At 34.6% G+C, this 72,089-nt stretch overlaps 3 protein-coding genes across 3 annotated transcripts; 2 read left to right on the top strand and 1 right to left on the bottom strand.

Moving 5' to 3' along the window:
• Window positions 1-25,549: 25,549 nt before the first annotated feature.
• On the top strand, window positions 25,550-32,526 carry LOC136817402 (calcium-responsive transcription factor-like). The gene is made up of 5 exons (XM_067073745.1): window positions 25,550-25,780; window positions 27,773-27,838; window positions 28,524-28,637; window positions 30,372-30,830; window positions 31,453-32,526. Exons 1-5 carry the CDS (start codon window positions 25,600-25,602, stop codon window positions 32,079-32,081), a joined length of 1,449 nt encoding a protein of 482 aa, XP_066929846.1. The 5' UTR covers window positions 25,550-25,599; the 3' UTR covers window positions 32,082-32,526.
• A 1,357-nt stretch (window positions 32,527-33,883) lies between these two features.
• Window positions 33,884-34,660, top strand: LOC136817262 (chromosome partition protein Smc-like). The gene has a single exon (XM_067073595.1). It carries the CDS (start codon window positions 33,884-33,886, stop codon window positions 34,658-34,660), a length of 777 nt encoding a protein of 258 aa, XP_066929696.1.
• Window positions 34,661-43,047: 8,387 nt separating this feature from the next.
• Window positions 43,048-56,742, bottom strand: LOC136817401 (folliculin-interacting protein 2-like). The gene is made up of 17 exons (XM_067073744.1): window positions 56,552-56,742; window positions 54,191-54,226; window positions 51,865-51,973; window positions 51,516-51,599; window positions 50,921-51,021; window positions 50,470-50,538; window positions 50,059-50,180; window positions 49,525-49,784; window positions 48,852-49,109; window positions 48,495-48,613; window positions 47,930-48,047; window positions 47,560-47,612; window positions 45,781-47,274; window positions 44,777-44,918; window positions 44,280-44,401; window positions 43,807-43,903; window positions 43,048-43,417 (listed from the first exon to the last, which is right to left on the bottom strand). The coding sequence occupies exons 1-17, from the start codon at window positions 56,614-56,616 to the stop codon at window positions 43,205-43,207; spliced, it is 3,462 nt and encodes a 1,153-aa protein (XP_066929845.1). The 5' UTR covers window positions 56,617-56,742; the 3' UTR covers window positions 43,048-43,204.
• Between the last annotated feature and the right edge of the window lie 15,347 nt (window positions 56,743-72,089).

Genomic DNA, 72,089 nt, shown 5'->3' with positions numbered 1-72,089 from the left:
ATATTGAATTAAAAGGTCAAGCAGACCTTTCATAGAGTCAATTTCTAGTTTCATAATTCTTTATAAATTATCACTTTATATTTTTTTGCTTCTATAAATAGAAAAAGTGATACTTTTATGGACCAACATGTTGACCTAATCAACAACAACCATTAAATTAAAGAATAAAAAAGCAACATGCTGAATGGACCTAATGATTAACATTCAGATGAAAATAAGAATTGTGTTGAATAATGTAAAATGGTAAAAAGGAATTTCCCCAAATACGAAAATCACTTAAACCATTTAGGCCCAAAAAACCTTTTAAGCTGTTTTTGGCCCAAATTTGCCCAAAAAAGTTTTCCTTAAAAATCTGGCTCCGTCACAAAAAATCAGAAAAAACTAATGAGCCAATCCTGAGAAAAGCTGGTAACAGGCAGCAAACGGACGGACGAACGAACGAACTAACGGACATGGGTTAATTTATAGAATAGGGGTACCCGGAGGTAGGTCCAAAAAGAAATTACTTTAATAAAGGAAGAAACTTTTGCTGAAGAAACTTTTGTGAGCTTGCAATTTTTTGCAAATATTTTAAGTTTCATAAAAAATGCCAAAGATTGCCATTCATGAAATTCCCACGAAATATGTAATTTTCTTCACTGAAATTTTCAAAAATAGTTTTCACAGGAGGATAAGTGAACGGTTAACAAACGATATCATCCATCAGGATGCATCCTCTCTTATTTCCACCCTATTTTTTACCTTCATATCTTCTATTCTGATTTTCTGAAATTTGCTCGTACCTGTGAAAAACTTCTCCGACCCCAAAATGCAAGCAACCTTGGTTTACAAACCCAATACCTAACTGCTTGCGCCAACAAGACACGACAAACAGTTGTCATTCACAAATACTTATAGCGTGTAATTTACAGAACTTTAATTAAGAAAGCTCCCAACCCTACTGATGCCCCCTACAAGGATCCCTAGGTAAGTCTCAGGGTAAGAATGCTAACAAGGCCATCGGCCTTATATTGCGACTCTCGAGCTCCAACCCTAACCCTAACTGATATCAAACATTCTTTCCGGTGCAAGAAAATATTAAAACCCTCGTTTATACAAGGTCAAGACATGTTAGTAGAAGCCGCTGTTTAAATCAGGGGGTTCAGATCAATGTTTTGATTTCATCATTTGGAGGTTCTTTTCCCAGGAGAATAATTTACTGTCAGCGGAATAAGGATTATTTTTGTACCTTCGCTGGTGATTTTTCAGCTTGAGCTTATGTCTAATGTTGTGGTTTTTTGAAGTGCTTTTATTCTAAGAGATTTCGCAAATATAATTATCTTTAGTTTTCAAGAGAAGCAAATTTAATCTTTCTTCTACAAGATTACACTTCATGCCAATTGTGCATGTAAGTTTTTTATGTATTGAGAAGAAATTTATATCTTTTATATTTATGTTAAGTTTTATATCAATACTTTCTTTTTGCATAGGTTTTGCATATTTTCAATGCAATCTCACCACCGCAATTCGGCCACCATAATTTTTGCATACAATTCAACGTGGCAGATGGAAAGTTGAAAAGGTCTATAATGATCAGTTGGGCACATAGTCATATTTTTGTGTCCACAAACTCAGCATTTAACAACCCAAATGCACCAAATTTGGCACAGATACCCTTGAGAATAACCTCTATTGGCTTCCAACAGTTTCCAATCTCAAGGACAGCCGCTCCCCGCCGGATGCATGTCACTAGTCCGACACTTTCTAGTCCGACAGTAAAATAGTCAGAATCCATAAAATAAATTTACAATTTAGTCTTTTTTCCCGATGTCACTTTTGTCCGAAAAGGAAAGGTTTTAGAGTATCGAATGTTGAATAAGGGTTTTTCACTGAGATAATATTAATAAAAGTTCATTTTGGCAGCATTTTGACATAATTAGAAATAAAGGACCAATCAAAAAAAAGAAGGGTTGTAAAAACAGCTAAATCCAATTTCTTGACTCTTGAAAGCCTAATCCTAATAAGCTTCCCAAAATTTAAGAAAAGTCGGGTTTAAGGGGCCGCAAATGCGCTAGAAATTGCTCATAAAAAATTGGCAATAATGGACACTTTGGTCAAATAAAATACTTTGAGGATGATGGTTCAAGGAAATTAAATTTGTCACATTAGCTATATTCGAAACGACGGGTACATAATGCATAAAACATAATGCATATTGCATAATGCATAATAGTATTGTGTAATTTACAGAACGATTTTATATTTTCTAAAACTCTCCTTTGTAGAGGCTAAAACCGCGAAAACCTCTTTAGAAGAGTTTCTTAAGTAAACATTCCAATCAGAGGGATTTCCCCAGACATGATATTTACTTTTTGAATCCGAACGAAAGAGAAAACATTCGAATCATAACAACAAAGGGTTTTCCGTCAGCATAAATAATAAGAAGATGCAACAGATCAGATTGATCAGAATTGTAGCAATAAGCAAAAAGGTCGTCCCAAAAAGTCTGAAAAATGGCAAAAAATGAAGTTTTCAGAAAGTCAAAAATTTTTATATAAACATAAAGGATATCATTTTATGAATAATTTGTGAAAAAAATCAGAGCAGGAACATGCTCCATTGAAAAGTTATGACCAAATTTCCGATTTCTGGGCTAAAATCCCTGGAAAGTTAACAAAAATCAAGATTTTTTACATAATGGGCATATAAAGGCTACAAAGTAGTTTACCTTACCAAATGTTTTTAAATATTGATAATTTGGATGTTACTGAAGAGTTTAAGTCATTTCAGTTGTCCAATGAAGTTTTTTGGGGGTCTAAAATTTTGTTGCGCCGTGAGGGAAAATCATAATTAAAAAAAAAAATTGAACAAAGCGGAATTTTTTCAGTTTTTTTAAATGTTTAAAATATTAGACCTATAGGGCTTATAAACTTTAGAACAAATTTGCTATATAGTATATACTATTACCGGAGCCAGTCCTGGCACGGGTCTTTTTTTGTAACAAAAGTTAATTGTTTTTAAATAAATAAATAAAAATGGAAAAATTTTTTAAATGTCACACCTCACTACCTCTCTCACGGGAAGACTTCGTTCAGCTTTTGATCTTTCAGTGCTACTTGGTCTGGGGTAAATGTGCGACTCGCACATTGATATTCAGCTATGAAACTTTAATTTTAGACTTAGTCATACCTTAGAAATAGCCAAGGGAAAAATGTTAACAGATTTTTTTCAAAAATGTTTCATTCCAATTATTTTCCAAAAATGTCCAATTTTTCAGAATATGATTTTTGATCTTGGAAAATACATGCCCTAGGAAAGATTTTAATAACAATTTTGATGACAACATGTTGAAATAAGATGAGAAAATATATTATTCATATTTGTGATTTTCACTGTTCATCAAATTTTGGGCCAAAATGGGCCATTTATTGACCTTTCAAGAACCAATATCTTTCCAGCACATTCACAAAACCCTGTAATGTTATATATCATTGAAAGCAAAATTTTAAATAGATTCCAAATATCTAATTTTCAAAATTGACAATTTTGTTGGGTGAGAGCTATAGTGCTTTAAGTATTTTTTTCAACAGCTGGGACGAGCTTTTTGCTTATTGCTAGGTTTCCCCCTTCTTCTGTCTCAAACAAAGGTAAACACATAAACATTCGAATATAAAAAGATTCAAAGTTTATTTTCTTTGATCTTAGCTTTTCCATGAAGCTCTTTAATTTATATTGGCTTATCTAACAAAAAGCATTCACATGGTTAATGATTTGTAATTGGGAAAACCTGTTGAACTTTATTAGCAATTGTTCGAAAAGATCTCTGAGAAAACCCAGAATAAAGATCTTGCTGTAAAATTTACGTTTTCGAGTAAGAAAAGTAATACACGGAGGAAATATTTTCGTGTTTTCTCTACACTATACTACGTTCTGTAAAATACAACTATGAAAATCAAAATGGCAACAAGCATTTTCATGGATTTTATTCATCATCCAAAATTCAAATTTACAGCTTTTATTTTCTGGTAGAAAATGGTATATTTGTTTTGTTGAAAGTATAATCTCTCAGATTCTCCTTATCATAGCCTCTAAAATTGACATTTTTCAAATATTATGCATTATGCATTATGCAATATACATTATGTTTTATGCATTTTGTACCCGTCGATATTCGAAAGCATCTCTGGTCAAAATATTGAAACTACCATGAGTCAGCTGATTTTTTTAAAATACGCATGTGCACAGTTAGCGGGTGTGCACCGGAACGTTCCGGAGTTCCGGTGCAGACCGCCAATCACCGAAAATCGTGCTCCAGAACACTGGAAGTACTCCGGAATCTTCTGGTACTTACAAACATCAGTATGTCAAATCTAACAAAATTAATAATGGCACTGTCATCATTGACAATAAAACAAATGATATTCTGTCAAGCGCCTTAAAAACATTCCAACAACTTCCATCGAAACGAAATGATCTATCTGCAGCTATTGGTCTACCATTTATAACACGGTCCGAGGATTGAGCCGTTCTAAATCGAAGAGTACGCGAAGTGATTCTAGCTTTACAATATATATAGTGCCGTGGATCATCAGTGGATAGTATTCAATTATCATTATCCCTTTATTTTCATTCCTAGAACTTTTGCAAAAAAAATTAAAAAAATAGAAAAATTGTATTTTTTACTGCTCTATTCATTTGAAAGATCTTCTCTATGTGGAGTTTTTTTGCAAACTTCAAAAAACTGATTTTTGTCCTGCCTTTGCGGGACTTTGGCTCAAGTGCTTGTATGTAGCATAGGGTACCGTGAGATTGGGTATCGTGAGATTGGGTACCGTAAGTTGGTCTAATGTCGACGACATTCGTCTTCAAGGATAGGAATAATAAAAAGAAGGTCGAAATCACTGATAGTCTAAAGATTTTTCCTCTCATCGCGCTAATCAAAGTCAATCAGCGATTCCGACCTTCCTCAGTTTCTATTGTTCCTATCTCTAAAGAAGGGTGTCGAAATTAGAAGACGGATGTCGACATTAGACCAACTTACGGTAACTTGCATCAGTGGAGGCTAACATGCATAGCCCTCAAATGAATGACTTGTCTGGTCATTAAAATACAAAGTTAAATCAAAACAAAAATGGTAGAGTAGAGCTGCAAGCGAAGCTGCGTAGTTGTATTTTAATGACCAGACAGGTCATTCATTTGAGGGCTATGCATGTTAGCCTCCTCTACTGATGCAAGTTACCCAATCTCCACAAATATGCGTTTTCCGTAATTTTTGTATGAAGAGTTAGGTCTATACTGTCATGTTTCGGATTTTTTCGAGTACTGTAAAAAATTTTTGTCAAACAAAATCGCCAAGAAGTGGCCCGGGCGGGGAAATTTTTGAAAATCACAAGAACTTCAAAGAGCAAATTTGAGAGTATCAACAGGTATCAAACATCACACGTAGAGTATCAAACCCACTTCAACTTAATGTACGTTTCAAGGCATGAAATTTTGAAGAAAATATAGTTACCTTAGGCTTTTGAAGATTGAAGACAAGAAGCGAAACAAAAAAGTCCATGTGCACGTGGTGGTGAAGGAGAAATTTCGTTTGGCGCGGAAATGGTACCAAAACTAAAAATAATCTTTCAGAAGATCATGGGCATACTGTAAAAGTCGGACCCGGACCTTGGACCCTGACCCTGGACCCTATTTCGGACCCAAGATCGGACCCCAAATCGGACCCCCATCTAACAAAGTCGGACCCCGTTCTAAAAAAGTCGGACCCCGATCTTAAAAAGTCGGACCCCGATCTTAAAATGTCGGACCCCCATCTAAACAAGCCGTATATATATAAAAGTTGCGAAGCGATCCAGAGCCTCCTCGATTCGCAAGTTGCAAGCAAAAACTTTAAGACATACAAACACTGTATATTCAATGGCATTTGTGAAGTTTTACTTAATACATTCACTGCAGTCTTTCCGAATATCCTATCATTCGCAAAAATTTTATAGTCCCTCTCTATAAAAATGACATCTGTAGATTCTCTCATTGATGAAAAATGAAGCTTCAACCGTTCTATTTGTCATTTTCTAGAATAAATAGCAAAAAGTTTAAAGAAACAACAATATAAGAAAAGTAAGATGAAAACACTACAGTAACACATTCAGGGCATTTGAATAAAAAAAAAATAAAAAACAAACTGTACCCTTATAATCATAAAGGTTGGTGAGTCCAGTCAGAACACAGATTTGATCTGTAGCGTCACGCTTCACCTTCACAAAAAATTTCATAATTAAAAAAAAAGTCATTTTGCATTATCATCTATATACTAATAATGTTAAAAAAAGGAAAAAACTTTCAAAACAGGACAAAGCAATTTCATATTCATAATTTCCAACAGATTGCAAGGAGGGAAAAAAATCTTATGGGAAACATTTTTGTAATCTGAAAGAATGCCCTTCAAAGGGAAAAAAGCGTATGTGGAAGAAAACTTCAAGTCGACAACAAAAGTTTCCCATACTCTTGGGTACCTAATACCGTAAGTTGGTCTAATATCGACATGCCATAAAAAGGGTGTCGGAATTAGAGGAGGGATGTTGACATTAGACCAAGTTACGGTAGCCGGGAGGTGGGGCTGCTAATTAATTTTTCCAAAATTCTCCGACCCCCCCTGGCTTATTAAATTTTGAGATTTCTTCCAACCCCCTGCACCCTGCTTATTCCAAACCCCCCGACTAACCGAGAGTATTAGACAAACGTGGAAGAAAATTTCAAATTGACAGCTTTCCACATTTAAAACACAATTATATACCGTGAGATGGGGTAACTTGCATCAGTGGAGGCTAACATGCATAGCCCTCAAATAAATGACCTGACTGGTCATTAAAACACAAAGTTAAATCAAAACAAATTTGTAAGGTATGCGAACAAAAAGGAGAAAAGAAAAAAATCTAATCTAAATCTAACGTTTCCAGTCCATCTAAAAAGAACGACAAATATCTATTAAAAAGCAACAAAAAAAGAACAACAAACCCTAACTAATCAAAGAACAACATATTTTGCCATTCACAACCCCGACCGAAAGTGAGTGGGGTGCTACAGATTCATTCATCATTTTTTGTAACAGGAATTAACTACATATGGTTTAAAAGAACGCAAAATTATGCATGCGAATAAGTCTCTATTTGGGTGAGCTGGAAAGATTAGATGAACTAACTCATAAACAACAAAGGTTTTTTAGTTGACGACAAAAGGCATGTCAAAGAAGGTTCAAAAGTTCACGGCAAAAGTTAAGAAAATTTTCAAGTATGTTGACAACAAAACTTTTCCACATTCAAAATGCACAAAGAACATTTCAAAGTAAGTTCTGCAGAAGCTGGATTCTGGGTTCACCTCGATTCAGCCGGTTTACCAGATGAGTTCATCTCGGTTCCATCCCCCGGTTCACCTTTTTCTAATTTATGTTTTCACTTGCCAGTTAAGTCAATGTTGTAGAAGAAGAAGAACTCAGTGAAATCCAATTATCAATCAGTCCATCTTGCTCCAAGGTTGAGTTAAGACTAACCTAAGTCAGTGAAAGTTATAAAATTGTCCTGTTTTCACAATCAAGAAATTGAATCTCTCAACCATCAAAATGGAAACAAATTTAGATTCCCTAGTGATGCATTTTCAAAATGAGTTTCAATATTGAGGTTGGGAACTAGTTTTCTTGAAGTGTTTGATGCCTGATCATAGCAAAATATTTTTAGTGAGACAATCAAATATTCAGAAATGTTGATAATTGTTTTACTTTTCGTAGCTATTGTGCGAGATGGACAATTTGCAGAATCATACAAGTCTTGAAGCAACTGTCCATGTGAGTTTTCTCTGAAGCATTATAACATGTTTGACATAATATACACTCTAAGCTAGATATGGTAAAAACAGATTCTTCTGGTGCAGAACTTAGATTTAAATCATAAATTTGGTACAGCGAATATATAAGACATTTTTGAACATCAAACTGTTGAAAGTGACTGTGATCATAATCCGGCCCAAGACAAAAAGAAGGAATCAAATGGTATGTTTCAATCGGTGCATTTGACATATCGATAAACAATTCTCTAATCATTAACTTTCCTGAGTTACCACAGTTAATGTCAAAATTATAAACAAAGTCACGAAAACTTTCGACAGAATATAATGCTTGAATAACAAAATTAAAAAAAGCAGACATTTTGGCCCAAATTTTTTGGCCCCTAGTGGAAAAAGTCTTGGTTGTCCTGACATTTTGACGAACACGATGAGAGAAATATAGAAATAGTGGATATTTAGGACTGTTCTGTTTTAGTCGGACGTCAAATTTTTTATTTAAAAAGTGTCGGTGTTGATATTGCTATTGGTATTTCTTAATCAGATCAGATAGTTACAGACAGACAGGATGCTGGGAAATTTAACTCTTGTGTCAAGAAAAATTTCTCTCAAGTGAAAAGAAAACTATGTGTGCGTACCTTTAAACTCTATATACCAGGGGAGCGCAGAAGGAAAATGAAAATTTAGTTCCCATCTGTTAAATGTAGATAAGTATTTCGTTCAAGGTTGTGTTTCTCGTCCAAATATAGGTATCAATCTCGGTTTGGTAGATGGTTTCGTTAATAAAGTTGATCTTTACGGCACCGAAATTGTCCGAGTTAGGGCTTTTTTCCAAAAGAGACATTTCGTCGTTTCCGTATATTTTGTATCTCTTCCTTCACCTATGAGACAGCTGATTGGTTGATATTTTCGTACTATCAGACAACTGATTGGTTGATATTTTCGTTGTTATGGTTTTGATCTTTTTATTTTTATTTATCGAAACCATTTTGTGAATTTTTTATTCGAAGAATATTTACTGGAAGAATTTTATCGACCTGGAAGCTTTTGGAAATCTCTACCAACTAGCTACCAGTTTAGTGAATTTATTGCTCTGCTGTGGCGATTATCATTTGGAAAAATCATATAATCAGTTTTATCCACCATAGCATTTTGGATTCAACAAAACACAACACATAACTTTGTGCACCAACAGGGAAGTATATATTTGTTGACTTTTTCCTCACTTTTAGCAGTGGGAAGGAAATTGCACTCCACCTTTTACAGTCATAGTTTTCTTTTCACTTGAGAGAAATTTTTCTTGACACAAGAGTTAGCCCAATTAAAAAAAGCAGACATTTTGGCCCAAATTTTTTGGCCCCTAGTGGAAAAAGTCTTGGTTGTCCTGACATTTTGACGAACACGATGAGAGAAATATAGAAATAGTGGATATTTAGGACTGTTCTGTTTTAGTCGGACGTCAAATTTTTTATTTAAAAAGTGTCGGTGTTGATATTGCTATTGGTATTTCTTAATCAGATCAGATAGTTACAGACAGACAGGATGCTGGGAAATTTAACTCTTGTGTCAAGAAAAATTTCTCTCAAGTGAAAAGAAAACTATGACTGTAAAAGGTGGAGTGCAATTTCCTTCCCACTGCTAAAAGTGAGGAAAAAGTCAACAAATATATACTTCCCTGTTGGTGCACAAAGTTATGTGTTGTGTTTTGTTGAATCCAAAATGCTATGGTGGATAAAACTGATTATATGATTTTTCCAAATGATAATCGCCACAGCAGAGCAATAAATTCACTAAACTGGTAGCTAGTTGGTAGAGATTTCCAAAAGCTTCCAGGTCGATAAAATTCTTCCAGTAAATATTCTTCGAATAAAAAATTCACAAAATGGTTTCGATAAATAAAAATAAAAAGATCAAACCATAACAACGAAAATATCAACCATCAGTTGTCTGATAGTACGAAAATATCAACCAATCAGCTGTCTCATAGGTGAAGGAAGAGATACAAAATATACGGAAACGACGAAATGTCTCTTTTGGAAAAAAGCCCTAACTCGGACAATTTCGGTGCCGTAAAGATCAACTTTATTAACGAAACCATCTACCAAACCGAGATTGATACCTATATTTGGACGAGAAACACAACCTTGAACGAAATACTTATCTACATTTAACAGATGGGAACTAAATTTTCATTTTCCTTCTGCGCTCCCCTGGTATATAGAGTTTAAAGGTACGCACACACTATAGCAAAACTGCTTCGCTCATACTTATTCGCTTCGCAAAAAGTCGAACCCCCATCTAAAAATGTCGGAACCCGATCTAAAAAAGTCGGACCGATATCTAAAAAACCGTTAGAGCTGTTGACGGTGATCATTTTGGCGTAGTACAATCCGTGCCATAATATATTTGCACTTTTGGCTAATTTACCATTTTTCGAAAATTGAAGTTCGAGCGAGAATGTCAATTTCAGGCCCTCAACTCAACGGATTAGAATAGGTGGATTAAGAACTCATAGAAAACACTCCTCGTTAGGTTATCAAACTTTTTTACGAGTTTGCTAGCAATTAAAACTTGATAAGTTGTAAAAAAGTTGTAAAAAATCATTACTTTCAACATTTTCATTGGTCATTACGTATCACGTGGTACATTTTAAATAAGAAAATGCACTTTTTTAGCCCTTTCTATCCAATGCAGAAATTAGCCAAATAATTTGAAATTTATTTTCCTAATTCTAAATACAGTCTTCTTTCACCAGTATGCAACCCATTCGTGACCCATCGATAGTTTCTTAGTTATAGACCATACGCGTTAATTTTCACTTATCTGAAGATTGCCATTGACAAAAGATTAAAAATTTACATTAAAACTGGTCTAGCGTTTGTTGATGCTAAAACTTAAGTGCAGGATTTAAAATATTTGCAAAATCATCAAAATTGATCGAATCATAGGACAAATTCGTTTTCGAAACTGTATGAATTGGAAAATTGTTCTTATAAAAACAATGAAAAAACTAAACGAGGAGTGCGCAGAGTCATTTACAGATTTTTCTTGTAACAATGAGAAGACAATGGATCTCTCTTGGGAGCAACGAGAGAAGTTAATCCACCTATTCTAATCCGTTGCTCAACTTGATTTCATCGATTATTTCGATCTGGGAGGGATTTATTGGTTTCTAGGCTATATTTCAAGCCCTACTGGACCATTTTTAAACTTTTGGATCCTCAGATCCTAAGGTCCTAAGTCTTAAGTCTAGCGTTAAAACTCAGAGTTAAAACTCTACCCTTCGAACCTACTTTAGAGCACTTACAAATCGATTGTGGTTTCAAAACACCCCGGTCAATTTCCTTTTTGTGCCAAGTATTTTGTCCCTGATTGTAGAGTAGTGGTTATCACGCTTGACTCCTGTCTGGCGGGAGGCCCGAGTTCGATACCCACCGCAGTACTACGATTCATCTGGCAAGTGAATGTACCTTACCTCCCCGCCCAGAGGTCAACCCATGCCATGAGAGGAGAATTAGGTACCACTACTCTCATACACAAGAGTCTGGGTAGATACTACTTCCAGACATTGTGACGTGGCTACAACACTCACTACAGGTTCGGCCTTGCGATGAACATCGTTCTCCCAGTGTCGTTCGAGTGTCAATGTATATGACATAACCCACGTCAGCTCGCACCTGCAGGGTTGCAATGTCTGTCTGCGCAGTGATTCCTACTCCTTGGTGAGTAGGACCCATTCCGATCGCTATCGGAGGGCATATATCTATATTTATCAAAATCAAACTCGAGCCACCATGACAGTTGTCATTGATTGCACTTTTGGCTAATTTACCATTTTTCGAAAATTGAAGTTCGAGCGAGAATGTCAATTTCAGGCCCTCGACTTGATTTCATCGATTATTTCGATCTGGGAGGGATTTATTGGTTTCTAGGCTATATTTCAAGCGCTATTGGACAATTTTTGAGCTTTTGGATCCTCAGATCTCAGTCTTAAGTCTAGCGTTAAAACTCAGAGTTAAAACTCTACCCTTCGAACCTACTTTAGAGCACTTACAAAGCGATTGTGGTTTCAAAACTTCCCGATGAATTTCCCTTTTGTGCCAAGTATTTTGTCACTGATTTTGTACATCGATTTTTTTCTAAAACAATGGAACGGCAATGGTTTGCTCAACCTCGTGCCCGTGCCCCTACTGATGGACGCCAGAGAATATTATCTAGCGCCATATATAGTTCAAACATAAAAAAGCTGATGATGCGCAGGGAACGAGGTTGTGGTTTACTCTCCACATTTTAATCTGATGTTTATCCAGAGTTCTATGATAAACCCGCTGTGAGGGAGAGCAGTGAGCAGGCCGAACCTCTGTAGGGAGTGTTGCAGCTCGTCACAATGTCTGGAAGTATCTACCCAGACTCTCTTGTATAGTAGTGGTACCTAATTCTCCTCACATGGTATATGGGTTGACATGGGGTGAAGCGTGAAGGTACATTCACTTGTTTTGTTTTTTTTTGTTTTTTTATATATAAGTCTTTGCGATAATAACTTTGCTTAAAAAGTATACACGATGAAAATATTAATGTTAGCAATTTAAAATAAAAAAGTCCTAAGAGCTAAAAACATTCGCAGGAGATAAAAGAAGACATCACTGTCTTTTCACCCATCCCCTTTTTCAGCGATGTTTATTTATGTACATTTAAATTTACGGAAAAAAATAAAGGTGAAATGAATTTTACACAAAATTATTTCCAGTATTTAAACTTTTTTTAATAATATTTTTGTACATGTTTCCTTTAAAAGTCATTGTTTAAAATATTATTCCACATAAAAGGCCCTCTATAGTTGATAGCGAATCACTTGGCCTTCAATCTAGCATCTTGTATTTTAAATGCATTTCTCGAATACTTGTCAAGTGAATCGTAGTACCGGGTTGGGTATCGAACTCGGGCCTCCCGGACAGGAGTCAAGCGTGATAACCACTACTCTACTACGCCAAAATGGTCCGACTTTTTTAGACGGGGGTCCGATTTGGCGTCCGAATTAGGGTCCGATTTGAGGTCCGATCTTGGGTCCGAAATAGGGTCCAGGGTCAGGGTCCAAGGTCCGGGTCCGACTTTTACAGTATGCCAGATCAGATCAGGCATGGGAGTTACGAAAAAAACCCGGAATATACCGCCACTTTCAGTAAGGAGTACTAGACAAAAACGGGAAGCACAGCGTTAGGTTCAAGCAGACTGCTGTTTTCTTCACTATTCCTAACCTGTTAACTGTTCAAAATCCTGGTCTTGCTTGCCACCAACCAAATCTAAATAAAAATCATCCACCTATCATCTACAACGAGATCAGGTAAATATTTAATATATATTTATTTTGTGCTCTAAACTAAGAGACTGTTCATCTAACGTTTCCAGATCATCTAAAAAGAACGACAAATAGCTATTAAAAAGCGACAAAAAGAACGACAAATTTTTAAAGAACGACAAATTTTATATTTTGCCGTCCACAACCCCGACCGAAAGTGACTGTACCACCCCTAGAGATTCATTCCCTTTTGATTGTCACGGGAATTAACTGCATGTGGTTGAAAAGAACGGCAAATTACGCATGCGTATTATTAGTCTCTATTTGGGTGAGCTGGAAACATTACATGAACTAACTCCTAAGCTAAGGTGACCACAGTGTCCTCCCTCGCCCTGGTTTCAGGGGGGAATGGGTTTTGAGGTCAAAAGAAGGACGTATGATAGAGTACCCCTGCCCAGTTGGCGACCAAAATTTTTTAATTCAAATTTCTCACTTACTTTTTACTGTAAAGATATTCAAATATTAGTGTCAAAAATTTGACTAAAAATGTCAAAAAAGGGTTAGGAAAATAGCTTGGAAAAATTCGAAAAATGTGTCAAAAAAGAAAATTTCCAGTCACGCTTCTTAAATTTTGCATATCTCTTTTTCTAGTGTAGCTAGAGACCTCAAATTTGGAGGGAGAATTCTTTGATGGTGTTGAAATATATTATTATATAAAAATATTTGTAAAATATTTAGTATATATTAGTGCCTTTTTATGTTTCATCTTTATTTTATTTAGTATTTTCAACACTTTCTCTCCTTGAGGTCAGATCTCTGATCTTCACCATATATATATTCATCAAAATAACGAAAGATATATCTTCTTTTGAAAAAAGAAGACATTGCATTGTTTTATTTTTGTTTTTGAAGAAAATAGCTTGGAAAAGGTTGAAATGAGTCAAAAAAGGTGGTAGGGCCCATTTTCAAGGGGCCTCTGGAAATGGAGGAACAAAAACTTATGAGTAAAGTATAAGTTTTTCTGAAAAAATGCAAAAGAAGCAAAAATGTGAAAAAAAGTATATACATGAAAATGAAAGAACTAAAATTAGCGAATGTGATTTTTGAATTCCTCACCCTTTTTCTGATATAACCAGATGGTGTCAATCGAACGAATCAAACGCCGAATCAATTGAATAGACCTTTTTTCAAAGAGGCCATCCTGTTGAATAATTATGTAGTCCAGCAGAAAAACAATGATAAAACCATGCATAATTATTACAATATGCATGATACGGTAATCATGCATAGCTCCATCATTGTTTTTATAGCTGGACTACATAATTATTCAACAGGACGTCCTCTTTGAAAAAACGTCTATTCGATTGTCGAACGCAATAGAATCACAATCGAATATTACCCAGGATTTGCTGTTCGATTGCTTCGATTACGTTCAATTGTATTCGATTATGTTTGAGTACGTTCGATTGATTTAGATTTTATTCCCTTTCGTACGATACTTAATAAGCGCTCGGCCGCCCACGCTAAAAAGCTCTAACACAGTGATCCAATTTAATTTAATCGCAATCAAACTCATCGAACATAATCGTAATCAAACCAATGGAACATAGTCAACTGTTAATCGAACCAATCTAACCTTATACTCAAACGCAATCGAATATTACCCAGAAATTGGCCGTTCGATTGAGATTCAATTACGTTCAATAATCGAATGGCAATTATTCGATCGCGTTCGATTACGCTTGATTGGTTCGATTGCGATTTTTGTTTGAAGTTGTTCGATTGACACCATCTGGATATATAAACATACAAAGTTTCAGCCTTCAAATACAATTTCCTCCGTTTCCAGACACATTTGTTCATCGATAGTTGCAAATTGTTTTTCTCCCGTCGGCAAACAATTTTCAAAATGTTGCAAAACGTTCGGCATTTTACCAATTTGCCGTCTTGCCCGTGTCCACAGTTTTATATACCACATTTTAGTCAGGCAGCTGAGGTCACATAAAAAAGTGCAGTAGCTACAAAGTTAGCGAACAAACTTTAAACAGTTGTTTTCAATAGATACGACCTTTCTGAACACAAAATCATCAACCGGACAGTTTGAAAATAATTACCGGACGTGTCCGAAAATATTTTCGTATTTGATGACGTCACAAGCAAAATGAAAATTTTTATGAACAAAAGCATAGACATATTATATACCAATCGACGCGTTTTTTGACGTAGATTAAGAAAAAGGTCAGTAACTATGTCTGAAAATTTGATAATAAAAAGTTACAAGCTTCCGAAGTTTTGATGACGTCATATTTACACTTTCTTTAGGATCGATTTTCTCGAGTTAGGCTGAGAAATCATATATATCCACTTAAAAGTCTTCTACGTCGATTTTTGAGAGCCTTCCAATGGCGGTCTTAGATTTCAATTTTGATAAGTTTGAATTTTTGATTTATTTTTCGTCTCGGACAGGTAAAATTGACGTTACGGACATAAAGGAAAAGCGCTCTAACTTTTCATAGCAAAATTTTCAGATATGGTTACTGACCATTTTCTTAATCTACGTTAAAAAACGCTTCGATCAGTATATAATATGTCTATGTTGGTTCTCAAAATTTTTTTCAGTTAGCCTATGGGCACGCATGACGTCATCAGGTACTAAAATATTACCGGACACGTCCAGTAAGTAATTTCAACAACTCCGGTTGATCGTTTCTAGATATTTAGGTTGTATATTTTCAATTAAAAGTGGTTTGGGATTGTTCGCACCCGTCCAATTTTTTTGTGACCTCAGCTGCCTGTCTATTTGGCTTGAAGTCAACGAAAGTTGCATGACTTCTGGAGTCGCTAACTAGTGCTCAGTTCCCGACCGACGTACCAGTCTGCGACCGATCACTAAAAAGGGAAAATCAGTGCTCTACTTGCAGGTTAGGTCATATGAATTGATCAGGATGATAAAAAAACTCATAAGCTTTCCCGTATTGAATTTCTTTGCACTCGTTCTTTTGTTTTAAAATAGCTCACTTACTACATTTCCCTTCGGCATGTTTTTTTAGAAATTTTCTTCAAGTCGCCATTTTTTTCTAAAGTTTGTTTTTGTTTTGTTTTGCAAGTGGCGGTCTATGGAGAGTCTTCATTTGATAAAAACGCGGGAATTTTTTATGTCTACCCGGAGATTCGATATACCGGTTCCTTTGTTATTTCAATCCGGAGCTAGAAACTTCGCACTGGAGTTGTCAAGTTAAAGACCGCGGGCACGCCCCTTAAATGTTGTGATTGCAATGTAAAGTCTTCTTTTTTTTCTCAGCATCTGGAATGTTTTTTTCGCAATGTAGAGTCTTCTTTTTCTTACTTTCGATTTTGTCGGTCGCAAACTGGACGTCTAATTTCGAAACTGATTGCATCAACTTTTTTATCAATATTTCAGACGAAGGAAACCCTATCGAGCTGATTTTTACAGAAATGCTCTCTAACATACTCATAGTTTTAGACAAGTTTTTTTTGGAGAGGCAGTTGAAGCGTTTTTTCTTACAAAGATTTTTTATCCACAGGTAGCCATTTTTTATTTTTTCGAAAAATCCGGCTTTTTCGTGTGCTTCCGTGCAAAGTTGGATATTTCGGATTCTACTCGTTTTTTTCTAGAATTTTTTTTACACAGTACGGGAAATAGGTCAAGGCAAATTACTACCAAAAGAAATTCTCCAGAGGTTTGTTTTTATATGACTTTTCTGGGTTCAAAGACGTTTGGTCACCAACTAGACCGGGCGCCAACTGGGCAGAGGACTCTAGGGGGAAAGAATTTTTTTTGAAGCCAGGCCAGGGTGGGGAAAAACGAGGGGGGGGGAAGGAAAATTTTCATTCTAGGCATGGGGGGGGGGGGGACTCACCAAAATCAATTCAAAATTGAAAAACATCTGGTTTTATGAGATGATGAGATGATCCATTTACTGTATTCCAGACCCACTGAATCAATCGAACTTGTCGAACCAATCAAACAATCGAACTAATCGAACTCGATCGAACTATTAAAGTTCGATTAAAAAAATTAATCGAACCTAATCGAACACTCACAATTTTTGAAGCAATAGCAGTTCGATTAGTTCGGTCAGTAAAAAGATCGATTAGTTCGATGATATTAAATCCTCATATCTTCCCTCGCTTGCAAAAACTTTGTCCTGGCATGCGATTGCCATTTCGACAGTTCCCGGACTTTACCGCTTGACGTTTATTGTACCCGAATATTTGTCTATCCGGAATAAAGTCCGTAGCCCCTCTGTTGCGATTCCGCATGCGGCAGAGTGGCGGAATGCTACGCCCCAACAAACCAATCTGCCTCTGGCGCTAAAAGGATACAGGAAAAGTGTGTAATCCGTTATCGGAAGTAATTTCCCGATTTACATTCCGAATTTGGCTTTGAAAAGAAGCTAATATACGGTGACAGGGCAGCACAAACTTGTCGAACAAAATTGGTTTATCGAACTGATCAAACCAAACCCATTGATTGAACTTAATCGAACACTCACAATCTTTTAAAAAATGTTAGAGTTCGATTAATTTTTTTAATCGAACTTTAATTGTTCGATGGAGTTCGATTAGTTCGATTGATCGGGTCTGGTTTATTCTTGAATTAGAACTACCTTTAGGGAAAACAATAAGCGTTAAATTCATCAAATTACAGCTTTTTACGCTTGAGCGGAGGCAGGGTGGGGAAAAATGAGGGGGGGTGGAAAATTTTCATTTTAGGCATGGGCATGGGCCCGGGGGCGGGGGGAACTTAGGCTAAATGGGTGCCGGGTATGTGTGAGCCATAAGGGTACCTTTTCTCATTCCTCAAAAGTCTCTCAAAGGGGGTACAAATTCAAAAGTTAATCTCTGAAAGGGTCCCAAAATCACGAAAATCAAAAATTTTTGACCAAAATTTGGTGAAAATCGAACCAAAATTTGGAAAAAATGGACTAAAATTTAGGAAAAGTCTCTCAAAGGGTCCCAAAATCATCAAAATTTTGTCTCTCAAAGGGTCGATTTTCGATTTTCGGCTCTGACATACCCGTCACCTCGCAAACCTAGTACCCCCCCCCCGGGGGCATGGGGGGGAAGAGACCCTCCTGAAGGACAGTTAGTCACACTAGCGTCCCACCAAATGCATATCAAAGATTAATGCTGCGAAAGTGCTATATCGTTTACCTGACTCTCAAGCAAAAAAATGCGCCGCAAAACTTCTAAAAGGATTCATGCAAAAATAACCCAGTGCTTTTTAATGAAACTAACATTCTCAAAAACTATGATAGCCATACTTTAGATGAAAACATTTGAGCCAAGCCAACCTTGAGAACTAATTTGAGGATCAACTTCCCAAGAAAAAGATTTACGGGGGAGACGGAACCCACCTAGATCCGCGCACTGCCGGATAGGCTATTTCCCGGAAATTTTGCCGGAGCTCAAACACTGACCCATTTACATGTGCGGAATTGTTTTTACTTTAGCGTATAAACAAGGCCTAAAAATCGAAGCGCTGTCTCAGGAATTGAATGACAAATTTTGGTTGGTTGATTTTGGCTGCTGCACGTTTTATTTTGTTTCAAACTTTCAAGTTTTAATTAATTGTCTTGCGAACTTGATTCAGGCAGTTCCATCAATATGCCAAAAACATTTTGTTCAACCACCTTCACTTCAAGAGGCCACCATAGAATGAACTTCCTTTTGTAGGATGAACCATATTCATGTGGCTTTCAGCCTTGCATTCCATCGCAGAGGCTAATCAATTTTAATGACTTTTTTGACTGATGACCAAGTTAAAAATTTTTAGTTTTTTTATATTTGAGTATTAAAAAGGCATGCATTCAAGTAATAAAGGTTTAAAATTTTTCTCTGGGCTAGTTAGTAAAATATTTCAAATAGGCTCGGTGATGGAGTGCAAGGCTGAAAAAGCCACATGAATATGGTTCATTCTAGCATATTGATGGAACTGTCAGGTAACTCTCATCCTTGTTGTTGCAAATACATCCTGTAGATGACTGATGTTGTTTTTTCTGAAAGCTTGATTTCCTAGTGTGACTAACTGAAGGACACTATGTAAATCCTTATAAACTTTTGGACTGTTATTCAAAGCAAGAAGGCATGAGGTGGTTTTGGAATCCAGGCAGTTCCATAGCGCATAGTGTACAGACCCAGACTGCCAGAGGGTTCCCCGGCACCCCGGTTTTTGAAAAGAAGTTCCCTGATTTTTGGAAAAAAGTTTCAACGATTTCTGATTTTGGAAAATCGGAAAAAACAGGCTAACATTTTAGATTTATAGGGATCTTCTCAAAAATAAAACCGATTATTTAATCGAATTTAATCGAAATATTCGCTTATTTTCTGCATAAAATTCGATTATTTAAGCGAAATAATTCGATTATTTAAGCGAATTTAATTCGAGTATTTGAGAAAAATATTTCGCTTAAATACTCGAATTTCGCTTGAATACTCGAATTTCGCTTAAATACTCGAATTTCGCTTAAATACTCGAATTTCTCCATTATTTTAATCGAATTTCGATATGGAATTGATAATCGAATTTGAGATCAATTTGAAGCACACTTGTAAAAGCGTAAAGTTTTATGTTTTGATTCATTTTCTAGGACTTACTGTTTATCAGGAATTTGTAGTGGTTGAAAAATTCAATGACTTACGTTTCGATTATGTGATGTTTTCTTACTTTCACCGAGAATTCATTCATTCCAAATAAATCAAAAGTGCAACCAAGATGCACTACTATATTGTACGCCTAAACAACACCCGATGATTTTCTCGAACATTAAAACCACATCAGTGTAAGAGTTTAAAAAAACATCTCTAGAAATTACCGAAAATAAATGGCCATCTTCTTGTTATGTTTTGATAATTTGTCCCTGAGCGAGTTCTTTTTTCAAAACCCATTTCGAATGTTTTTTGTTCGAAAAGTTTATTCGAATGTTCAACATTCGAAAAGACAAAAGAATGTGAAACCGGAAGCGATGGTGAGGGGAGAGAGCGGGGGATAGAAACTAAACAAAAAATGGATAAAATTGGAAAGACTTTTTTATTGCATTTGATGTCATGCAATAATTAGTACATATCGGGGAAAACAAATTGACCAATATTTTTGGGGTGTGCCCGTGATTTTTGTACCAAAAGTTTTAATCTGGTGATTTGATTGTTATTAATATTATTTATGGGTTGAATAGATAACTCCCATCGGACCATTAAACAAAAAAAATGGTTGACCACGAAACCCGAGTTTACCCCAAATATGTTAGAGCTTAAAATATTCTGTATTCCTGAGAGTTTTGTCTTAAAACGTATCTATCTCTTATTTCTTCAGTTGTTCAAGAAAGATCCGAGAAAGGAAGCAATTTTTACAGATATCTTAGCGATCGAATATTGATGTACAAACTTATTACAAACAGACTTTTTCAAATTACCAACTCTTGCGGAGGTTTATATACTGAGCGAGAAGAGATTCGTAGAAAGTTAACAGATGAATTGGAGATAGACGATAGAGACGATAGAGACGATAGAGACAATAGAGACGATAGAGACAATAGAGTTTTTTAATTATTACACGGAAAGGTTTCTTAGTCAACAGTACATTCAGGTGTTAAATAAATTAGTGGGTGGTGGAAACTTAACGCCAACGGGACAAAACTAGGCTAAAACAGGCTGATTAGGGCAAAATAAGAGGCTTGCATTTGACTTTTGAAATTTTTGTTAAATAACTGTGAGAAGGGGGCGTCTCACTACTATCAGGAAAAGCGTTCTATTTGGACATTCGGATGCAATTTTGTCGAAATGCGTTTCTAAAGCGTTCTTTGCGAACACTTAAAGGAACGCTTTACAAGTTGATCAGATAAAAGCGTGCCTAAAGTGTTCGTAAAGAACGCTCTCAGAATGCTTTAAAAAGAATATCTTCAAAAGCGTTCCTAAAGTGTTCGAAATGAACGCTTTTGGAATGCTTTAGAAAGAAGGGTTTTTAAAAGCGTTCCTAAAGTGTTCATATAGAACGCTCTCAGAATGCTTCAGATAGGAGAACTTTAAAAGCGTTCCTAAAGTGTTCATATAGAACGTTTTCCAAATGCTTCTAGATAGGGGATTTTTAAAGGTGTTCATAAAGTGTTCCTATAGAACGCCTTCCGAATACGTAGGAAATCAGATCATTAAAAAGCGTTCGTTAAGTGTTTGTAGATATCATCAATACAGCATTTAGAATATATTTGTTCAACACGAAAATTATAACTTTAAAGTTTTACACAGCGTATCCTAGGAATTAAAAATACTTTTTAGTTTGTTGCTTTTACTTTACGTATATTATAAATATCATTGTCTCCTTTTCTCATGACTGCATATGATTTTTTTAACTTCAGTAAAACTAAAACTTGTACTGATAATAGAAATATCATCATAGCATATCAACGCATCAGTTCAATATAGATGATTGATGACTTTAAAGTTTTGCAGATAACTTTGAAACAAATACATGCTTTTTCTTATTATCAAGAATATGCTAAGAATATCACCATCATGGTGCGCTTTTATTGTAAATTGCCAATTTTCACAAGCTTATAAGTTGCAGAAGTAAAACAATTGATGCAGTTTATCAACTGGCTTTTTTCGTAAATTTAACTTTTAACATCTCTAAACCTCAGTTTATCCACTCGCTTTTTTCGTAACTTTAATGAACGTTTCTAAACTTCAGTTTATCCACTCGCTTTCTTCGTAAATTTAACTTAACATCTTAATAGTAGAGCAAATGCCCGCGAATGGCATGGTTGTGAGTTCGAGTCTCGCCGGATCCTTTGGTTTTCCAACGGTTCTGGTGGCTGGTCAAAAGACAACATGAGAGCGACTGTATTCACTTCATTGTAACTTAAGATCTCTAAACCTCAGTTTATCCACTCGTTTTTCTTCGTGACTTTAACGAACGTCTCTAAACCTCGGTTTATCCACTCGTTTTCTTCGTAACTTTAATGAACGTTTCTATCAGTTTATCCACTCACTTTTTTCGTCACTTTAAGGAACGTCTCTAAACCTCAGTTTATCCACTCGTTTTCTTCGTAACTTTAAATAACGTCTTTAAACCTAAGTTTATCCACTTGCTTTCTTCGTAACTTTAACGAACGTCTCTTAACCTCAGTTTATCAACTCACTTTTTTCGTCACTTTAAGGAACGTCTCTGAACCTCTGTTTATCAACTCCGAGATAAACTCGCTTTCTTCGTCACTTTGACTAATGTTTCTAAACCTCAATTGAAGTTGAGAATCAGAAAAAACTAATGAGCCAATCCAGAGAAAAGCTGGTAACAGACGAACGAACGAACGGACGAATGGACGAACGAACGAGCGAGCATCAGTTAATTTAAAGGACCTCTCCATGGTAGGTCCAAAAATGAGAGTTCGAATCTTGGAAAGATAATCAATAAAAAGGCCCAAAGATTTCTTAAAATATGAGTTTCATAATAAATAATCGCTGACTTTAATAACATATCAAGATCGCCATCACCGCGAGTCCAATACTTATCTACTTATAAATAAAGTTTTAAAGAAAGAATTTTTTCCTTTTTATACATGTCTCCGTAATTTGCCTTTTTTTAGTGGAAAATTACTTTTATTAGCTCAAACTCCTCTCCTCTTGGAGATTGAGATGTTACAAATCGAAGGTTTCTCTATTTAGCAAAATGTTGGGGAGAAATGACTATAATGAGAACAGATGATGTTTAATTATAATTTTTTATTTGAATTTGACAAATGTCAAGGTCATTATTTATGAAAATTCACTTTGTAGCGTACTCTTAGGATAAACGGGGGGGTTCGAATAAACGGGGGGGGTTGGAAAATTTTCTAGATTTTAATAAACGGGGGGGACCTAATTGCCGGGGGGGTTGGAAATTGTACTTCTGAAACCCAAAAATAAGGTAAAAATAGGCTAAAATCAGGCTATTGAGAGCAAAATAAGGGGCCTTCTCTTTGACAGCTGAAAATATTCTTAGAGATTAACAAGCGGGGGGGGGGCCGTTTATTTGGAACCTAAGAGTACTTCATTACGCTCACCCCCTCCCCCAGTTTTGAGAAAGAAAGAAAGAAAGAAGATAATGCAGTGTCATTTATAAAGATCAAATAGGCCGCCACTGAGCAACATTTTTTTCTCCTTTTTTGCAACATTCAAAAGAAAAAGAAGACATTCCAATGTTTATTACGTGATATAAATTTCCCACGCTCTAGAAATGTGCTTCATTATTATCTTTCACTGACTTTCAGTTTTATAACATTTTTGAAAATGAAGGATTGAAATTCAGTACAGTACTTGAGGCGTGCAAAGTTTCACGAGGGCGAAGAATCGCGAAATTTACGACATTTACTTTCGCCAGCATATACTTCTAGAATTGTATTGAAACTTTTGTCTTTTCTTTTTTCCATTTTTTTGTTATTGTACTATCCACCATCCGCAGTGGGTTAAATAAACAACAATGTATTCTACTAGTACTTTAGGTGATCATATACGTACAAAAAAATGTTTTCATGCATGAGTAATTTCAACTTTGCAAAAAGACGGTTTGTGAAATTGTGCATTGGAAATTCTCTTTTTGTTTACTAAAGATGTTTACTACTAATTTTGTTAAACAAGTCTTTTGTATTAAATCCGATTAGTTCTGCTGTAGCGAGAAAATCACGAAACGTATTTCCAAACATTGAAATAATGTGAGATGACCATCTAAAAATATATCCCAAATACTTATAAAGTGTCTTCCGATTTGAAACTTGATAATAATAACTGACAGAGACGGTAGAGGCTGTAAAAACGGAAGAAACAGAGGGAGCAACAGAGCAAGTTGAGGAAAGAAGAGGGGTATCAGAGATGGAAGTACTATTCCTCTTTTCAAAATTGGAGCTCCGAGATCAAAAGTTTCTAAAAGGTGGGCACTTCTAATTAGCGGACACTAACCCCTTTCCCCGATGGTGTCCGCAGAGGCTAATCAATTTTAATGACTTTTTTGACTGATGACCAAGTTAAAAATTTTTAGTTTTTTTATATTTGAGTATTAAAAAGGCATGCATTCAAGTAATAAAGGTTTAAAATTTTTCTCTGGGCTAGTTAGTAAAATATTTCAAATAGGCTCGGTGATGGAGTGCAAGGCTGAAAAAGCCACATGAATATGGTTCATTCTAGCATATTGATGGAACTGTCAGGTAACTCTCATCCTTGTTGTTGCAAATACATCCTGTAGATGACTGATGTTGTTTTTTCTGAAAGCTTGATTTCCTAGTGTGACTAACTGAAGGACACTATGTAAATCCTTATAAACTTTTGGACTGTTATTCAAAGCAAGAAGGCATGAGGTGGTTTTGGAATCCAGGCAGTTCCATAGCGCATAGTGTACAGACCCAGACTGCCAGAGGGTTCCCCGGCACCCCGGTTTTTGAAAAGAAGTTCCCTGATTTTTGGAAAAAAGTTTCAACGATTTCTGATTTTGGAAAATCGGAAAAAACAGGCTAACATTTTAGATTTATTAAACTTGGAAATTCTCACGCAAAATGAGATCTCAAGGTGGCAGGTATGGGGATCCTAAGTTAATAAATCTCAGGGTAATGCCCCTAAGAAGGCTTTGGACCTTATTATTGTGACCCTTGAGCTCCAACCCTAACCCTGGCTGATAATAACCGAACCCCCGTCAAGGTCTGCAGATAGAAAAATTTCACTTGCATCCTGGAGTATATGATATCGTTTGCCAACTGTTTGATGTTATGTCACAAAATAAAAGTGAACATTTGAAAAAAACAACCAAAAAACATTTATGAGCTTGTATGTTGAAATTATGATGGAAAACATTTTAGCAATGAACCTGAATGAACAGATAATAAACCATTTATGTGGACACAGTCTCATCCAATATGAAAAAAAATTAGAGTGCAAAGCCTCTTCCAATATCTTTTCTCCTGTGGCTAATATTTTTGCATATTGGATTTGACTTTTTCCAATAACTCCTTTTATAATTTATTAACATGATTTGGTGAAACATATTTTTACTTTGAAACAGACTGACCATTGTAAATGATAAATTGTCCATAATTTTCCTAAACCCTCTTTCTTATTTGATGCCCCGCTACATTCTCATCCCCTCAAGTTTTTTAGGCAAATCTTGGTAACCTCCCACCACCCCTTTCAAAAAAAAATTGGCATCTCTCCTATTAAACGGGGGGGGGGGGTGAGAACTGTGCCATATTTATTAAATACAGTAATTCTTCAAATAAGTGCCAAAGGCCAGAAATATATTGTAAAGTATGAACTGTAGCAACTGCAGGAAATTGAAGATGGGCAAATCTTTTTGTCAATTTACTCTTGCTTATTAGGAGCAAAATATAAAAAAAATTGCGCAGATCTATTAATTCTATGCTATCTATCATAAGATTTGACTTGATGAATCAATACAACAGAAGACTTTAATTGACTCTTAAACTGTCTCTTTTTCAGTGATTTCTTCTACAATGTTACAACCATCAGGGCTAGATATCCTAGCAAAGAAACCCAGTCTAGTGCCAGCAGCATCGCAAGCTAATCAAAAACCCATATCACAGACAGAGACACCAGTAGAATTATCAATATTGGACAAAAAACCGGTGGTACCGAAAACAGAATATGAAAAAGAGGTCTATGATTCTTTGGAAGGTATGATTATTGTCAAATTTTTTCCTGGCGCATAACAAGTTAAATGTAAAGTTAAAGTTAAGTAAGGTAAGGTCAATTTCAGTCAAATAAGTAAGTTTGTAAATTAGAAAAATGATATTTCGGGTGGACTTTTGTATTTATACCTAGCTGGTTATGCACTGTAAAAAATATGGGTTGGTATGTCAACTTTTTCTAAAATAATGTAAGTGTATACAGCAGAATTAGGAATGAGAATTTGTCCTGGGTTCAAAATTACAAAAGGGGGGGGACAAGAGTAGGTTTTTCCAGAAGAAGATTTGTATGGGGGTGTTAAGGATATTGGACATTCGGAGTATATACACATCAAAAGGACTGGATATACTTGATAAGTAAAAATATTAGCCCATTTTAATTGATATCCAGGGGGGTAATTTGTCAAAATCTAATGGATAATGTTTTTTGGCATTTTCTCGAGATTTTATCATTAGTTTTTTCTGATTTTTTGCTCAAAGATGCGTTTAAACAATGCCCAAAACATGGCTGAATCCGATTTTTGAGAAAAAGTTTTTTCTGGCCGAAAATGCTGGAAATATGCCGGAAAAACCGGTTTTTTTGACATTTTCTCAAATTTTCATCCTTAGTTTTTTCTGATTTTTTGCACAGTGACGCAAAATGGTGATTCCCGAAAATTGAAGGAGCTCGATTTTCGAAAAAAAGATTTTGCTGCCGAAAATGTCGGAAATATACCGGAATAACCGGTTTTTTGGCATTTTCTCGAGATTTCATCATTAGTTTTTTCTCATTTTTTGCACAAAGATGCGTATTAGCAATGCCCAAAACATGGCCAGTCAAGAACACCTTCAAATTAGCCTATCATAGGCTGATTAGCCTATCATAGGCTATTTATACTATTTTATATAGGCTATTTAGCCGAAAATCTATAAAAACCTCGATTTCTGACGAAATATAAATAGTCGCGTCTATTTTTTACCATTACTTCATTGTCCAAAGCCAAATGAATCTTTTTCACTTAAACTGATATAACATTCAATTTTGGAAACAGATATACGAATAAATTTATTATCCATCAGCTAACTAACCGATTATTGGCTAATTTTCTGATAATGAAGTGCCCAAAAACACATGTTTGTTTAAAAAAATTTTTTTTTCAAAAATCCCGATTTTCTTACCCTGCGCATGCGCACGCATGTGCAGTACCAAAAACTGGAATATTTCCTAAACCAAAATTGACCCAAAGTCAAAATTTGTCATGAACATTTCTCTGACAATGAGAAACCATGTATTCCTTAAAGAAGACGCGACTATTTATATTTCGTCAGAAATCGAGGTTTTTATCGATTTTTGGCTAAATAGCCTATATAAAATAGTCTAAATAGCCTATGATAGGCTAATCAGCCTATGATAGGCTAATTTGAAGGTGTTTTTGACTGATGGCCTATTCGGATTTTGTGAGCAAATTTTTTTTCCGGCCGAAAATGCCAGAAATATGCCGGAAATCGTCGTTTTTGCAGATTTTCATTGGACTATTTCCTCATATTTCTTTGTTGTTTTTTTTTCACACAAAAACATTATTTGATAATAATGCCCACCATCAAGCATGATTCAATTGTCAATAAAACTGATTTTTCCAACCGGAACTTTCTATTTTTTTCTTTACTCCCCCATCCCTCTCCCCCAATCAACAATCAATGATAAAATTTAATGCGTTAAAATGCAATTTCGCTAAACGCTATATTTTCTGACTGATTGTTTTCATTTTTCTCCTTATTGCTATCTAATTTTCATCATCAGGTAGGTCCATTCAGCATCTAGCTTGTTTTGACAAAGTTCATTTGTGTACATGCGTACCAGTAACTTGATTGCATCCACTGAGCTTTAAATAAACCCTGGAAGCATTTACTCAATTCCGGCCAAGCCATAGGTTTATAAAGGTCAATGATTGCACCGTGCCCATGCAAGTTAAAATATATTAATTTTCTTTTATCTCTACAGCTATAGACACAACAACTGGTGAAAATGGTAGCCGAGTTGAAATCACCATGGAGGAAGAGCTTCCAGGTAGAGATAGAAATCTTCCTTGTAAATTTATCACCATTCCAATTACAAAAGTCGGCCTGTTAAGGGTTGATTTCAATAGAATTTTTATCCCCACCCCACCTAAATTTCCAACCCCATCCTGAAAAAAGGCTTTGACAATTTTGACGGTAAGTAAGGAACTAAGGAACTACGCGCTTTTTTTTATAAGAATATCTTCTATAAGAATATCAGGGTGAAAATTGGCCAAATCGTAAGAATACCCTCTATCTAGGTTGGGGAAAGAAAGTTTTTGAGACAAAAATGAGAAAACTAGTGTAGTCAATAAACTCTCCAACCCAAACCTGCCTAAATCTTTTTTGAAAACCTCCAAAAAAGAAATTGGGGGGGGGGGTTCCACTATGCCCCCACTATGTTGATGACCAAACTTATTGTAAAATCTTTTAGGAATAAATTGTCAGTAGACCCTCGCTTATTCAAACTTCTGCTGTTAAAATCTTTCTATTATTCGAACTTGTTTCCAAACCCCGTCAAGGAGAAACCCTCTTAAAATACTTTCTATAATTTGATCTCTTTATAATTCGAGTAATTAAGATTTCCCGTTCGAGCTCGAATTAGCGAGAGTCGACTTTGTTTATAAAATGGTTCAAAGTGTTAGGTGACTATTAAATAATATGGCTCACAATATTTTTGAATTTTTATATTTCAGAACTGTCACGCTTTACTACCTACAATGAATACAAGCAAGCTTTAGATACCGAATGTATAATGACAGGGAAGCATTATGTCATCGCTAGCACAACTAAAGGATTCAAATACGATGGTATGATCGCTTTTTAAAAGTTTTTTTTGTAACTCTTTTTAATGTCTTCAGTGGCAAGTAATTATACAGCTCTTCTGTCCTTTGATGTTCTGGCTGTTTTACACGTTTGTTTTTTTTAAAACATGGTGTTTGTTCCATTTCATTATGGACACTTTAACTTTTTTTGGGAAAATCTAGCCTTGTTAACTAGGTCACATGGCTAATGGCAATATACCTTAAGGGAACTTATTTTGGCGGGAACTAATTTTGGCGGGCAGCAAAAATCCTAAAAAATTTCAATTTTGGTGGAACTAATATTGGCGAATGACAGCGTAAATCTGTTCTATTTTGCCTTATTTTGAGCAAATTTGATGAATTTCAGGGTTTATTTTGGCAAGAAACCAAAAAAATTAAGGGAAAATCATCCTAAATTATTCTTATTAATATTGACGGTATTCTCAGGTTAGGATGCAAATCTAGACTACATTTGAAATGTAATACATACCTGAAGCATAGACTTTCATGAAAGTTTTGAGCGTTACTGGAGAGGATAATTGTCAAGTTGCAGTTAAAAATGTTTAGTTGCGAAATTGGGCTCTCCCAGAAAAAAATCGTTCATGGGGGTGGAGGATACAGGGGGGGGGTCGGTACTAAAATTTCAGACATCATGACTTTTAGTGACGTGGTGGTATTACAAAAAAGACCTTAAATTTAACTATTGACCAAGCATTTTAGGCAAAATGAAAAAAATAAAAACTTTCTATATAACCGATATAAGATATTGAAACACCCTGTGTCACAAATTAAACAAAAATTTCTTCCCCGGTGGGAAAATACCCTTGAATTTCAGCCCCACTGGGAAATTGACTTTGATCTCATCCCCACTCGAAATTCCATGTTAAAAAATTGCACTCCAAAACCACCCCCACTGGGGTTTTTAACCTTCGAACAATAGAATTTCTATCCCATTAGCATTTCAATAGGAATTTTTATCCCCACTGAGGAAAATAGTTCAACCGGGGCTGTGAATCAGGGGTGTATTTAATGTTCTGCTTTTATATACTATGGAGAAAATTTTTTTTCGTAGTTGAATGCTTTGTTTTTGTAAAGAACCATGGATAACTGGATAGAAAAGAAATAGCAAGCTGTAAATTAGAGGTGAAAATAACCAATCAATCTTTGCAATAACTAAAGTAGAGCAGAGCAAAAGTATCTTAACTGTTTCTGAGTCTTTATCTAGAATACAGATAGATAGATCAGGTTCATTGACAGCTTAAATAACCAGAGTTGGCATTTTGTTGAAAGTCCAAAGACCGCCATTCTCTGAACCGGATTCCAAAATAAGCCTAATTTAGGTGGTCACTATGCAAAAATGTCAAAAAAAATTTAGTACATGTGTACTAAAATTCCTTTTTCAAAAGTTAGGTGGGGGTATGTCAGAAATTGTCAAAAAAACCTTTTAGTACTCATATATTTCTTGGATTTTAGTTCCGACCCCCTCTGGAGGATATATTATTTTTTCAATGATTCCATCTACCCCTGGACATGCGTTCTACCCCAGGACAAGCATCAAATCAACCCCCCCCCCCCCTGGACACTAAAATTTACCCTTGGACATTGCAAATTCACTCCATGGACATCGGCATTTTTTCAGGTTTTTTTTTTTATATCCCCTTGACAATATATCTCCCCCCCCCCTATTAACGGTTTTTTCTAGAAGAGCCCGATTCCATGAATGTGGTTATTTCTTTTCAGTGACATTGCAAGATGTCCTTGAACGTTACACGAAGCACAGTATAAGCTGGGTATACATACACAAGTCAGATTTTGGATTACCCATTTCGACTGATGGCATACCGTACATCAACATAGGGAATTGTTGTTATTATTGCCATCTTGGAGTGGACAAATCGAAAGGTCAAAAACTCAAATATCAGCATAAGAAAGTCATGCGAAAGTTGCTTGCTGAAAATGACCCGACCGTGAAATTACGTGAAAAACGTGCGGTGCCGACCAAGAAAGTTTCATGCCCGGCTAGATTTAGCGTGAAAAAGATCTGGCGTTTTCCGGAGTATAAAGTGACCGGTGAATTGACGAGCTGGAAAAAACAAACGGCCGCCAAGGAATTACGTGACAAATTAGATTTGATTAAAATTGGTGTTTGTGATGACGTCATAGGACGTTTGGAATACGTCACAGCCTTCCCAGCACATGGTATGGTGTTATTTTCTCTCTTTGAATTAGGAATTTATTCCCTAATTTTCTTGACGGCCAACCCTAAGTGTGGGATAGCGCGAGCTAGAGGGGGGGTAGTAATATCCAAGTTGCAAAATTAAAGTCTGAAGACAAATCACGCTTTTACTCGAAATTTTTATGTGCTTGTTACATGACATTTATTTCTGATTGGTTCGAATTTATTGACACTAATAAAGTTATCGACTGTTTGATATTGTTGGAAATTGTTTAAAAAAATAAGCCAATGACGTCATCATTGGTACTTTTTAGCGTTCCATCAGGGAGTAAAAATTTCTACTTTTACTTTTTTTTCTATACATAACTAACAAATTTTTCGCCTATTTTTGCTATTTAATCACATTAAAGAGCTTACAGATGTTCAAAAATATCGTACAAGTGTACGCTCACGAAAATCACTGGGAAACGCCTATGAAAAAAAACACGGAGAAATCAAAGGGGTGAAAGTGGCTCTGAGTACGAGAAGGACTTTCCCCAGGATATTGTCGAAATAATTTTAGCACATATATATTTCAAAGATTTTTTAGCTAGAGGAATCGTATTTTAGAAAGTGTATTTTAGAATCACTTTCTATTCTTTTTAGATGCTCACAAATTTCACGAAGCTGGAAAAGCTGATTGGCTGGTCGAACCACTAGACAAACAAGTCGAGAAATATTTACGCAGTGAAATACGTAAAGGTTGTATACGCAACCAAGAGTTACAACAACGTGGCGTAGATTACGTCAAAAACGTACTTTTCTCAAATGAAGTGCCGCCTAACGAAGAACGTAGACGTTTTTTTCCGAACAAGAAAAAAATTAAGAATTTGATCGCATCTGAGAAAAGGAAAATGAAAACGGAGTCGGATCTACAACAACAAAACGTTATGCATTTGAACCAGCTCTTAGATGCAGTGAACGAGGATTTAGTAGGACATACTGTTACTATAGACCATATGGAGGGAGATTCTGACTCCCAACCCGATGAGAATCTCATAGAACAAGTTAACAGCCAGGTGGCTACAGAACCCGAAGAACATTTTGAGGACTTGACCGACCTTCAACGTGCTTCTAAACTAAAGAAACTTGCTTTGTTAGGAAAACTAGGTGAGTTGACATCAATTTGTCATAATATTAAGCATACAGATGTTGATGTAATTGATGCAATCTCTGATAATATGGACAGTGTGATACAGTTTGCGAAGGAACACGCTGATATGACTACAACTTGAACCTGGGGACTTTGTTAGGGAAATTAGATGAGTTGACATCAATTTGTCATAATATTAAGCATACGGATGTTGATGTAATTGACGCAATCTCTGGCGCTAAGATTGTACGAGTCGATTTGGGTTCGAATTTAGCAGGTTCGGGTGAGGTCAAGTGTGTGTTAGTTTACAAATCTTTATATGGGCCCCTTATATCAGCGCATTGCAATAGTGACCTCGGGTATTTGTCACAGTCGACCATGGTAAACTTTACTTCAGTCACTTTTCATTTGCCCTTTTGACCCAGGTAGTTGAGGTTCTTTTAATTATTAGGTTCATGAAGTAAAGCCAAGGCCAATGTCAAATTTCGCGATTTTTTTATATGTAAATAATTATAGTTTTGAGTTGACATTCAATTTATACGGAACAAAGTTATTTATTGAGAAAATATTATCAACCTTATCTTCTCCGCATACCCTTGTTTATTAGTTTTTGAAAAACATATTTGATTTGACACAAGCCGGTAGAATCTAGCTCCATATCATTGTGCAGAAAGGGGTCTGGCCCCCGCCCCTTCTTCTGGCATCCCTCAACTTTTAAAAATATCTATCCCCCAAGGATTTTAATTTGGACAAAAATAGCTAACAAATATTTTTTTTTTTACTCGGACTACTCTAACAGAAAACTTCCTTTCATGAAGACCAAATTTCACAACAGTGCTTGAAAATAATCTGCAATATGTATGTAAGCCCCCCCCCCTTTTTGAACCACCCCCGCCCTTTTTCATGAAAATTTCTGAACCCTCCTTCTTTATTTTTTCGGAAGGTGTCACCAACCCCCCCCCCCCTTTAAGAAAGAGGGGGCGAACTATGCATATTCTATCCTAAATCAAACATTCAATATCAGCAAAAATTAGTATTCGAATAGTACCATTTAAAATATCCATTTATAACATTTTTCCTAATTTTCATGCCAAAGTACAAATTTTATTTTGTATAAACGAACAAGTTGATGAGCCTTGTATTCAGCTTGGGCTAGAACAATGGGTTGTTCCATTAAATTTTCATACAGAGGGCGTAGACGAACCTTTTCAAGGCCAAAAAAAAATTCTTGGAGATGTGTGAATACCCCCCTGGAAAATGGCAAAATTTGCAAAAGAAATCTTTGAAAATTCTTTTATATCTTGAAAGTGCATGAGGGTGGACGAATTAAAATCAGTCTTTTGAACAAATTCAAATTAAAAACAACCGAGCCCTGCCGAGCCTCGAAAAAGTTTACTGCATGCTTCTTATAAAGTCCATTCCAAAATGATATTCGGACGTACTGAACAGTCCACCCAAATCAATTTTCCCTTAGTCACTTTTTTATGAATCTGATAGTGTTCACAAAGGATCATGATTGTATCATGTACATCAGTATAAAATATAAAGTGATGCAAGTGGCTCATCTGGGTACGATAGATTGCTGTCCACCTAGCCCGGGGTCCACTTAAAGCTTTTTTTATAGACTGGGTGGCGCGATTAAGTGGCCCGGTAGTATATGGTAATATGCTTTTGCTTAGGCGACAGTCCGCCAGATTTTTGTTGTTTTTGGAAGGTAAAAACAGTACGAAGCAAAGTTTTTATTTGAGAATAAGGGATTGCAAATCTGTTGTTGATGTTTGTTTCTCAAGTTTCCAAGTAGTTTTTTTGTTTATTTGGATTTTAAACATTCTTTTTCAAAATGGTGACCTCGCCAAACGCTCCTAGTCTAATTTGGTTTGTTTGGTTGCTGTTTGTTTACTTGTTTATTGTTTGTTTATTGTTAATTTGTCTTGTTATTGAAATATGGATGATAATGTCAAAAGAGAAATGCAAAATTTCATTAAAGAGGCGCTGAAGGAGCATGATAAAAACATACAAAAATTCATTTCCTCAAATTCAAAACTTATTTATGAACGACTTGATTCCATAAATCAATCTATCGAAGATATTGGAAAGAGAATATCAAACGTGGAGCAAAAGGTCAAGAGCCAGGATTTGAAAATTACCGAAATTGAACAGTCTTTGGAATTCACGCAAGACCTAATCGATAAGAAAGTATCAGATCTCGACAAGCAATGGTCCAATAACCTCCAACAACAAGTGAATAACTTTAGAGATTGTAACTACTTTGCCAAACAAGAAAGGGATTACTTTAAAAATAAAATGAGAACATTGGAAGACCGTAACAGACGCAACAATTTGAGAGTGGATGGGATAAAGGAGAGCGACAATGAGACGTGGGATGAATGCGAGGAGAAAGTGAAAAGTTTATTAAAGAATGTAATGGGTATTCAAGAAGAAATCAATATTGAAAGGGCGCACAGGATGGGGAAAAAAGAGAACGGGAAAACAAGGACAATAATTTTCAAACTTGAAGCATGGAAACAGAAGGAACTTATTCTACAAAACACAAGAAAACTTAAAAACACTAACCATTATATTAACGAGGACTTCTCAGATGAAACTAATTTAATTCGAAAGGGACTATTCAGAGAAATGAAGCAAGCAAGGGAAAGTGGTAAGTTTGCTAAAGTGGTCTACGACAAAATCATTATCAGAGACTTTAGACCATCTCGCTAATTTTAGTTAATTTCTCTAATTATTTTTCTTCCTCGTAATTTTTTCCGAAAATCACAATGGATGACTTATCATTTTCTATTTTGAATGAAAACCAAGTACTAACTCTTAGTGATTCGAATGATCCAGACGCTAACTTTTATGAAAATATTTCTCTTGAAACTTCTTTTTTGACCGTCAGTGAGACTAAATACAAGCTCACACAGCTAGATCAAAAATTTTCCATACTTAATATAAATATCAGAAGTATTTCCAAAAACTTTGAAGATTTTAAATGCTTAATTCAAGAACTTAATTTCAATTTTAAAATTATTTGCATCACAGAAACTTGGTGTAAAAGGATGAAGCAGAAAGCGAAGAAAATGTAAACAAAAAAAGCTTCTCTAAATTCTCTCTACCGGGTTATAAAGTTTTACATCAATCAAGATCACATGAATTACGAAAAAAAGGTGGTGGTGTTTGTATATTTGTGCATGAATCTTTAAATTATAACCGTAAAAAAGACCTCAGTGTGAATGATAACGATTGTGAAATCTTAACAATAGAAATCTTAAACAAATTTTCACGTAATATTGCAGTTTCTTGTGTATATAGACAACCCTCTGGTAATTTAAAAAAATTTAAACAACACTTAAAAAATCACTTAAACAATAATAGCTTAAACAATAAAAGTGTTTACTTAGCGGGTGACTTTAATCTAAACCTTCTTCATTGCGAATCTAATAAACATGTTAAAAATTTTGTAAATACTCTTCTTCAACATAATTTGGTACCAACAATTAACAAACCAACACGAGTTACGCGAAAAACTACAACGCTAATTGACAACATTATTACCAATGACTTTTTCGGTAATTTTACAGGAATTATTAAATCAGACGTTTCTGATCATTTTCCAAATTTTCTGATTTGTGAAAAAGATCTCGAACTTCAAACACCTGAGACAACTATTTTTAAACGCTTTACTGACAACAAATCGACAAAGGAATTTTGTGACAATCTACGAGCTCTAAACTGGGAACTTGTTACAGAGACTGACCATGCCGAACATTCCTTTCACGCTTTCAATGAAATGTTTACAAGATGTTATAAAAGAACATTTCCAAAGAAAGAGATCACAATTCACCCAAAATCGATCAAATTTCCTTGGATGACACCTGGATTGCTAAAATCTTCTAAGCGTAAACAAAAGCTATACGACAAGTATTTACGATATAAGACCTTTAAAAATGAAAAGAAATATTTAGCTTACACGGTGGTAAAAAGTAGCTATATTTTGCCCACATAGACTAAGCCTGTGACGTCACACAGCGAATTATGTTTAGGTTTACAGAGCCTTGTAGAATCATCAAAATGCCTTCAAACTTGGTACGTAACTTCAAAATAATAAAAGAAAAGTTTTTGTCTTGAAAATTATTAGATTTCCCGATTTCCCGATTTTCAAAAACGGAAAACCCTCATTTTTACCCCCGTCTTTGGTAAAAAATCAGACCTAGCAGAAAATTACAGGCCTTAATTCCCTAAGTCTTAAGATAGAAAATTTCCTTTTAACCATAACTTCCTTCATGTCAGTTTTAGCTTTTAAGTATATCGGGAACATACAGTTTAAACTCTGCAATTCGTTTTTTTACCATATATGGTCATACCTTTAATTCTAAATTTCTTGAGATAATCAAAAGCTGAAATTAAAAGTGACCCCATTTTTAAGCACTACTCGTCAAGATCTATCGTTTGGAAATGTTGCTTTAAGCATAATACCAACTTTAAATTTTCGTTTAAATTTTGATGACGTATTTTTCGGTCACGTGATGACTTTTTTTTCAAAAAATTTTTTGATTTTTTTTGGAAAATAGTTTGAAAAATATTTAGGGCAAAAAGAATTATTCTAAGGCTATAAGAATGATAAAGAACAGGATAATGGATTTAAGTAATTAAGTAAGTGGTAATAAAAAAGCCTATTTTGACCACCGTGTTACAAAAAGGTTTTTGAAAAGATTAGAAAAAGAGTCAAAAAGAGCTATTACTCAAATCGCATTAACAAATCTCAAGGAAATTCAAAACAAACCTGGAACATCTTAAAAGCTATCATTGGAAAAGCCAATGTGCCTAACAAATTTCCAAAGCAATTAAATTACAAAGATAATATCTACAAAACAAAACGAGATATGGCTGAAATCTTTAATGAATTTTTCTCTTCGATTGGAAAAAACCTTGCATCAAAAATACCGGCATCTAATCGTGATGTCTTGTCTTATCTAGATAGCTATGAAACCTCGATGGAATCTAATCCACTAACTTTTGATGAACTTGACAAAGCTTTTAATTCGCTTCAATCCAACAAAAGTCCAGGGATCGATGAAATTGATGTTAACGTTGTGATAAAAACTTATAATATCATAAAACCTATTCTTTTGCATATTTTTGACCTTTCTCTCAAACAAGGAATCTTTCCTAATGATATGAAAATTGCGAAAGTAACTCCAGTTTTCAAAAGTGGAGATAAAAACGATCCAGGTAATTATAGACCAATTTCAGTTTTACCATGTTTCTCAAAAATACTAGAAAAAATTATGTATAACAGACTTTACAATTATCTCAAAGAACATGATATTCTTTACAACAAACAATTTGGTTTTCAACAAAAACACTCGACAGAACATGCACTATTAGAACTAATTAATGAAATTTCTGATTCTTTTGAAGCAGATAAATACACTATTGGTGTCTTCATTGACCTTTCAAAAGCATTTGATACTGTTGACCATGACATACTAATCTCTAAACTTGAACAATACGGGATAACAGGTACCAACTTAGACTGGTTTAAGAACTATTTAACTGGACGTAAACAATGTGTAGCATATGACGATTTGACAACGACGACAAAAAAGATTGTCTGTGGGGTTCCTCAGGGATCAATTTTAGGACCATTACTATTTTTAATATACGTGAACGATCTACACAAAACATCTAAACTACTTGACTTTATACTGTTTGCTGACGACACTAACCTATTTTTCTCTAGTAATAACATAAAAACACTTTTCGAAATTGTAAATAACGAACTAAATCTCATTAATGAATGGTTTATAGTCAATAAACTATCCTTAAACGTCAAAAAGACTAAATACATACTTTTTTGTAAACATAATAAAATTGATGACTTACCTCTAAAACTACCGACATTGACCATTAACAACACTGAAATAAAACGAGTTTACGATACAAGCTTTCTTGGGGTTATTATTGACGAATCTTTAAACTGGAATAAACATATAGCAAACGTCGAAAATAAAATTGCTAAAAATCTAGGAATATTTTATAAAGCTAAGCAAGTGTTGGAACTTGACTCACTTAAAAAACTTTATTTTGCATTTATACATAGCTATCTAAATTATTGTAATATAATATGGGGTAGTACTTTTAAAACCGCCCTTAAAAAGCTTTTCAGTAAACAGAAGCATGCACTACGTATCATGTTTGGTGTAAACAAATTTAGTTCGGTTACCTGTCGCTTTAAAGAGATAGGTGCGCTTAATGTTTATCAGCTAAATATTTACCAAACAATTGCATTTATGCAAAGCGTCAAAACTAAAACTTGTCCAGGTTTATTTACAGATAATTTCCTGAAATCAATCACAAGTATCGAACGCGGTATTCGAGAAATGCATTTAAAATACAAGATGCTAGATTGAAGGCCAAGAGATTCGCTATTAACTATAGAGGGCCTTTTATGTGGAATAATATTTTAAACAATGACTTAAAGGAAACATGTACAAAAAAGTCAAAGCTTTGTTTCTTAAAATCTGTCAAAAACTACATTATCAATCTAGACATTGAAAAATATTATTAAAAGTTTAAATACTGTAAATAATTTTGTGGAAAATTCATTTCACTTTTATTTTTTTCCGTAAATTTAAATGTACATAAATAAACATCGCTGAAAAAGGGGATGGGTGAAAAGACAGTGACGTCTTCTTTTATCTCCTGCGAATGTTTTTAGCTCTTAGGACTTTTTTATTTTAAATCACTATCACTAATATTTTCATCGTGTATACTTTTTAGGCAAAGTTATTATCGCAAAGACTTATATTAAAAAAAAAAAAAAAAAAAAAAAAAAAAAAAAAACTTCACTGGACTCAGCGTCATAAAAAATTATCAAAAAGCAAAGTTCAGCCAAAAGTAGACTCCACCCAACTCAATATTTCCATAATTTTTTTTCTTGTGAAAGGGTAAACGAATAAGGAGTGTGGATCAATATTATGATGGGTAGAGGAGAAAAGTAGGTAAATCAGCTAAGGTAAATTATTCGTCCGTTTTTATCTTCATTCTCGAAAATTTCGGATAATATCAAAGGTCCTGGGGTTGTGTAGCCTATACTAGACGTCACCCGCGTTTTTTACGCAATTAATTTTTCGAAAATCGTCAAAGTGGAACTCACTAATAAACGAGATGAAAAACCCCGGTTTTTAGTGAGGTGCTCGCTAGGGGTTGTGGGGTTAAAGAATCGAAAAACTCGACACGCATAGGGGCAGCACGTTTAATAGACACCATACCAACAGTAATTAACGTGCGATCGTTTTCCAGTAAATTTTCCGCGTGACTAATGTAAAGTATTTTTTTCCGTTTGACTGTAAAATTTCAAAATAATTTTTCCTATACTTTCCTTTTCAGACCCTATATTTTGGGGGCCATATATTGTATGGGACATGTTTCGAGTTCGCCAAAATGGTACTATTAGACAAGTTAATGACAGTTCGGGAAATTGAAAAGAATGACAGCGCTGCGAGATTCCGCAACTTCAGCGTTGTCAAACATCTCAACTTTTCCGCTTTAAAATTTGACAATGCTTGTGTTTGAGCTAAAAACGGGGCGGGTCGCAGGGTGACGAATGGGGTATCAAAATCATGTGCATTTTGTAGACCACATGCTGTTGGCAGCAAGGATTTATTATACACTGGATATACAAGTAACAGATTTTTGCCGATTTCTCGTGTACTAGCTATGTCCACAGTAATGGTAGTATTGTTCACTCTCCTCCCCCCATTAAATGATTTTTCGAAGCATTTTTATTGCATTTCTCATCGAAAATCACTCATCCAATTCCCAAAAGAGTTAAAACTTTCCTGTGAGAGTCAGATTCTTCCACTTAATTGCTATTTATAAGTCGTTATGACGTTTCAAGCTGTGAGAAAGATGTAAAAGACGTGTTGTGTATAAGAAATTTAATGCTGACACCGGAAATTTTCAAACTTCAACCTCAAAAAAACCACTTTGCCACCACGTGCCTCCAAAGGATTTTCATACCACAGTGGAGCCAAGACACTCAAGTCTTATGTATGTTAATTTCAGCTCTTCTGGGGACAGTCTTGGAAAGATACTTCCAATTGAAAATTTCGTGTCACTATAAGCATTTTGTCTGAATTTCTTGTCTAATGATGTTTTTCTCACATTACATTTCACAAATGTATCCAATTCGGAATGCTAGCCTTACTTTCAATTTTTTTCTGCAAATGTACAAAAGGAAAGAGCTAGAGAACTTTTTAAAAATAAGACTGACAAACATTTTTAAAAATCAGACATCTTCGAGCCACCATGACAGTTGTCCTTTGCGGACAAAGCTAGAACATCAATTGTTTTCTGAGACAATGAAAATACAATGATCGCTCTCCATCGTTTTATGAGTCGTTTATCCAGTGTATAATAAATCTTTGTTGGCAGTAAGGCTACTTTATTCAATAAAGCAATAATTTGGTCAAAGAAGCGAGAATTTACCTGATTTTTTTGGGTAATTTAAAGAAAAATGCTCGGGTGCTCATAATTTTCAATCACAGGCTTCGATTTAAAGCGTTTGTAGAATAGCAGCACACCTGATACGCATACCGTAGAAGCGTTGCGAAAAAGTTTGCAGCGCTATCATTCTATATAACTTGTCGAACTGTTGCTAGATCGGATCAATACACTTTTTTATTAGATTCCAGTTTAGAAGATTATTTTTGTTATCAAATCTGAAAAACGTGTAATTTTCTTGAAAGTTAATACGAAGAGGGACAAAAGGGAAAAAAACACTAAACACCAAAATACAATTTCATTTCCTCAAAAAAATAAATAGTTTATATTCTCAATAATTATTTAAATTTCAGTTTTAAATTTCTAAGTGTTTTTCAATATTCTCGAGCCAGTTTGGCTATCAATGTTTAAAAAAGACAAATATATAATGTTGTATTTTGCACTAATCTCACAAAACGAGTAAATTTAAATAAATAGGTTCTAGAATCACGCACGGCCCGGCAAAAGGGAAGCCTCATCTCATTACAGTTTGACTGACGTCGAAGGATTGAAAGATAACTATCAAATTTAAGCTAAAGAAAAAAGTTTTAAAATTAAAACCGGGGTGTTTCCACAGAAATCATTACGTAATGAATATAATGAATCCGTTCAAAAGTGAAACAAAACCTTTTGCCCGGGGCTTGCAGGACTGCGGACATCTCTGATATAATAGGGAGGTTAAGTATTGAAGATAAATCAACGCGACGAACGGGCCTTTTCTCTGCAAGATTGTAAGGGTAGCAAAGCAGATGTTATATCTACCTTGTTCAACAACGAAGATTTTCATGGTTTTTTGGTCTTGAGCTTCTTTAGCCTGGATTCTAGAAAATGCAGGTCATGCCGGTCCACATGTTTACTGCAGATTGCGGGTCAAAACCCGTCTCGTTCGTCGCGTTGATTTATCTTCGATACTTAACCTCCCTAATATTTGTTATAAAGGATGTGAATCTAGACTATCTAGACGATTTAAGAGTACGAAAAAACGACTAACTACAGTCAAATTTATAACCTTTTGTACCATAATATCCTTTTCAGCAAAATTTTAACAAGGTCAACAATTCCCATCGAAAAACTTGTTTTGCAAAAAATTAGCGGATGTTTTTGAGTCGATTAAGATACGTTATAACAAAACTAATCAGAGAGATACTGGCAGCCTAAGGGGTCACTCGCATTGTAAATAGCTTTGGGATTATTTAGTATAATATAGAAAATTTTAAATCAAAACAAAAAAAAATTAACTATCGAAATCAAAAATTGAAAAACAAAAAACGTACTGTATTAAAGAAAAAATAAGAAAATGACGAAAAAAATAAATTAAATTTTAACACATAAACTAAGAATTTTAAGACATTTCTATTATAACATGTTATTCCTGAATTTAAAATTCTAGAATTTTGAGATTCCCTCCACCACTTTCTAAATGGGATCTTAAGAGTAAATGTTAGAGAAATTTGGTAACAGATCAACCATTTACCGCGCTCAAAAGAGTTAGTTCATCTAATGCTTCCTGCTCACCCGAATAGAGACTTATACGCGTGCGTAATTTATCGTTCTTTAAACCGCTAGTCCTTAAATAGCGTAAAATGCAAAAAGTAATGAATATGATGGGGTAGCAGTCAACATGTTGTTTTTTGATAGTTAAGGTTAGGGTTTGTCGTTCTTTTTCTCACTTTTTAATAGTTATTTGTCGTTCTTTTTAGATAGTCTGGAAACGTTAAATGAACACTCTCAAAAGGTCTATACACAGTTTTAAGACATACAAACCAAGCAAAAAAAATAAACTAACTAAGTAAACAAACTAAATGACGAAAAAAATATTGAAATGAAAATATTCTAAATTTTGATTATTACAAAGCGGAATGTTATGTACAGGGTAATCAATGTACAATGTAGTTTTTATAGAATTTTGCACCCGAAAATCAACAGGTTTAAAAAATTGAGACAATTATTTTTTGAAATTTTATAATTTTGTCATTTAAAAAAATAGGCGTCGTTTTATAAAAAAAGCTGTTATTTTCCTAAAAGACCTAAACCAGTTATTATAATAAACAACTGCTTAAAAAAGTTGCGAAGTTGCGAGCTGTGTTTGCGAAAGTTTTGCTTAAAAACCTAGACTACGTAAGATATGATACTTCGTTTCGAGCGTAAGAGCGTAAAACTAAGGAAATGCAAGGCCTAAAAGGTTGTGTTGTGAAGCTTTAGAACAACATTTAGGGTGGTAAATCAAATAATAAAGTAGCACGCGTCTAACCGCGCGACTACGGTCAAAAAGGTGTATTTTAAAAGAATACACGTTTTTTTTTATTAGAGCACCTAAGATTTGGCTGAGCCTGGATGTGCTTATTTTTTTAGCAGTTTTCAGTTTGAAGTGTTCTTAATTACGTTCTTAATTTTTTAGACTTTTTTACTCTAAATCGACATTATCATGCAAAATAAAGAGTACTTATAAAATTTGGACAATATTTGACACTCGATTTTAGAAAATCCATCCCCAAGTTCGGTTAAAACAGGTTAAAAATGTTTGAAAAGAGAGAAAAATTGTATTTTCTTGTCATTTTTCTCCAAACTGAGACCAGCCATATTCTTACGATGTTCTTATTTTTTCGACGAATTTCAGCCTCAATGTTCTTATAAACTGGGTTCTAATAAAAAAAAACGTGTAATACGTAAAAACGTAATGGTAACGTACCACGAAATTCCAATTGATTTAAAAACATTTTAAACAGCATAAAGTGTTTCATCTTGAGCCACAGGTACGGTCAACGTACCTCCAACTGCATTCAGCAACTCAATGTCGGTACTGTGATAACCAAAAACTCTCATAAAGGATTTTTTAGCTGACTCATCGTGATCATTGCTGTTGCTGTACTCTGCAAACACTTTGCCTTTGTTGAATAAATCGCGAAGTTGCTCTTCAACGTGCAATAAACACTGGAAGGGGAAAGATTTGTTTTTTATTTTTCTTGAGAAATAATACATCATATCAATCAATTCCCAACGCAAAAGATATCTTATATAAAACCAATGAGTTTAAAGCCCGAAAGCCTAGAGTACAATCTCTAACCCTTCTCAGGCAAGAAAAATGAAAGTCACTTATTTCCCATCCAGAACGCGCCTAGCGTTGCAATCATGACGACGGATTGTATCTAGTGGTTCCTTTGTTTTTGAATAGTCATTTTTTTAAATCTAGCGATAGACTTTACTTTCAATCCGGCGCTTGTGTAAAAACCACGCGCGGGCATTCTGGATGGGAAATTAAGTAATTTGAAAGAACTATGAGAGGGTGATCAAATGATATGAAAGCGTTTTTCTACACTTACAAAGTTGGGAGGCATATTGAGGCTACAAAGTTCTTTGATTGATTCCACCATACTGCTGATGATGTTGGATGCAAAGACTTCAGTTGTGTATGGTTCACTGTGGAAAGAAAAAAAGACCATTGATTATGGTTAGGTGCAATATAAAGCAAAGGCCTTCTTGTGCGATACTAGGTTGCGCGCATCTTCAAGACAGATTTTGATATGGGGATGCGTATCGTGTATAAAATTCCCGTACTGAGAGTTACGGCAAATTCTTCATACAGGTTATTTTAAGAGCAAAAGGTTCCGCGAGGCCAAAAAAACGGCGAAATCTACGACATAAATTTTCGCGAATTAAAAGAAAATATTTTTTTTCGCGAGCATAACTTTTCACACGAAAAAATGGCTTAGAGAGACAAATACTTCTTGGATAAGATTGACTTTTTTCAAATCAATGATTGAATTAGGGGCATAAACTCGAAGAAGAAACTTACAAAGAGGTGTTTTGATTGTGTTGTCCGATACGTTTGGACATGCCGCGAACTTCACACGTCCAATTATCAGTGTCAGCAACTATACAAACGGCGTCGTTGATCTCCTCGTCTAATACTGAGTACTGTTGGAAAGAAAAATGCGAATGATAAATCATACGTTGATGATGTGTTTAAAGGTATTGTTTTTAGATAAGAGTAATATCGTTTGCTCATCAATCTTTTCACAAGGTTTTTAACATTGGATTGACACGGATGCGGGGCAAAATTGGTCAGAAAAAGGAAAAGAAAAACATTTTTGTATATATCAGCATAATATAACAATAGCAAGACACTGGTCCTGACATGAAATATGTGTCTTATTAATGCTGTTATTAATGCTGCTTGTGAGGAAAAGAGAGACTGATAATGAGAAATTATAGAATTCGTAAGTTGGACTGAAAAACTGCTCTAGCAAAAATGAAGTTACTATTTCGTATTTGGGTGAAAAATTTACAAACCTTGACAGTTCTCAGAAGGTCATTGGCAAGTTGTGCTTGGTCGATACTTTTGCATCCTTGTAACACAAAGTCACCGAGGTAGTTTTCAGTGTAACCGGCCAACATCGATTTACCGAAAGAAGGTGTATCACTCCAACTGTATCTAAGATAGAGTAGATATTGAAAACATTATTTTTGATGATATATAAAAAGTATGGACACATCTTATGCGGACGACAGAAATTAACAACAGTTTTCTTAAATCTTGTGATCAAACGAAGAAAAAAAAGTGTTTTTGTCGTATGAGAATGCTGTGCAAGCAATGTCAGTAGATACATTGAATAATAGGCCATTCCATTTTTGTCCATACATGGGGATGGAGGAATATTTCCAGGGGGTCCAAAAGAGTGTTTTTTTCACTTTTCCAGGAGGTAAAAATTTATTTCAAAATTTCCAGGGGGTAAAAGACTGATTTTAGTTCGTCCATCGTCACTTTAAAGGTATAAAAATTATTTTCCCAAGGTTTTTTTGCAAATTTTTTTATTTTCCAGGGGGCATCCACACATTTTTTGACTTCAAAAGGTTCGTCCACCCCTCCCCCCTGTATGGAAATTTAATGGAATGCCCCAGTGTTCTTTAAAGGGTTGCATAATGGCTGATGGAAAAGCAAGTATAGTAGAACCATAATATTTAAAACTTTCGAAACTCAAGAGAGGGAAGTACAGATAGAGACTGAAGGCCGGTCTCCACTTGCGCGCGTTGCGATCGCTCTTCTTCGAGCAAAGCTTCCACGCTATTGGTCAATAGAAAAATGAAGCAACTCCATTGGTGCGATATGACGTAACGATCACGCGCTTGAAAAAAAAGTTGAAATACATTCAACTTTTTTTCCAAGCGCGCGCTGCGTTTTTATGACGTAATCTTTTCTCCAAGCAAAAATGATTGAAGCCAAAGTTGCGAACGCAGCGCGCGCAAGTGGAGACCGGCCTTAAGATGTGAGGTAAGGAATTGCCTCGAGTACTAACCTTGCTGATTGGTGCTTGCGATGGGATTTCGGTTTACTTCTTGGCAAAGAAAGTTCCTTCAGTCTTAATTCGTCTAAATCTAATGTTAATGTATCTTGCGAATGGTCCTCTATCGTGTTCACATCAGTGTCCGTATTTGTATCTGTAGTGTCGTCAAAATCTAAAGCTAATGAACTTTTCAATGTCGTCGTTGATAAGGATTTAGTGACAGGTGGATGAGGATAGTGTTCAGTGTCCGGCACATCTGTCCGGCAAACGTCGCCCGATAATTCTGTCCGACAGATATTCTTGTCCGGTATTTCCGTCCGACCAATGTCTTTGTTTGACATCAATAATAATGAGTTTTCGATTAACGTAGAAGCTAATTGTTCACTTTCAACGCTACAATAGTCAGAATCGACCCCTTGAGAGCTCATACTATCCGCTCGCGTGAAACATGAATCAGAATCTCCACTACAACTATTAAACCCTTCACTATGCTCAAGTTCAGTGCCACTATCATGGCTATTAGTGCTACTCCTCATTGTTCCAAACTTAGAGTTCGTTTTACTCATTGGTACAACATCAATAGGATCTGAACTTTTCCTCGGTCTGGGTGTTAAATCTAAATCGGTTAAACTACCACAGCTTGTATCAGCTTTTATGTCTAATTCTAAGTCACCATAGGTGCTCGGAGCACAGCAATAACAAATGAAACTTGGTTTTTTCGGACAAACTTGGGTCTGTTTCATATTCCCATTGCAAATACAGTCTTTGGTAGAGCCAGAGCCACATGAACACGTACTATTTTCAATGAAATTTTGACATTTCGATGCGTTTTCCAGTCTTTTAACACAATGTAAACACACCGTATTAACAACTTCTATACTCGATTTCTGTAAGTCCAGTTTACACTTGTCACAAAATTGTTCGAACATTCCTTTTTCAAGGGTTCTACATATCATACATGATTTGGATGCCACCAGCCCAGGTTTCCCTGAGTCGTTGGTAATATTTAACTCTTTCTTTTTGATATCCTCCATATTAACGTACGATCGTAAATCACTAACTTTGTTTAAAGCTTGTAAGAACACACAATAACATTTAGTCGTATCTAAATTCATAGATTTCAGATGTTCAATAATGTTGCGGTCGCTAGTCCTTGGTGTTAGAATCTCATCTCGTTCATCTAGCGCGTCCAGATGATTATAATTTTTAAATTCTTTAAACGGGTCAACATTTTGTGAAGTTATAATACTGCAGCTACGTTCAAACCAATTCTGAATGTTCGTTTGAGCACTTGATGATGAGCTTAGTGAATCATTCCAATTAGAACCACTTTGGCGATTTGAAAAGTCCTTTGGTCTCTCAGCACCAATAAAATTCTCTTGCACCTCACAACATCTGATGAAGTACGTTAAGAATTGTAAGATTTTGTTGACCAGCTTAATGTTTTTACCAACGATTACAGTTCTTGCCAGTTTGAATGGAGATCCAAGACATCCATACAGATCACTAACAAAAAAAAAACGTACAAAACGTACTGTAAAGCTTCAAAGTTTAAAATGAAATCGATTTTTCACGGTTATACCTGAGAAAATTTTCGTTAAAAAATCTAGGAATAAAGACTGGGGTAAAAGCCGCATTCGTCTGGTACAGCCAAATAAAATTTTGGTATAAACCAATCTGACATTTGGTCAAGTGTTCAACGAGACTGCTAGATCTCAGCTAAACATTAAATATAACTAAAGTTGAAAAGAACGGGTTCGTAAGTTAGATAAAAAGGATATACTTTCTTACCATATTTGAGCCCATAGTGGGTTGTAGGGATGACATCTAGCCAAGATATCGATCTAAAAGGACAGAAAAAATATGAAATAAAAATAATTGTGGATGGCAGTAGAATGAATATTCTTTTAGTAAAAACAGAAAATTTAGCAAACTGATGATTTTGGATTTATGTAACTCCATTTAGAACTACTCTCGTATATATGAAATACAAACTGTGAAGGGTGATACATAATATCTACCAAAGTTTTTATCCACTTTTTAAGGCATAATTTGAGATTCTTCTTCTAAAGGGCGTCACACCTAAAATTTTGAAAATTTGAAGAGTACTGGAACGTTCATCTGTGAAAACACTGAATAGTGTTTGGAAAGATAAACTTACTGTTGATGAAGCATGCTTATTAAGTCTGCACTTTTTTGAGTTCTTCTCGCAAGAAATGACGGTATTGATCCATGATAAGTGATGTGTCAATACTGCTGTCATCAAGTTCGAAAGAAAGCTGAAATAAGAGAAATATTAAAAATAAATTGAGTTACATTAGATAAGTTAGGTTATTAGGTAAAGGGATGAAATTTTGCGTGAATCAATTTTCTTGATTTTTGCGAATTCAAACATGAACGGGTACGGCAGGTACCAGATTTTTTGAAAAAACCTTGAATTACCTCTCTTCATTGGTAAAATAGCTTAATTTTCCTCATTCCCCGTACACGATTTGAAAAGTTTTCATAGTGCCTGGAAATTTGGCACTTTTCTTGAATTTTGACACTTTTCAAAAATTCTAGTCCTTGCAAACAAATATAAGAATCTGAGCTTTGCTAGGAAAATGAAAGAAATTAGGTGTAAAGAGGCTGATTCACAAAAATTGATCTACTTAATATGGTAAAATTTCAGCTGAAATTTGTTTGTCAAGCAACCAAAGCTTGGAATGTTAAGGTTTATTACTTACTAGCTTGTTTCTTTGTTTTCACACATGTCGTAAATCTCCAGAAAAGTGTTGAAAAATTTTGATGCACATTCTTTTTGTTTCCTCTCAACCGTTGAGGTAAGATTCAACCAAACCGGCTCCTTCAGAAGAAAACAAATAATAAAACAATTGCTGTACCAATAATCAACTAGCTATAAACTTATATACAACTACACTGGGAATTGATTAAAACGAAATTGGAAGCTTAAACTATCAAATAATCCTAACAAGTGGAATAAGTCAGGACTTCACTAACAATAATATGACCTTGCTCAATACTTGACTTCATCATAAAGCCTTTTTCGATTACATTTAAAACAAAATGAAAAGAAAACTTACAATAATTCTTGGAGTATAACACAACCTCAACACATCTTCACGAAAACCTTCCAATGCCTCCACAGCTGTATCAAGAAATTTCTGCCGCAAGTAGAAAGACTTTTCGATTTTGACTCGAAAAGCTTGCAGTTGCGCTTCAAACAGAGTGTAGTGTGAAAAGAAGAAATCCTGGAAAGCTCTGTTATCTTCGGCGTTGTCCCAAAGATTGAAGATGATTCCAACACCTATCTTTGGTTGCTGTTTGTAAACACTTCGCAACTGAAATAAAAAGTAAGTAGAAAGATGTTTAGAGTAGGCTGAGTAGGCTCTAGTTTAGAAGGTCCAATTTTCGCTTGCCTATTCTCATTGTAAATTGAAATGGCAGAAGGTTGGCTAAAGTTAATAATGCATTGCTCTCTTTTGGCGTTAATGCAATGTCTTCTTTTAATCATTTCCAATCAAAGACTTTAGTTACCAGCTTTGCACCCACTTTTTATTCAAATAAGCAGGACAGAAAGTTGGTCATCTTTAAAGAGCTTAGCAAATAGTTTTTTATGCAATTCAAATGCTTGATTTGCTGATTTAAAGCTTTTCAAAAACATTGTCAGTCATAATCTTAATTTATTTTAAGTGAAAAAGGACAAATCTTAAAAAAAATCTTTTAATTTTATAAAAAATCATGAATTTCTCTTACCTCCTCAGACTGCTCTGTCCTTGATCTCCAAACAGGAGAATCTAGGCTAGTCTTCTTGCTACGTGAAAAACGGTATCTGAAACTCCCAGCTTGTGAGTCATGAGGTGAACCGCCATTCAGTGATAAGAAACTGGAGGACAAGCTCAATGTATCGAGGTCGGACATACTCCAACTAGGTGCAGCCAATAAAGATATTGAATTGTGAGGATTCAAGAAACTCGACTTCTTGTTTCTCATGTTAACAGGAGTTGAAAATGAACCTAAAAAAGTGAAAAGATTGGAGTGTGTTGTTTATCTTATTGTATTCTTAATCAAAACAGATTTTATAAGGTTTGTTCTTTATAAGTTAGGCCTGATATTCTGAGAATTGGTAGGGTTTGGTGGATAAGGAACAAGATTTATAAACGTCAGTTTAAGAGATAACCAAAATTTATTGGAAAATTTATAAGAATTTTGTTTAATAACAGAAGGTTCAATGTGCTCGTATATTGAAAAGAAAATTGAATTGGTTTAAAAATAAAGAGAACAACATACGGTTGATTTCAGTGTCTGATGTAGGACTTGCTGGCATTGAAGCTGAGCTGCTCGAAAGTGACGGTGTGGAAGCAACATCAACAGGTCGAGATAGACTGTTGCACGATGACAGTTCACTGTCGCTGAAAATGTTTAAAACAAAAAAAGATATTCTATATAATATAGATCAGTGATCAAAGGAAAATTTTTCTTTACAGAACGAATTAGTACAGATTCTTCTACAGACAGAAAGAACAAAAGAAGAGACTGATAATCTTGAAAAACGGATTAATTAGAAAGCTTGGTAAAACTGCCTTGTTAAATGTCTCAAATTCTTAAAGCAATACCGAACAAAGGCAGCAATTTCAGATAATTCAATCAAAATTCACATGTTATGTTAACAGATACATAAAAAGCTGATCTATAACATACCAGAAATTAACTCCCGCACTTCTGGACCTTAGTGCAAAAACCTTAGTCATCAACAGTTGAGGAGGTGATCTGAAAATAGGAAAATAAGTCATTCATGCTTTAAAAAAAATACTTGCTAGACAGAGATGGTGCCTAACTTCCTTTTAGAGGGGTTTGACCTTGTTGATGTAAAAGAAGCTATCAATAAATAGTTTTTGGCAATATAATACTAGCAAGCTGGTTTGTAAGGGGATCAATTTGTGGCGAAACTAGGAAGAAGTTTGGAACAAGGAAAAAAAGTGTTTTTAAAGATAATCAAGATGGTAATTGATTTAATTACTGCAGACAATTAAAAGAATGTTCTTAATATAAATGTACATTTGATGGTCGCTTAATGATGATTGAGGACAAAACTGTCTACCTATTATATAAAGAAAGTTTTGATTTTATTATGATAACAATGACAAGGTACCTGATCAGATGAACTTTGAGAATTGATCCTTTGTACACCATAGCCACAGAGCCAAAGATCATTTCACCCAACATTTTGACATCTTGCTTGGCCTTTGTTATCTAAAAAACCAAGAGATTTGTTTGTTAGATATTACAAAAATCGATTACAAATTTACATAATTGCTTGTACACTTAGTTGGCCTGATGTTTGCCACTATATTGTATTTTCATCACTTCTGATCCTGCAATAGGAGAGATACTGAAAGGATTGACATGAAGATTTATGCTAGGTCCCTTCTTACTCAGGCCATACTTTAGAAAGGCAAGGCAGTGTCTGTTGGTGGCAAAAAAAGATCACCTTTACCAGTGTTTTTCCACTAAAAAGGCTGTTTTACCAATACTGTAGTAATTTCAAGAGGGGCAGTGACCAGCGTCCGATAACCAGGCGCTTATTAAAGGGCTTGGAAAATGGCCTGTTACTATCTATCTTTAAAAAACAATTAACAAACTTAAAAAAGGTAGCTTTATAAAAAAGTGGTTGACAGTTTGAGTAATTCGTTAACAAGTAGAGAATAACATCACAAAAGGGAAAATTTTTGCATCAAAGTAAATACCTGGTATTTTTGAGAAGAATGTGATGGAAAGGGATCTGATTTAGCTTTCTTTGTCTTTGACAAAGGACAAATAGGCGAGTTGGGCTGTAGAAAGAAATTACATAACATGTCAAAAAAACAAACAAACAAACCATGTTGTTAAGTAGGTTAAGAAAGTAAATTATTTTAAAGATGGTTACAAAAACAGGAAATAGCTGATGAATTTTTTCTACCTGGATGTGTTAATTAAAGAGGGATTGTTTTAAAATTTCAGAGACTGTTTAAAAACTTCCTTTAGAGACATATTGAAAATAAACATATGAAAAGCAGACAAATTCTTTAAAATAATAGAGAAAGTTTTGAAACTCACCTGGGTTGGTAACATCACCAATGCATCAGAATCAAACATCAAAGTTTTCTTAGCAGAAGATTCTTTGAAGATGAGGACTCGAATCTTTGAAGGGTCCAATACGGGAAGGCTAAAAATAAAGGAAAATTTTATATAAAAAAAATATACTTTTAGTATATTTATCTGTAGTATAGAGATGGTTTCATCAACTTCATGATCAATATTTTCAGTACACTCCCTAATATTGGAAAGACAAGATTAGTTTGAGTAAAGAAAACGAATTTTAAATTAATTTCATTCTCAATGTTTCATGCCATCTACATAGGATCTACAGTGAAATCAACTTGGCAAAGACAAAATTGATATTTTCAAACTAGTGTTGAAAAGTGATGCTAATTTTTCATCCAGTGTTTTATTTTTAGGAGTATAAGCGTTGGACAAGGATAGAATATTAAATCCAGGAAATTTTCAAAGTCATATTGCATAAGCTGTACTGTGAAAACATCGTCTACAGAAAAACAAGACTTGTATTGCAAAATAAACATTACATGACGTAAACACAATGGCAATATGTTGACAGGGAAATCCTTGTATGACAAAATATACAATCTCTGACAAGCACATGATTAACACTGTGTGTCTTAGGAGGAAAAAATCTGCAAATAAAGTTTTTTCATGTAGCAGTTAGAATACACAGGAAAAGTAATACAAATCATAGCCGGCAATTTAGAGATATTGAAAATCAAAATTTATAGCAAATCTTTTTTTGGGAAATGCTCATTCAAGACACATGTTTTTACTCTAAGAAAAAAGAATCAGGGTCAGTCTTATTAAAAGAAATAAAAAAACTTTTTAAACAGTCAGCAGACAGCCCTTTTATGATAAAAGAATGTTTTTATATTTCAAGATTTTTTAAAAGGAACAAGTTTCTGTTCAAAGTCCATGTTCTTATGTGTGAAAAAGGCATGAGTCAGATTAACAGTTTCTTGTTAAAAATCTTTCAAACAATGATATGAAATCATCACATTTATATGATATTGATGGGTTTTCTTACTAGTCCTTAGTCTTTTTACCATAAAACAGCCCTGTGGTTCTATAGAGTGACCACAAGTTTCATATGATACACAACAAAGAAAGAGATAAAAGTGCAGTAGAAAATCGACAGCTTCTGGAATGTGAATTTCAAATTCCTTTAATTACAAAAACACAAATACATATAAATGCTTTGAAAAAAGATTCCAATCAGTTTTAAACGCAAAGCTTTTATAGAAATTGAAACAGGCTAGCATAGATAATATATTATTTTGGTACATTTTTTCATTTGACTTTTGGCTTGACAGGGGAAGATTTTTCTGTATATTAAACACAATTTTCTTATAATGTCATTATTTTCTTATGAAAAAATCAATACGTGTAATAGATAACACATTCCAAGAATAGTTGAGACTGCACAAGACTGTCTTATGACCTACAGGTTATCACTTAAGAAAAGAAAACAAATTAATATTACTTTACAAAACAAAAACATTTGTCAAAAGAAGTGAATATTTTAATAACTGAAAAAAGCTATAATAATTCTTTTAAACACGCTTCAGAAATCACTCATACCTTCTTTGCAAAAGTCAAAAATTCCAGACAATATAACTAAATAAAAGATATACATGATTATAAAACCAGAATGCTATAATTCTTAAGATGAAGTAAAATTTTAAAAGAAATTGAAATTCTCTAAATGCCTTTCATTCATGATTTGTAAAGTAAATCACTTTAAGAGCTATAAAAAATTCCAAATATAGAGAACATAGCTTTCCAACAGTCACAAGGAAGTTGTGATGAAAAGTGAACAGACAAAAATCAAAATGATAAGCATATTTTTCATTGATGTTGAAAAATATTTTATTGGAAAATCAACATAAAATAGATATGTTTATGAATGAAAATGCAGCCAAAAACCTCTTCTCCTTTCATCAGAAAAACCTATACTCAAATTAAAAACCAGATGTCAATTCACAGAAATTTAACATTGGTTTGAAGTAAAGGAAGCAATTTCAAATTTACAAACCAAAGTAAAATCAATAATTTAATAGAGTATTAGTAAAATCTTTTTTATAAGACAAAGATCTGGAGCAAATGTCATCTTTTGTCTATAGAGACCTTGTGGAAAGTGGTCCTGGTCTAGATCTGAAAAACAGCCTCGACAATATTAAAATCACTATAGAACTACAATTAATTTCTCAATTTTCTAAATTCTAAATCCCAGTGAGTTAACAACCTGAAAGATCAGGATACTGTCAAAAAGGTAGCAGGAACAGACAAACCCTCATGATATTAAAAAAACTTTACTTACTTTGGACTTCTCTGGTAATCTTCAAGATCCTTTTTCCTAAAGAAAGAAGATGAAGTTAAAATATCTGTTTCAGTCAGTATATAAAAAGTATTTGAAGTAATAACCGGCATATACTAACCAATCACAAAACATTTTTATCCCCACATAGGCAATAAGCCATGTCCATCCTGTCCAGGGCTTAAAAACAGCTGATCTCAAAAACATATTACTTATTCATTTGCAATTCTTGAAAATAACACTACAGTACTTGTCGATAGAAAGCAGAAGAGAGAGATAATGACAACTAATTTTGTAAAATTTGGTAGCAAAAATAGAGTGAATCTCTGCTTGCTAGTGTAGATACAGTTTCTTTACTATGAGTAAATCTGAAAAGGTAAATTGCCCAACTCAATTTCTAAAAGGAAACACGTTGCATACAAACTTTCTCATGGAAGGGTATATACATATTAATAAATACTGTTCTTTTTCTTTGAGGCCTTCACATATGAAAAAAATTAAAATTAATTACCAAGTAATTTTCGTCAAAACTCTCAAAAGGTTGAGTCTCTGCGGTTGAGTGCAAACTACTTTTAGCATTTGAATAACTTAACTATATTGACAGTTAGTCAAATTCTGGTTGGTTGCAGGTTTTATTTTGTTTCAAGCTTTCAATTTTACTTTTAATTGTCTTGGAGACTTAATTGAGGTTACACCTCATCCTTGTTGTTGCAAATACACCCTGTAGATGTACGATGTTGTTTTCCTAACTAACTGATTGATGTTACTTTATCGCTTCAATGCAAGGGTATCTTACATTGTTCCTACACTTGTATTTTGAATATCGTCATCAAATAAGATTTTCCTTGTATTTTCGTTACCAGTCTCCTCAGAAGCGCTAAGGGTTGATTAGAGTATTGATATTTCAATAGACTACTGTAAGTTGGTCTAATGCCGGCATCCCTTGACACCTTTCTTTAGAGATTGAATGATTAAAAACTCTAGCATTACAACAATAAACAGATTTCGTGTGATGTCATTTTGACCGTCAGCCATTTTTCTAAGAAATGGCAGAAAGAATATTTACAGGATGATTAAGAAACACCTTGCTCAGCTTTTAGGTTTATAGTGTTCCCATTTGGATCTGCGCATAAATTTGTGTTTTGCAGGTGAAAATTATGTCAATTAGGAACAGGCAGCTTGCTTGAGATTTGGTTGAAGATGGTGCCTAACTGGATTTTGCCAAATCCGTCTATAAAACACAAAAACATACTTTTAAACATGTGTAATAAAAATTTTCTTAGTCATGATGTCCTATCCGACTAAAGGTTTTTTCCTAACTGCTAGCGGACAGTTAGTCACACTAGCGTCCCACTGAAATGAGTATCAATGATTAATTCTGCGAAAGCCCTACAGTTAGTCACACTAGCGTCCCGCCAAAATGCGTATCAAAGATTAATGCTGCGAAAGCGCTATATTGTTTACTTGACTCTCAAGCAAAAAAATGCGCCGAAAAACTTCTAAAGGGATTCATGAAAAAATAACCCGGCGCTTTTTAATGAAATCAACATTTTCAAAAACTTTGAGAAATTGCCTAAAATTTGAGCCATAGACGAAAAAATTTGAGCCAAGCCAACCTTGAAAACTAATTTGAAGATCAACTTCCCAAGAAAAAGATCTACGGAAGAGGCGGAACCCACCTAGATCCGCGCACCACCAGATAGGCTGTTTCCCTGAAATTTAGCCGGACCTGAAACAATGACCCATTTACATGTGCTGAATTATTTTTACTTTAGCGTATAAACAAGGCCTTAAAAATCGAAGCGCTGTCTCGGGAATTGAATGACAAATTTTGGTTGGTTGATTTTGGCTGACTGCACGTTTTATTTTGTTTCAAACTTTCAAGTTTTAATTAATATTGTCTTGCAAACTTGATTCAGGTAACTCTCATCCTTGTTGTTGAAATGTATCCTGTAGATGACTGATGTTGTTTTTTCTGAATGAAAGCTAGATTTCCTAGTGTGACTGACTGACTGACTGACTGGGTATGGCAAACTTTTTTCAAAAACCATTTGGCTCTAAAAATTTGCAAAATTCCTTGGCCGGAAAAAGGGAAAACTTTTACAATAATCGATAATGGCACTGTGATGAAAAAAAGTCAGAACAAATCATCATGTGTGATAGGATTGGCTCCTGACCTGAAAATCACAGACTTAAATTGACCAAGACAAAATAACTTGATTACACATGCTAAAAGACGAAGGACTTTCAAGAGTTACACCTGCAGATTCACACGTACTTGGTCTGATCATTAGTCAGACAAACCCAGGCTTGCTATAAAAGTGAAAAGGTGTCATATCATCATGTAGAAAAAGATCATCTTACCAATCATTTTCTTCTTTCTTTTGGGCATTTTTGTTCTGCCTTGAATTAAACAAAAATGAAAACATATTGACGTGATAAATAACCTGAAGAACTAAACATCTTCCATGCTTTTGATGACAGAGATTTTCATCTTTGTCAGCTTTTATTTTCAAATCTTCACTCGGTGTTTTGATTGTCGAGTTTATTTTACTACGAGCAAGTAGTACGAACCAAGTTATCCTTCGAACTAAAAATAACTTGATTCCTTCCGCCGTAGAAAAATGGTTGTACGATTTGATCGCTCCAAACGGGGTTGTAGGATTTCGTTTTCAAAATTTAACTCGCTTGTTTTATTTTGAATACATAAATGTTACTTGTGAGATTCTTTGCAGGTAATTTTGGACTTCTTTCCCTGGAATCAAAGGGCGGTGTTAAAGGTCTAAATGGGGATTTGCCTATCCGTAAGACTTACTGTTTTCTCGACAACTCAGCACGAAATCTATGAACTAAGATGTAAATCACATGACAACATACGGTAAGTCACGGTAAACTCAGAAACACTTCCTGATTGGTCAAAACTGCTTTCACTTTCAATATCAATCTTTAATCTAAACGCGGGAAACTTAAGAAAACGCCCGCCATAGGGTTAAATTATTTTGTAATGTCCCGAGAATATCCCAAGGGATCTTGGAGTTACCCCATGATTGGTTGATTAGCAGATTAATTGGGGAGGAATTGTCTAATCTTGAATGTTCGCCATGCAATCGCGATTTTATCATTATGAAGAAACCCCCGGGGGGGGGCACTCCAGGTAAGTGACCTATTTTGTAAATTTAGTAAATTAATAAATTTTGAGGTAAAATTTGAGAATTTTCAAAAAACTTTGCCCTGAAAAGGGCAAAAAATTTCGAAAAATTGCAGTATAAGGGTCGATTTTCAGCCAGATTTTTCCTGCACTGTAAGTGACCGATTTTAGAGACCTGATTTTTAGCCGGACGTACGGTCTTTTCAAAATCGAGCCCCCCCCCGGATCAAACCTCAAAAACCTGCAATGGCGTCTTTTTTCAGCCGGGGCGTTGGGCGTCGGCGGTTCTGAAAAGCCGTGGCTCCGCTGCGTCGTGATTGCGACTCAGATTTATCTTTGGAATTATGACGATCCAATTCGGGAAAATATGTGTAAGCACTGGTTTCCACTTCCTCTTCTAAGCTCAGTGATGAATGTTGAGTAAAGTATTTTAAGTCATAGAAACCATACTTTCGAACATAAATAAATTTTTATATAATTTAGGCAAAACATTTTCCAACATGGCGTGGGAGTTGGAGAAAATTTTGGACTACTGCTCTTCAGTGATACTGATTTCACATTATTGTGCATATGATGGTAAGAATTTGGTAAACCTTTGACTGCTGGTATATCTTAACTTTCAATGTTACCCCTGTTTTTGTTTGAAGTTTCAGCATTTTATGCTTCCCTCCAAAAACCATTCACTTGTCTTCAACAATGTGTATGGCTCTTTCAGTCTTTAAACTCCTATATCAGGATTAGAAACTAGGCTAGTCTTACCTCTTTTATCTTTTCCTTTACAACAATATGTACATGTGTACATGTACATTGACTAGTAATGTAATCCCTGAGTCCCTGAGAGAAGTTTTTATAGAAATCTGCAACAAAAATGAAAGTGGTACTCACTGTACTTACTGATTGCTTCCCAGCGCTTCTTCGCAGCTGTTATCAAATAGACCTTTTTTCAAAGAAGACGTCCTGTTGAATAATTATGTAGTCCAGCCATAAAAACAATGATAGAGCCATGCATAATTACTGTGTCCTGCATATTGTAATAATTATGCATGGTATGGTTTTATCATTGTTTTTCTGCTGGACTACATAATTACTCATAAGGCGGGTAACCTCTTTGAAAAAAGGTCTATTTCCACCAATGAGGTTGTCGCATTTCAAACGGCCCTTCTTTTTGGCACCCGTCGCCTTTCAGTGCCTTGCACGCCGGTCGGCTGTAAAATCCCATACTTCATATATTTGTTTCAATCCCGTGATCAGTGGCTTAGGTTTTTTCTCATCTTTAGTTTATTGAAGAAAGCGGAAATTTGATGCGCGAGTTTAGATTGTCAACAAAGTGCCGTAAAAAATCATTGAATAAAAGAAGAACTTAAAATCTTAAATATTTTCATTTTGAAGAATAGGTGCACAAAAAAAGTGAAACATAGAAAAGTTTCATTCTTCATTGGGCCATTCCAGAATTTGTCTGTAACAGGGGGGCGGACGACACAGGATTTCCGAGGGCAAAAGTTTTCACCAAAATTCGAAATTTCCAAGGCGAGAGAAGAAAAAGTATGAATTTCCAAGGCAATTGAATTAAAAAAGGCAAAAAAGAGTGGAATTTCCGATGCATTTTGGAAAAGTACATGGATTTTATCGGAATTTCCGACCACCACTGGAAAAGAAAAATTATTTCCGAGGCTAGAAAAAATTAAAAATGCACGTCGTCCGGCGGGGGGTAACAAAAATTTTCTGGAATGGCCCATTGCATTAATCGAAATGGGGGATTTGGAAAATTTTCTATGTTTACTTTTTTGCACAAACCCCTGTAACTATGGGGGAGCAACCCATTGCCAAGATGTTGGCTTGAAATTGAAAATAAAACCACTCAAAACGGAAGTAAAGTCGGCCCGTACTCGAAATCCTGTAATCTTGATATACGAGTAAGTCTATACTGTCTTTTATAAGTTTTTCATTCCAGCTCTTCAAGTGTTTTTTAAGTTTGGGTAGAAACACTTTCTATTTATTGAGTGCTGTTACAAGTGTCAAACCACGTGTCATTAAAAGAGAACAATTAAAATCACATGTTCAAAACAAACTTGTAAAACAATTGAACAATCAAAATTAGCCATATTTGGTTTGATTTTTTATTTTGACATGTGACATTTGTTTTGATTTTGTATCTGCTGCATACAGTTTGTTTACAAATTTCGCAAGTACTGTTATGTCCCTTTACTGTAAAGAGAATGATTTAGATATTTGAACATGATATCAATGATAATTTTATGGATCTCTCCTGAAACTTTCACAAAAATTCATTTATAGGAAAAGAAGTTATGATTAAAAGGAGTTCTTTACCTACCATTTCTCTGCTGGGTTTCTATACCAGTTTTTTTTACGGGATAAAATCAAATCAAAACAATAGAAAATTCAGTCAGAAAATTTGCAGTCCTCGGCAAATGCCGAGGCAAAAGCTGACGTAAATTGGATTATAGTGTGTTTGCGTCGGCAAAAAAAATGACTTTTACTAAAAATGATAACTGCCAAAACAATCAAAGAACTTAGTATTAAATTTGATCTAAGTTAAGGTACACTCGTGTTTTGGGTTCACGAGAGGCACTCTTTGCGCAGGAGTGTAACGTCCCCCGACCTCCCTTTAAATTGGGAAAAATGCCAAGACAGAATCCTATTCTGCCGAGGCAAACAGCAAATTTAGCCATTTGCCTCTGCAAAAAAATGCCGAGGCAAAAAATTGAAATGCCAGGGCTGGCGCAGTCGACACTACTAAACGGTGTATTGCTTTGGAAATTCATATATTTTCTTCTCTCGCAATTTTGAATTTTGGTGAAAACTTTTTTACTTTTGGAAATTCCGTGTCACTTGCCCCCTGTTACAGACAAATTCTGGAATGGCCCTATAAAAGGAATGGTAGAAAACATTCCCAAGTATAATTTTCATCATTGTAACTCTCCATCGCAGTGTTCGATCTGTAAAGATCGCAGACTGTCAAATTAGGGATTTGTGATATCATTACCGAGTGAACACCTTGGCCTTGTGTGAAGAAGAGCAGACTTTTGTTGAAATTTTAAATATTGGAATATGTTTAGCAATATCATAAGGTCTCATTTTCACCAAGAATAATCACTCTCCATCCCAGTGTTCGATCTGTAAAAATTGCAGACTGTCAAATTAGGGATTCGTGATATCATCACCAAGTGAACACCTTGGCCTTATATGAAGAAGAGCATACTTCTGTTGAAATTTTGAATATTGGAATATGTTTAGCACTATTATAAGGAGACCTTATTTGCACCAAAAATAGTCGCTCTCCATCGCATTGTTTGAGCTGTAAAAATCACGGACTGTTGAATTAGGGATTTGTGATATCGTAACCTAGTGAACAATCTTGAACAATCTGCCTTGTGTGGAGAGGAACAGACTTTTTCTGAACTTTTATAGTCAATCAAATCCTCATAAAAAAGTTTTAAAAGGTCGGACACTCAATTAGTAGACCCTCCAATTAGCGGACAAGTTTTTTGAACAAAAATGGCCTAAACCCTACTTTTCCCTCTCTAATTAGCGGAACATCGACGTTCAAACTGGTCACACAAATTGCTTATAGGCTTTTGGGAGCGCTTTGTCAAGTTGGTGAATTTGCTTACCGGCAGGTCCAAAATGCATAAAACATAATGCACATGGCATAATACATACAGGCTACATTATTTGAGGTGCACGCGCACACCTCCACATACACCAAAAATTATGTCTTAAGAGTGCGATCAATTGCACGCCATAAAGTTAGTTTCACAACTTAAAGTTGAGCATAGCAATCGTTATTACATGCTTGAATTAATAAAATTAAGGTTTTAGGAGTGTGATTGACCAAAGCCTGGAATTTTCAAATGATGCAGCCTGACATAATAATAGTATTGTGTAATTTACAGAACAATTTTATTTACTACTACTATGTTTTATTTATATTTTCTTCTTTGTAGGGGCTAAAACCTATTTTGAAGAGTAAATAATTCCAATCAGAGGGATTTGGGATTTCCCCAGACACAATTTTTACTTTTTGAATCTGAATGAAAGGGAAAACTCAAATTAAAATCCAAGTAGTCAAGTAGTAGTGTCAATACTAAATCTTAATTTGTCAAATCCCAAATCCCCAGAACATGATTTTGCCTTACAGACTATTTGATTTAATTTTTGTCAATCTGTGGCCCAATCTTGTTCAACTCCCAATTTTATAAAAACTGAGGAATTTTTAAACTATATCGTCGCATCAAAATAAGAAAGCCTTAAGTCCATTTTTTCAAAAATTGAGTTATGACCATACCGATGCTTTACACCCCATTTTTTATCGAATTTTTGGCTTAAATCCATCAAAAACCAACCTAAAGTGGCCTAATTTTAAGTTTTTTGAAAAATAAGAATTTTTATTTTTGAAATTTTCTCAAGTTAAGAAAGTCTTAAGTCCATTGTCATTTTAGTTGGACTTTAGGACCTTTTAGATTAAGGTTTTAGTTAAAGAGTTCAAAAAAGTTAAGAAAGTTTAAAGCAAGAAAGTCTTAAGTCCATTTTGGAGTTAAGACACTTTTTCACTGGAAATTTTTCAAATTTTCAGTTTTAATCAAGGAAATTTACATAGAAAAAAAGGTTTAAGTCCATTCTCGAAAAACATGTTATGAAGAAGCATTCATATCTCCGCAATGGTATAAGTGACAATGTTGATACTTTAGAACTTGAAAGATCTTTCTTCATTTATATTCATATCAAAAAAGCAGCTAGCTAGCCCAACATGGTCAAAAATGGCAGCCATTTCAAACCTTTAAACTTGATTTTCTCAAAACTACAAAAATGGACTTAAGGCTTTCTTATTTTGATGCGACGATATATGTTCTTTGCTAACCTTCTGAATAAAGACAAATTCTTCATACTCTTTTAAAAATTAAATTCCCGCGAAAAAAATCAATTTGACCAACCGCGAAATTAAATTCCCGCGAAAATTTCTTCCCTTAAGGTATCTTACTCTTGATTTTTCTTTTTAAATCAGAAATAATACAATAACTTATAATATGTGTGTTTTGCTTTATCCGCTGATTTTCTTTGTAGAAATGGAATATTTTTTATTTAAAGGACTAGAATGATAGAGTGTAAAATATCTTATCAAAAAATTAACATTTTTTGATGATCAACCAGGTTTCAAGTCTTTAAATTAGCCGATTTTTATTACTATTAGTTATATAAAATATATGATTTATAGATGCATAAAGATTAAGAAACGTATTTCTTCTCAATACTTAAAGTTTCTTGCTTACGCATTCATCAGTTGATTAGAAATAACTATCAAAACAAAATTCTTCATTTATTTAAAAAATTCAATACAGCGTCTTCATATAAAAAATTGACCTCAATCATTAGAATCAAAGTTTTCAAGTAAATGTTTGTTTATGTGCCGGCATTTTAAGATAAGTTCAGATCTAGAGCTCAGTAAATTTTCTTACAAGAAGAGTAATTTATAGATGTGTATTTCACAGGTCTATTGACCTCTACGAAACAATCTAATTTATACACTTTTTTCGTCTTAAATAATTTTTATCTTTTCTATCAGCTTTGGCGAGATAATAACGCATTTGGTACATTAAAAGCTTCTTGTTTTGTACTGGAGGCATATCTGAAGTTGATAAAGCGGGAGCTCCAAACAGGCGTAAGGTCCAAACCTTTGGCATTTCCTACATTGAAGCATGTCATTCTTCTTCGTTTTATCATCCCTGAAGCACTTGTCAGTGGTACATAATCGATATTTCAATGAATTTTCGAACTTAGATTTCTGTTGTTTTTGGCCATTTTGTTCCATATCAAGGAGCATGGCAGTACAAATTTAATTTGAATTTAATTTCAAAACCTGATTAAGATTTATTATTGACGCTACTACTTGACACCTGAACTGAAAGGTCTTCTATTGAAATTTTGAGTATCCTTAATGTTTTCTATACCTTTGACCTGCTTTGACGAGTCTTTTGTCATCTGCAAATCTTTGTGTCGGAATAAATTGTATAAAGCCCCCCCCCCCAGTCACGCAAAAAAAATTCTAAATCACATTATCACAAGTTAAATTTCCTTTCTATCATGTTCACGTTTATCACGTTGGTTTCTTCCCATCACGCAATCACACACTTTAGACCTTAAATTGCAAAACACAAAAACCGGGGGGGGCCTCTTGTATCCATTTCCATTTCACCGTCATTCCACCTAGTCTAGACTGCCATCTGTTTTCTAAAACAAAAACAAAAAAGTCAGGTCTATCATCCAAAGATTTTCAGATTGTTTTGCCTTTTGCCTTCCTTTTCTTCTTACCAACCAATATTTTATTGAAGTTTTGGTTGGGCTGGGTTGGGATGACAAGTCAAAAAACTTATTTTTGCTGTGTCTGCATATTCTGCTAACCATTTGGCCACCTCTATGCGGGGAGGGGGGAGCTACACCTAAAATTTGGCAAAAACAGAGTGGGAGTTGGAGGACCTAAGGTTTTATACATAAGTTCAGGGACTTAAACTTGTTTTTTGTATAGAGTATCTTGTACATTATCTTTGATCTTGAATCTAGTTAAAAAATTGAAGAACGATTTAAGAAATTAAGGTTACCTTTAAAAAAGTTTTGCCTTTGGTGCCTCGCTTCAGCGGGCAAAGGTATTATGTTATAAGCTTGTTATAAAACGAGAGTTCTGCTGATATTTAATTCTCTTTGTGAGGGCTCTGTAATTTGAAGATAATCGTGTAATGAACTGGGACCTGCAACATTCTGAAAGGTGGGGGCGTATATCTTAGGGGGGCCTGAATTTGGAAATTACCCAGTCGGAGCCATGTAAAGATTGAGGCTGATCTCAGAAGGCTGAATTTCAAAACAAGCACATCAATCAGATGGGTTTCAGGCAGTAGTCTATCAAGATGAGGGTAAGTTCTTTGTCATCGGACGACCATCTGGTTGTCCTGCTATTTCGATGGATGACCATACAGAAATCAGATGAATTCAAAACCCATCTGAAAGTCCCAACGCAAATAGAGACGTTGTCATTTGGACGAGAGGTCCCATCCGGATGGGAAGAGATGACAAAGACAAACAGGCTCTAATGTCAAGATTTAGAAAATTGGTGAGTGCAAGGTTTGAGTCTACTTCTTTAAATGGAAAAGGGGGGCTATGGACTTAATTCCACTTGGTCATTTCAAGAAAATTGCAATTAAAGCTTTTCTTGATTCTGAAATCTTCTTTTTTTTTTTGAAGTTAGAATAATGATACATTTTTAATTAAACTTTTTTAAGATGTACAGCTAAATACATGCCCATTGGTTTTTATACATCAAAAGAGAGAAAAACTTTATAAAAATTGACTCAGGCCCCTTTTTAACCCCTTTTAAATTTAAGGTGACCTGTATCTCACAGCCCTGTTTGAACTTTTTCTCACAAAGGGCAACAGATTTCCATTGAAATCTCTGACTGTGCTTGCAAAGCTTAAAAGGTGAAAGAAAGTAAAATTAAATAGGAGAAAGTAATCTTATTTGGGATAGAGGTTCTATTGTTGCAAGCTTGAAAATTCCAATGCTGGGATGGTTTTGGAACATGCAATTTTTTACATTGAATTTCAATTTGAGATGAAATCAAAGTAAATTTTCAGGGTGGGGCTAAAAATTTAGGGTATTTTTCTTTCTGGGTTGAATTTTTGCCTAAATTTTTTCAGTGGGGCCCGGATCCCAGGGGGTTTGTGACACAGGAATGTCAAGTGTCAAGTCAGATGAATTTTGTTATAGTAGGGGGGGTCTAAAATTACACTTTTTGAGTTTAACCATCTTTTTTAAATTAATTTTTCATGCTGATTCCGAATTTGAAATCCGTTTTTCCATATCTCTTACGCCTGAGCGGCTACCAGAGACCCTTTTTTAGGAAAACCGCCCAAAACCGCTAAAAGTCAATTTTTTTGAGATTTTCCATTTTGAATAGCTTTCTAGTGATGTCATATCTTTTTTAAATCAGTTTTTCATGCTGATTCCGAATCTGAAATTCATTTTGTCATAGCTCTCACCCTTGGCCTGGTATAGAAGGAAAATCCAAGGAAAATTGATAATTTGAAAATGTTTGAATTTGAATGAACTTTGAATGAAAAATTTAATGATAACAACTTGTTTTAGATCAGATTTTCATGCTGATTCCAAATTCCAAATCAGTTTTTGCATATCTCATACCCATGGTCTGCTACGGGGCCGGCTACATGAGGCTCCTCATTCCAGGGGGGGGTCAACATTTATAATACCAACCCATAGCCCAAAAACCTGACTTTTGACCTTTTGAGCTAAGTTAACACCACCACCCCAAAATTGGTATCGATACCAACTTAGAAATCATAATTTTCAGAAAAAGGGGGGACCCACCCCCTTATTTTGGTATCGATACCAGCTTGAAAATCATAATTTTCAGAAAAAGGGGGGGACCCACCCCCTTAATTTGGTATCGATACCAACATGACTTTTTGAATTTGACAAAATATCATGGGACCCACCCCCTAATTTAGTACCAATACCAATTTGACAAATTTGTGTTTAAAGCTTTTTAAAGGGGACCAACCCCTTCCCACACAAACAGGCTACTAAGAGAAACTTCAAAAAAACTCATTTTTGAAATACTCTTATTTCTTCAACGCAACACAAAAAATGTCATATGCTAAAATATAAAATGACTGGAAACTGATAATATAATAAAAACAAACCCAATGAAGCTAGCAAAATCAATCTGAATTAATATTATCTGAATATAGTAATTGATGTGCAGGCTTGATCAAAAATAAAACTTGAAAATATCGAAAAAGTACAAAATAAACAAACTTCAAAGTCATTTATACTTATTACTCGTTTACAGTCATTATGTATACTCAAAAGCTAAAACAAATCCAATTGAAACCTGTTTAGACTGTGCCCCGGGGTATTTTCTAGCTATAAAGGCAAAAATTAGGAAAGTTTTGCTGTCATTTTGATATGGATACCAACATCACTAACATCATATTATTTTAAAAAAGGGGTACCCACCTCCTATTTTGGTATCAATACCAACTGAGGATAACTCTTTTTTTCTAAAAAAAGGGGGACCCACCCCCTTCAATACCAACTTGACTTTTCAGACTTTTAAAGGAAAAAAAGACACCACCACCCGGCTATGGGTCTGGTATCTGGATGTTGACCCCCCCCTGCTCATTCAGAAAATATCGCAAAAATGTACTGAAATGAATATTTTTGAAGGAGATTCTTGTACTTGGATTCCATTTATCAAAACATCTGGTTATACATTCCTTGTTACAAAGTTTTGAGCACTTTGTCCAATGATGCAACCCTATGGACTGAGCTGCTTTTAATTTGTCTGCTTAGAATATAATCAAAGACGTAAAAATATCTTGAGCTAGTAAACTTCTTCCAAATGCAATGATTGTCCGCATTGGACATTCAAAAGTTGATATTGGTTTTAACAAGCCATATATCATTGTTTGAAAGGTTAAGTTACAATGAAAATCATAGGAATGTATAGACCTTATACCGAATAAATAGAATCTAAAAATCCTACATTCGAATAATTGTTTATTGAACCAATCGAAAGGCGCTATTGTTTTATCCATCCCTTAAATACTTGCTTGAATAGATAGAAGAACCAGTACTTTTTAAAAATAAATCAGACCTTAAGCTGTTGATTTAATTACAAATATTATTGGTGTCAATTATAAGGACTTCCACAAATATGACTATCTGTTCAAACAAGGGTTCTTTGAGAAGTTAATTAGAAAAATGTTTTGAGAAATTAAATTATCTTGCGAACCTCTAAGTAGTAAATCGTCCCTCCTTTCCAGGGAGACAACCATGTAAATGCTTTCATATTGGTCCATTTGTTTGGAAGTTACTTTTTAGGAATAGGTTATACTTCTTAAACATTGGTATCTTTCAATAAATTCACTTTAAACCTGTTCTTATATGCCTTGTTTGAATTAAAATTATTTGAAAAATCCCATATATTAGCTATCTGTATAAGAGATAGCTTAGCCTAGTGATTTTAGTTTTAACTTACCCCTTAAATGATTAAGGCTTCCTAAAACAATTATCAACTTTTCAATGTTCAATTAATTTAGGGAATCATTGTATTCGAAAGGAGTTCACTAGCTCAAGATAGTTTAAACGAGATTCTAAGCAGGTTGAATTTTGCTTCATGACTAGTTGAGCAGATAAATTCATAGCAGCAGTACAGCAGTATAGCTCATTGGATAAAGATAAAGTACTCAAGACACCCTATGACGATGAATGTATAACATTAGCCAAGTGTCAAAAAGCCACAGACGAACTAAAAGCTTAGAAATATCCTTTCAATAATATCGATTTTTGCACATTTTTTGCAATATTTCTGAATAAAGAACCTCATATAGCCGGCCCCGTAGCAGGTCAGTGGCAGGAGATATACAGAAACTAATTTGAAATTTGAAATCAGCATGAAAACTTGATCTAAAACAAGTTGTTATCATTAAATTTTTCATTCAAAGTTCATTCAAATTCAAACATTTTCAAATTATCAATTTTCCTTGGATTCGAAGATTTTAGTAAAAAAACAGCCTCCTATACCAGGCCAAGGGTGAGAGCTATGACAAAATGAATTTCAGATTCGGAATCAGCATGAAAAACTGATTTAAAAAAGATATCACATCATTAGAAAGCTATTCAAAATGGAAAATTTCAAAAACATTGACTTTTAGCGGTTTTGGGCGGTTTTCCGAAAAAAGGGTCTCCGGTAGCCGCCCAGAGGTAAGAGATATGGAAAAACGGATTTCAAATTCGGAATCAGCATGAAAAATTAATTTTAAAAAGATGGTTAAACATCAAAATTTCATTTCATTTTTGGACCCCCCTTAGTTATAGGCGTTATTTTGTGGCAGGTATCAAAAATGAAAACAATGAGAAAATGGTTCTTTCAAATAAAAGAAGAGAAACAGACATGAGAAGTAGTAGACAATGAACGATGAGTTTGGGCACATAAAATACTTCTAATAATACCCATCATACTGTATTCCACCTCATCTTGTTAGTCTTGTACACTGGCCCTATTTTCCCGTTTAAGATACAAATCTTGATGTAAGTGTAGTACATAATGTATTTAGTAGGCTCGATCAGTAACAAGGGTAGGGTGGTAGCCCTTATTTCTGGATGAATTTCATGAAAACCTTATCTTCAAGCAGATTCTGACCCTCCACGCATGACAAGCATTCACTCCAAAGGCCATGGTTCCATGGTTCAGGTTGCCGCATGGCTTTGACCTTTTTCATTCAGATTTAGAATGGATATATTAAACGAGCTTTTGAGCACGCTGATTAGCTAAAGCAAAATAATCGCATCGCCATATCCCTTTATCCTGTTATTAAATTAGTGAAAACCTAGGCTTACAACCCAAGAAGGTAAAATTATCAATTTCAAACTCTTTTTAGGTTAAAACCAATTATAGAAGACTTTTTAAGCGAGTACAGCCGGCCCACTTACTGTTTGAATGGGAGTTTTGATATAGAATTAGTGTCAATTTATAATTGTTAGGGATTCTAGTAAGAGTAGAGATCTTCGAATTTTTCAGGTTATTATTCAGCAAGAGGAGTTTTCACTTTTCACTTCATCAGAACATCTTCCTATCTACGGGGTTTTGATCCATCATGAAATTTTGAGATTATTGGGTAACTGGTATATCTCTATTTTCCTTTTGGCTGCTATTATGATGTACTCATTCCAGCTCCTACTATACAGCTTGCACAATGAAAAAAAGTTGAAATTTGGCAAAGTAAGGGTAATTTTAATGAACTTTTAAAGTGTTTTTATCACACTATATCTCAACACTTGTAATAAGTATTATAAGGTTCTGTAATGTTTGTTTTAAATCCGTTTTAATCTTCTTTTCTGTCTCTTTTGTAGTTTTAAACCCCATGTTATAAATAAGTTGAAATAATATCAAAGTGGCAATAAAACTTATTGCTGATCCGAAAAACGAAATAAAAACAATCATTTTTTAGGCCGATTTAAATGTTTTGTTGTTTTGTGTTACAATGTTATATTTTTCTCTTTCTGAGAATTCTTCAAAAATATATTTTCCACGAAATCTCCTACTTGCATTTTCTCTTTTAAGTTCAGATTATTAAAATATACTGCAATTTGCTTAATAAAGGGGACTAAACACAAACCTCCTCATTGAAGGTGCAAATTTCTGGAAGACAGATGATTTGACCTGGAAATATTGAACAATGTTGTTTATTCTCCCAAATGCTACTTTTCTGGAAAGACTAGTGACTAAATTGAAATTTAGCACACTGTCTTAGATGATCAATATCTATCACTGGTGGAAAGTAGTTATAAGTAATGGCTCTTGTCTAGTAGTTCCTGAGTTCAAATGGTTTGAAACTTGATGAGGGTTGATATTCAAATGTTTTTTTTATGGCTGGGGGATTTGAATTCCATTGTTTTCAAGTATGAGAATCTAGTGGTGATGGAAAAATAGTTCAGTATTTTGCAGCGGGGACATAATTTGAGTGTGAGTTTTCACTGTGGACGATATTTTGGCCAATTTTTTCTAGCGGGAAGGAGTGTACTAATATATAGATTATTCAGGGACAGCCTCATAAAAGCACCGATTGGCTTCAACGTTCTAATTATTTTCGTATACAATAAAACAACAAAACTGATATCAATTTTGTAATGGAATGTTATATCTAAAAATAAAACGTAGTTCTATTTATTTATGATTTTTTTAGAGGTTCATAATTTTGTTTATTGAAAATATCACGTTTCTCATCTGTTCTCATAGAATGGCGTGTTTTGCGTGTCATATTACAACAAGTTTCGTATCGTGTACTACCAATCGTGTGTTGAAAAATTTGAAAGATAGCATATTTTTTTAGGGGATCAAGCAGGATTAAGCTCAAAAGGCTTTTTTGCATTACATATTTCACGTTTCTCGTAGAATGGCGTGTTTTGCGTGTCATATTACAAGTTTCCTTTCGTGTACTAACAATCGTGTGTTGAAAATATTTGAAAGACAGCATTATTTTTTAGTGGATCGAGCAGGATTCAGCTCAAAAGGCTTTTTTTGCATACTACATATTTCACGTTTCTCATAGAAAGGCGTGTTTTGCGTGTCATATTACAAGTTTCGTTTCGTGTACTAACAATCGTGTGTTGAAAAAACTCAAAAGAAACTAAAAGAAATCATATTTAGTGGATGAAGTAGCCAGGGTTAAGCTCAAAAGGCTTTTTTTGCATATTACATTTCGCACGTTTGCGAAGAATGGCCGGCGTGTTCAGCGTGTCATATTACAAGTTTCGTTTCGTGTACGTTAGCAATCGCGTGTTGAAAAAGATCATTTATAGATGATCAATGACAAAATAATATTGTTTTTAGGTTTCGAGACTTAAAGGATAGAGTAGACAATTTTTTAGAGTTGATAGCCAGTTGGACCTTTCAAGACAGTCTTTCGATTGTTTTCGAAGGTGTCCACGGTTTGATTATTATAATTATTCGAATAAGCTGATATTGAAATTTCTAATTTTTTCTACCTCTTGGAAGTCTGTACGTTTCGTCCATTAGTACTGAATAATTCGACTTGTCCGATGATGAAACAGGATGAAATATATAGCTCAGACCAGGTGTTTTACAATACACAGGTTGCAAAATTAAAGTCTGAAGACAAATCACGCTTTCACACGAAATTTTTATGTGCTTGTTACATGACAGTTATTTCTGATTGTTTCGAAATTATTGACACTAATAATAAAGTTATCAACTGTAAGTTGTAAAGCAAGTAACATGGGAACAAAAGCACGTGAAATTTTTGGAGTAATCACAATATGTTTTGGCTGCACTGATATAATTTTGCAACCCGTTTATTCTCCTCGAAAATCGAAAAAGAGAGCGTGAACTGTATTCTTGAAGTTTGTACCATATCGGGACATATTAAAATTTACTGCGTATATTTGTCAACCTATCTATCTATTCGTTTGCTATTAATTCATTTTTCTTGTTTATTTTTTGTATGTTGAAAAATAGTTAGGTGTGTAAATATTGCTAGGCTGCAATATTTTCACGCTTGTGTAAAACTTATATTATGGTTACACAAATTTTAAGATAGGGAAAAATTTACTTTTTGGAAAACTTTTATAGTAAACGAGCTTGGATAGAATTTGTTTCATTACTTTTAAAGCAACCTTAAGTAGGTTTTATTTTCAGATTAGTGTTCCCGTTTCATATCAGACACATATTTCATATCAGGACAGTGTCTGCCTATTGTTATATTATGCTGATATACAAGCAAAAAATGTTTTTCTTTCCTCTTTCTAACCAATCTTGCTCCACATCCGTGTCAATCCAATGTGAAAAGCTTGTAAATTAAGATTGACGAGTAAGCAAACGATATGACTCAAAACAAAACCTTTTAAGTAGGTTTCAAATCTCTTATTATTAAGATAACTGATCATTTTATATGTTTTATCAATTCATTAAAATCTATTTTGGTTTAAGAGTTGTCGGAAAATTCTATAGTTGATTTAAAAAGTGCACTTTAGACTGTTTGTAGGACTCTCAGGTCCATGTCGCTTTGCTTTCTTTACGAACTTTCTTTCGAATCTAAGTTAAGTACACGTTTTTTTGTTATAAGAACATCCAAAATTTTTGAAGCCTTCGGTTGTTCTAAATTTTTTGAGTTTTAAGCCTAAAAATGTTCTTTGAATGTTTTTGA

This window comes from Clytia hemisphaerica, unplaced genomic scaffold, assembly GCF_902728285.1.
Source record: "Clytia hemisphaerica strain Z4C2 unplaced genomic scaffold, Clytia hemisphaerica genome assembly, whole genome shotgun sequence".
Lineage (NCBI taxonomy): Eukaryota > Metazoa > Cnidaria > Hydrozoa > Leptothecata > Clytiidae > Clytia > Clytia hemisphaerica.
The sequence above is the reverse complement of the archived record's forward strand: the minus strand, read 5'-3'. Positions and strand labels throughout refer to the sequence as shown.

Excerpts from the sequence above, each read along its gene's own strand:
- LOC136817402 (XM_067073745.1), top strand. The coding sequence starts at position 25,600 with ATGTTACAACCATCAGGGCTAGATATCCTAGCAAAGAAACCCAGTCTA. Across the intron at positions 27,839-28,523 it reads CATGGAGGAAGAGCTTCCAG|AACTGTCACGCTTTACTACC; the intron begins GTAGAGATAGAA and ends TTTATATTTCAG. Across the intron at positions 28,638-30,371 it reads TAAAGGATTCAAATACGATG|TGACATTGCAAGATGTCCTT; the intron begins GTATGATCGCTT and ends ATTTCTTTTCAG.
- LOC136817401 (XM_067073744.1), bottom strand. The coding sequence starts at position 56,616 with ATGTTTTCATTTTTGTTTAATTCAAGGCAGAACAAAAATGCCCAAAAG. Across the intron at positions 51,600-51,864 it reads TGGTGATGTTACCAACCCAG|CCCAACTCGCCTATTTGTCC; the intron begins GTGAGTTTCAAA and ends TTCTTTCTACAG. Across the intron at positions 48,048-48,494 it reads GAAAACAAAGAAACAAGCTA|CTTTCTTTCGAACTTGATGA; the intron begins GTAAGTAATAAA and ends CTCTTATTTCAG.
- LOC136817262 (XM_067073595.1), top strand. The coding sequence starts at position 33,884 with ATGGATGATAATGTCAAAAGAGAAATGCAAAATTTCATTAAAGAGGCG.